This window comes from Lampetra planeri, chromosome 32, assembly GCF_965212315.1.
Source record: "Lampetra planeri chromosome 32, kcLamPlan1.2.h2, whole genome shotgun sequence".
Lineage (NCBI taxonomy): Eukaryota > Metazoa > Chordata > Hyperoartia > Petromyzontiformes > Petromyzontidae > Lampetra > Lampetra planeri.
The window spans coordinates 4,874,855-4,946,943 of record NC_136138.1 but is presented as its reverse complement, the minus strand read 5'-3'; the positions used below and the strand labels follow the sequence as shown (position 1 = coordinate 4,946,943).

Genomic DNA, 72,089 nt, shown 5'->3' with positions numbered 1-72,089 from the left:
GTCGTTGTGGCGGCGGGGATCAGTGTTGGTGAGTAGTCGCAGGTGAGTGTTAACATCTGAGTAGGGGGGGGTGAGGAGAGACGTGGTGGTGGGTGATGGTGAGTTTGCAACGACGTCCCCCCGCACGGATACTTCCACTCGACGAGGTTGATGCAGGCCTTGCGGATGGGATTGCTGAGCGTGAGGCAGAACAGGGCCCTCGGTGGCCTGATGTCCTGCTGGACCTTCTTCTTCTTGAGCTCCTGCCGCCTGCGGAGGAACGCCTCCGTGTCCACCTCCACCTCGACCGCCTCGATCACCCCGTCCGCGTACATCTTCTCGGCCATTATGACCACCCCCACTCGTTTCTTACTCACCCAGGGCGCAAACCACAGAATTTATAAAAAAAAAAGGCGATGAATCCCTCTGTCCGACGGTGGATGGCGGAGGCTCGGTGAGGCGCGGCTCCCACCCCCCACTCCTCCTCCACGCACGCGGCCCGGGCTGCTTGCTGGGGTTGCCGCGGGGGTGTCGTCGCTGGACTGGGAGGGGGGGGAAGGAGGTTCGGGGGTTTGGGTGTCCGGGTGTTCAAGTTGGAGCCGTGGAAAGGAGGGGAGGGGAGGTTAGGGGGTCGATCTGGCTGGGTGATGTTCCCTTGCTCGTTGTCAGCCCCATTGGTCGCTATAAAAAGCACTCTCACGAGGGGGTTGGTGGTGGTGGTGGTAGTGGTGGTGGGGGAGGAGGTTCTCCCCACCGCTCATAGTTTGCCTTCTGGCTCGTGGTCAGCTGTGAATTATTGATGCCGTGACGAGGTGGACAGGCGTGTGTGGGTTAGGGGCCGTCCATAAATGACGTCACGCACCTAGGGGGGGGGGTTGAGAAATGTGACGGCACATCAAAATGCGCAACCTTAAATAAATATAGACAACACGTTCTACTTAATTAAATCGACTTTTTAATAAATATTTTCTCCTACAACATCAGAGTGCAGCGCCACATTAAATACGCACTACAATGACAATAGTTTAACGCGATTTGAAGCATGTTATATATATTTTTGGGAGGGGGGGTGGCAGAGCTTTGTGACGTCATATTTGAGGGGGGGGGTCTGACTTGTTGTGACGCCGTGTGACGAGGGGGGGGGGTCAAAAATCGTCCAAAATCGCGTGACGTCATTTATGGACGGCCCCTTATTAGAATCGTAGGCAGATACGGCCAGTGGCGTTATCGGTTGCAGCGTCGGTGTGAGCGAACGGTGGTTAGGGTAACAACTAATGTAATGTTGGAAGTTTTGAAGTGTTATGAAATTATCGTTTTGTTTTAGTAGCAGCAGCATCATCAATAGCAGCAGTAGTATTATCGTCAACGGTAGCAACAGTGGCAACATAATTATGTATCAGTAGCAGCAACAGCATCATCACTTACAGCATCATCAGTAGCAGCAGTAGTATTAATTTTCATCAACGATAGCAACAGTATCAGTAGCAACATAATTATGTATCAGTAGCAGCAACAACATCATCACCAACATCATCAGCAGCAACAGCATCAGCAGCAGCAGCAGTCGCATCTGATACTTGTTTGTGCGTGACTGACATTGTTGTACAAATTATTTAAAGAACGTAATCGCGTGTAAATTAATCGGCTTACAGCACCATGGTCAATCCACTGCTGGATGAAGGCCTCCCCATGGCCGTGTCAATCATGACTCGGTGCGGGTTTGGTGATAGTTGCTGCGGCGATCCAGGTCCGGCAAAGGGAGATCATCATCACTCGCCGCTGGTATTAGCCGTGGCTGGGAATCAAACTCAGGTGGCATTTCAGTTTCATTTACTTGGTATAGCCCTGTGAGCCATTCGGCTCTTGAATCGTTTGCAACCGCAACAAACAAAAAACAAAAACATGAACAAGAAAACATCTTAATGTGACAATGTGCAAACAGAAAATCCAAGAAAAGACAGCAAAATATTGCAGAATGGTCCGCAGTGCAGCGTGTCAACCACTGCGTCAGTGCTCCCCCGTGTAAATTAATTCAGCATTTTTGTTAATTACCTCCTGAGATTCTATTTGTTAATTTGCCTGGTGGCGGTGGCGCACACGCCTGCGGAGGCGAGGGTTGGTGGTTCACTCCCCTTTCCCCGTGGGTGTCGAGTATGTGCCATCACCCTGTCTCGCCAGGAGAAGGCGGTACAGCAACGTGTGTGCACTCCAGTGGACCTGTTCCCTCTGTATGGGATAGAGTGTTGTTGTTGTTGTTTTTTCCCCCGGGTGCTCCGGTTACGTCGCGCCAGTGAAACAGTCGTCGATTGTGCAGAAAACATCTTAATATATCTGGGATCGCAGAGCTTGGGCATAATTGTCGACAACCCCGGCTCGTCGCGTGCGTGCCTTCCTGCGTGTCGTCCTCTGAGTCGTTCTCTCTCTCTACGACAATAAATCTAGGAGCAAACCTGGAAAAGCAGTTGCGAGCAGTAACATCATCAATACCAGCTAACATCACACGCCTCACCAAAGAGAAGCGGTTCCAGCCATCGCATTAGGGGTGAGTTAATTCAATGTTTGACCAAATATAACGGGCTAATTTTTAAGTTGATAATTTTGTATGGCCCGCGAATGATGTAAAAATATCCAAATGGCCCTTGGCAGAAAAAAAGGTTCCCCACCCCTGGTCTACGAGATAGAGTGAATAACCTGCACGGCGAGTCACAAGTTAAAATTATTATCATCGTTATTACAAATAAGTGTCTCCAGTAGTTGAGATCTGGGAACACACACTCTCGAGATATGTGGAGCATGACCAATGCTGTCGTGTTCAAAAGTGAACACATTGGCTAGTGATGTTGCCACTGAGTTGACCGTGGTGCACAAGCACAATAACATTCAAACGCCACATTCCCTGTCAATAACACTGGCGCTAAACGGAAAAAATAGGCGACATTTCGTTTACGTGCTAGGAAGGACCATTGCGCTAAACGTTGCCTTTTATACATATATTTTTTTCTTTTCTAGGTTGCAGTGTTATTAACGAATGTGTTGAGTTTATTATCACGAGAATTGCCCGCTTTATTCTCGCTGCTATGGAGGGCTTCTCGCCCCCACCACTGATGTCCTCTTTCCTCCCCCCCCATGTGTGCAGATACTACTGACAATAGTAGTCTAGTAGTATCTACTGACTCTACAGTAGTATCTACCAGAGGTGTGGACTCGAGTCATGTGACTTGGACTCGAGTCAAACTCGAGTCATGAATTTGATGACTTGCGACTCGACTTGGACTTGCATAACAATGACTTTGTCCCACCTCTGAGATGTGGACTCGAGTCATGAATTTGATGACTTGCGACTCGACTTGGACTTGCATAACAATGACTTTGTCCCACCTCTGAGATGTGGACTCGAGTCATGAATTTGATGACTTGCGACTCGACTTGGACTTGCATAACAATGACTTTGTCCCACCTCTGAGATGTGGACTCGAGTCATGAATTTGATGACTTGCGACTCGACTTGGACTTGCATAACAATGACTTTGTCCCACCTCTGGTATCTACTGACTCTATAGTAGTATCTACGGACTCTATAGTAGTATAGTAGTAACTACTGACTCTATAGTAGTGTCTACTGACTCTAAAGTAGATACTACTGACTCTATAGTAGTATTTACTGACTCTATAGTAGATACGACTAACTATATAGTAGTATAGTAGTATGTACTGACTATAGTAGATACAACTAACTCTATAGTAGTATCTACTGACTCTATCCTAGATACTACTGATTCTATAGTAGTATCTACTGACTCTACAGTCGATACTACTAAGTCTAAAGTAGACACTACTGACTCTATAGTAGATACTAATGACTCTACAGTCGATACTACTGACTATAATAGTATCTACTGACTCTATAGTAGTATCTACTGACTCTATAGTAGTATCTACTGACTCTATAGTATTATCTACTGACTCTATAGTAGTATCTACTGGCTCTATAGTAGTATCTACTGACTTTACAGTCGATACTACTGAGTCTATAGTAGACACTACTGACTCTACAGTAAATACTACTGACTATAATAGTATCTACTGACTCTGCAGTAGTATCTACTGACTCTATAGTAGTATCTACTGACTCTACAGTATTATCTACTGACTCTATAGTAGTATCTACTGGCTCTATAGTAGTATCTACTGACTTTACAGTCGATACTACTGAGTCTATAGTAGACACTACTGACTCTACAGTAAATACTACTGACTATAATAGTATCTACTGACTCTGCAGTAGTATCTACTGACTCTATAGTAGTATCTACTGACTCTATAGTAGATGCTACCAACTCTATAGTAGCAGAGTAGTATCTACTAACTCTATAGTAGTATCTACTGACTTTATTGTATGTAGAGTGTGTAGGCATATATGTCTACAAAATACATTTCTTTTTTTGGGAGGGGGGGGGTAGACAATTTTTGGGAACCTGTTGGATCGACTTTCTACCCCCAAATCTGGAGGGCGGAGGGGCGTCCACTTTCTATAACTTTTTGATTCAGCCCTTCTGAAAGTTTATTATTTGGTTGACGGACAAACGGAACGCCGGGCTTTTGTAGTAACAATGTTGAGCCACCAGGCGTCGCCAAAGGATATGTTACTGCAATGGAATAATATTTACTGATATATTTTGCCCGAAATTCCACCTATTATTATATTCTCCCCCTTTTAAGGCCACACACGACGTTAGTGATGAATGTGTTGACTTTTATTCATTATTATACCTACTGTAAACATGTATCTGATTATAACAGCAATGTAACATAGGTATCAACCTGAAAGAGATGGATCAATGAAATAAACTCGTGTGCAGGTGCTATAGGTGTGGATTATTACATGGCAGGATCGTCAGCAACGGCACATGCGTAGGGGTGCCTTCATTCAGCAGTGGATTGACCATGGCCGATGATGATGCTATTCAACGGGTTAACCCACGACTGTCTGTCTTTCCGATTTCACCAATTTACCTCCTTTCAAATACCCAGTTAAGCATGGAATGTTTCCCTAACGTTGGGCAAATATTGTCCCAAAGTTGGACCAACAGTTCCAACCACATGCCTCCGTCCCAATGTTGGATGTTTTCTGAGTACATGTTAAGTCGTTAAATGCTACACGTGCTTAATGATTGTGAGACACATACCACCTGCTAAATAATGCCTGATTTGTGTTTGTAATAATTAAAATCGTTAGTTAGTGCACGTTATTATTCAGTGGCTTCATGTTGCTAAATGTATGAATACTTTGATGACAATCTTATAGCCTCCATCAACAAACATAAATGTGTGAAAACCACACATCTGATGATGATTGCTTGTGTTGCTATCGAAACGTTGTGAGAATTGTATTGTTTTATTTGTATTATTTCCCTTCTACGTGACACTCCGAAAGAACCAAGAATATAAATTCCTGCAGTCACGAAGCTTTAAATCGAAACATAAACGTGTTTAGCCATACTTCACCACGATGGTCAGTGCAGGTTTGGTTACGTTTTGTAACGGTGGTGGGTCGATAGTTAGCACACTAAGCAATGAACACTTGCAAGCTGAGTTCGATTTTCGGCCAGGGCCAAAATCAGTTGCGAGTGGTATCTGAATCGGTCTTTGATATCTGAATTGGTTGTGACTGGTATCTGCGGTGCTACGATGTGGTGGGCAGTAGAAGAAAGTCCAGCAAAAATATATTGTTGTACTGTACTACTACACTTCCAGGTCTATGTCCCCTGCCTTCAAATAAACACAGACCAGTGTAGTGGAAGTGTTGTAAAAAAAAAAACCCATGACTGATACGACATGGTGAGGCATTTATCCAAAAATGAAATGACATAGGACAAAAAAATATAAATATATATATTTATATATATATATCTTCCACATATAAATGTATAGTTGTCATCGGATAGGCTGACAGTGTATAAAATTAAATTGATTTCTTGCAGGCAGAGAATCAAACACTGATGTTGCCTGAACTTGAATTAAATGAACAGTGCCAACAAATCTTTTTTTTGTGCCAGGTTTCAATTTTAGTTGGGTCATATTTCTGGCTTGGGCTTATCCGTGAAAAATCCTTGGCTTTGATTAATTGTGCCTGCTGTGTCTGTGCTGCCGCTGGGAACACACCGTGGCTTTCCACAGGAGTCTGAAACAAACCCAAAAAACCTATTTATTTTTTGTTCCATCTTCAAAGTGGAAAAACGCATTGCCACATACAATAACACTCTTTCGATTCATCATCAGCAGCCGTTATCTATTCACTGCTGCATGAAGGCCTCCCCAAGCCGTCGCCATCTCCCAAGGTCATGTGATGCATTCTGTTTCTTGCACATGAGTTAAATTCCATGTTCTCTCAGGTGTGATCCCTCCTTTAGTTGCCATGCCATCATTTGTCTTAACCTCCAGCCAATCATCTCTCCAAGCAACGTGTCCTGAAAAAGCTCAACCTCCATTTTCTGAAATATGTCCTGAACACTCATATATTCTGTGATGCACGTGTTCCTCTTTTGTGTTTCACATTAATGACGGGCATATGTACGTCTATCCATGCTTCTTTGCAGCCTATTCAATTTTGGCTCAATTTTTTTGTCATAATTCATATATCTGATCCATATGTCATAGGCACATTGATACGTTGATTTTCATTGCTAAAGTAGTTTTTTTTTCCGAAACCACTCCAACCTGCTTTCGCCCGCCTCACTATTTCATTTTTAAAATGTTTAATTCTGGTCTGCCTTAAATAACCGCCCAAGGTATTCCTCCTCTGATTTGTTTTTTTACAGTTTCATTTGCCAATGCAGATGCAAATTTCCAAGGCATGCAACAGTCAGCGAGGTTAAATTGCTGTAGGTAGGATCATAACTTACACAAATTAGTAAGCAAAACGCATTATTTAAGAGGCAATCTAATACCCGTACAATTCAATGTGTTATGAATGTACGAGCCCCGCTCCTGCGTAGGTTTTCGCGGTCGTGCTGTACAACTCTCCGATTTGTTTTTGAGTCATACCACAGATTATCCGGCACAGCGTCTGACGTTTCGCTGCCAACATCGTAGGGTGAACAGCAGCATAGAACAACGTGCGAAAAGCCCATCAGAGAATATTATTTCACATCTGTTTTAAGAACATTAATATTATATTATTTATATTTCAAAATGTAAACCATGTGGGGAGCCCATTGAGACAACCCGTATTTCTTTACAAGATGGACGAGGTGGAAAATTCCACTTTTATACCAGGAATCTCCATGAAGCTCTGGGTAATTTGAACACAAGTTCGCGAGAATGCTGTTTTGTGTTATGTTATGTTACTGGCTGGAGTAATACTGGAAGTGCCACGTAAATTTCACATCCACAGTGCGGCACCGTAAAGCTAACCGGGGAGCTCACCAATTTTGTTTTGACAATACCATGTGGTGCAATCTGAATTTATAGAGCGTGTAGATGCGAACGCATTTCAAGACGCTGTACATAAGCGGCGAGCACAGTAACTTAATTGAGAGAGGTAGTCGGTCATAGGCAGAGGGAAACGGGAAGTGGAAAGCGCATTATGGAAACGAGAGCAGTTAATGAGATTTGAATGTAGGCTGTGAATGGAGAGCGTGTGAAGGGAGAAGAGTGAGTTGAGAGGGGAAAAGCAGTCAAGGAGCAAATCCATGGAGGATCGTCGAGATGGTGTGATTTTGAAATTGATCTGGGCTTGGATCGTGAGCTAGTGGAGGGACATGAGTATTGGTGTGACGTGGTCAGGTTTATGGGTTCAAGTGATAAGTCTGGCAGCCGCATTTTGGATCGTCCGGATATTAAAGACGAGATATTTGCGTAGGTAGGCCGGAGAAGAGAGTTGCAGTTGAGAATAAGGGTTTCCCCTTTTTTCTGGCAACAAAACAGCTGTGTTAAGTTGTTAAAACACCAAACTGAAACCTTTTACAAGGAATCATGTCTGAATTAACCACAATACTTGTGGTCAGAATGCAAAGAATGCGAAGAAACTATAGGCTCGAAAGAAAACTGTCTCTGGGGTGGACCAATCAGTTTCAAAGACAATGCATATATTTTATCAGATGTTTTTGTTTGCATTCTGACCACAAGTATTGTGGTTAATGCAGACATGATTCCTTGTAAAAGATTTAAGTTTTGTGTTTTAACAACTTTACACCTGTTTTGTGGCCAGAAAAAAGGGGAAAACCCTATTCTCATATTTTGGTACTGGCAAAGGAGGTCCCATGCTAGAGTTGCAGTTGTCGAGTCTGAATGTGATGAAAGGCATGGATGAGGGTCTCAGCGGTAGCTGGGTAAAGAAAGTGTATGCTGATGACGTTGCCCGGAGAGAGACAGGAGAGAGCGAGAGCTTTGGGGGTAGACTCATGAACTGGAGTCTTTAATGAGAGTGGACTAGTTTTTGATGATGACTGCTTCAGTTTTGGGAACTATGAGATTACGTTTTCACTATTCCGAGATGAAACTTTCACGGCAAGATGCGAGAGTAAAGTCACCCAGTAAACACACAACTTGTAACTTTCCGACCCGCCCCTACCTGGACATCTGAGAAAAACAGCTTCATAGCTCATCGGATTTCTCCAGGATAAATACAGATCCTGATGTGGTTGGAAACCGTTGGCCCAACCTTCCATGTTTACTTCGTAGGTGGTTGTCTCTAGAGTCAATGTGATATGGAGCAGACAGACCCTTTTGCCAATCTACTGCTGGATGAGGGGATCCCCACGACTGATTTGACCTTGCTGGTCTGTGCGGGTCAGTGAAGGTTGGAAGCAACAAGATAACTATGCAGTCACACGGTCCACAAGGTCATTCATTTACAAGTTGAATTTATTAGGTATAGCCCTGTGAGCCATGCGGCTTTTGACTCGGGTGCAACCGCAGCAAACAAAGAACATGAACAAAGAACATCTTAACGTGACGACGCGCAACAGAAACATCCAATGGTCGTCAAAATATCAGCCTTTTAGCGCTGATTTTGTTTTGCTTTGGTCCCAAGTTTTAAGCAACTCGTTTACATTTGGCCGGTGTTCTATCGGAATTTTTCCCTGTACATTGTAGCAACTGTTATCATTTAATTGCAATTCTGTTATCATTTTATAGCGTCTTTTACGGGTTATCCTCCGTTACAGACGGGACACACGTGAGCAGTCTTAACAATTTCGACTTTAGTTGAAAAGTGTTAATAACATGAACACGTGGACTTTCCCGAACAATCTTCCCAGTTTAACACGTAGGCTTTCGCGACCATTATTATGAACAATCTTCCCGCCAAACGAAAGAAGAAGCATTACGGGGCCGTCCATAAATGACGTCACGCACTTGGGGGGGGGGGGTCAGACATTTGTGACGAGGGGGGGGGGGTTCCAATGGTGAGGGGGGGGGTTTGAGAAATGTGACGTCACATCAAAATGCGCACATTTAAATAAATATAGAATTGTTATAACAACACTAATTGTTATAACAACACTCCTACAACATCAGAGTGCAGCGCCACATTAAATACGCACTACAATGACAATAGTTTAAAGCGATTTGAAGGATGTTTTATTTTCAAAATGGAAATATGGTTTGGGGGGGGGGGCAGAGCTTTGTGACGTCATATTTGAAGGGGGGTCTGACTTTTTGTGACGCCATCTAACGAGGGGGGGGGGTCAAAAATCGTCCAAAATCGCGTGACGTCATTTATGGACGGCCCCTACACACAATTACATAAAAAGGCGCCTTAACATCCTTCCCTTTCCTTTGTCCAGCTCATTCTGACCACGTCACCTTCCTCACAAAACCCTTGGTAGTGGGAACCCACTGTTGACCTCATTCCAAATGAACTCGGTGGTGAGTTAATTTATAACGTGAATGTTTACGCCCCCGGTGTTTGGCATTCCTCACACAGCAAACAACGTGGACAAACATAACATTACATTGCCTAACGCACATAAGCGCGGCTCTCTCAATCGACGCCTGCTATTGGTCATCGCGAATAATGGGGCGGAGACGAAACTAGCACCAGCCAATCACTAGCGAGTTCTCTCGTCTGGCCCCGCCCATAAGATGGCCTGTATCCAATGGAAGCGTCCATCAGGAAGGAGCGTCGCCTAAGCGTTGTAGGTTTTTATTATTCAATATTTATTTTCTTGGTTCTTTCGGTAAAGTCACGTAGAATGGAAATAATAAAATAATAAAAATAAAAATTATAAAATAATTATGGAAATAATAAAATAATAAAAATAACCCGTTATAAATTAATTATTTTGTTCCTTTTTCCCCCTTATTTTATTATTTCCATTCTACGTGACTTTACCGAAAGAACCAAGAAGATGAATCCCTGCAGTCACGAAAGCTTTACATGGAAATTAAATGTTTATTTATTTATACTGGAGGAATCCGATGAACTGCAAAGCTCTTTTTCATAGATGTCCCGTTGGGGCGGGTCATGAACGTTACAACAACAAACAATACAAAAATACGATATGAGTGCAAAGTATAGGAAAGGTAAACAAATCCCTTTAAAATATATATATAAATATACACTGAACTCTTTTTTTTACCAGGTAAAGCCCACTGAGCTATTAACTTATTTTTTATAAACGACCTTGGCCAAAAATTATAGCTCAACAAAGTGGTGTATCGTTACTGAGCCCAAGACGATGTCTCCTACAAACATCTGCCCCTCCACATAAAGAAATAAAAGTTTATTTTTCACATCCCGGCAGCCAACAAGCCCTATGTATACTTGCAGCGAGCATTAGTTCTAAACAAGCACAACTTTTGGGCCGGTTTCCACATTCAGTGTCTCATCAGCTGCAGTCAGGCTCGCTTGTCACTGGCTGGGGAAGCTGACAGAGGGGCCGTCCATAAATGACGTCACGCGATTTTGGACGAATTTTTACCCCCATCCCCTCGTCACACGGCGTCACAAAAAGTCAGACCCCCCCCTCAAATATGACGTCACAAAGTTCTGCCACCCCCCCCCCCCAAAAAAAACACATGCTTCAAATCGATTTCAACTATTGTCATTGTAGTGCGTATTTAATGTGGCGCTGCACTCTGATGTTGTAGGAGAAAACATTTATTAAAAAGTCTATTTAATTAAGTAGAACGTGTTGTCGATATTTATTTAAAGTTGTGCATTTTGATGTGACGTCACATTTCTCAACCCCCCCTCCCCCTCGTCACACATCGTCACAAATGTCTGACCCCCCCCCCCACCCTAGGTGCGTGACGTCATTTATGGACGGCCCCAGACGTCTAAGTACAAGCACCCTCTTTGTGGGTCCCCTAAGATATGTGAATGAGTTAAGAACCACATCTAACATAGTGGTGGCCCTTACCTACAACATCTGGTGAGCTGACAGATGTTTTATTTATTGCCAGATGTGTATATGCAAGAATTACTCGTCTATAATTGATACGAGTCCTTTGAGGTATGGGTTAGGACGCAAATCTAACAGAACGGGTGCTTACCTAGAAACACACCCGCATGCCTGTCAACCCCTTATCAGCGCCTAGCTTATTACAGACCAATTCAGACCTTCTAGATTTTAAGTTTTCGCTGTGGTGGTATCCACCTGATGAAGGACGCTTGTGTTGCGCCCGAAACGTCGTGATTTAATTTAGTTGTTTTCATTTTGTATTTTATTTTCACCTACGTGACTGTTACCGAAAGAACCAAAGAGTATAATTCAGACCTTATTGGGTCACTCCGTGCCCTTCTAAATCTCAACGTTCATTCAAACAAATGGACACGTTTTTTTTGCTCGTTTTGAAACGGATGTACGCCGTATGGACCTGAAAACTCAATTTCCATGTACAATAATAGGGTAAACCGTATGGGTTGACAGCTATTCACCGGGCAGCTCACCAGCATTGATTGAACCTGACTGCCGCTGATGAGGCACTGAATGTCGAAACCGGTTCAGTTGTTCTCGCCTTGAACCAATTGCCAGAGGTGGGACAAAGTCATTGTTATGCAAGTCCAAGTCGAGTCGCAAGTCATCAAATTCATGACTCGAGTCTGACTCGAGTCCAAGTCACATGACTCGAGTCCACATCTCATAGGTGGGACAAAGTCATTGTTATGCAAGTCCAAGTCGAGTCGCAAGTCATCAAATTCATGACTCGAGTCTGACTCGAGTCCAAGTCACATGACTCGAGTCCACACCTCTGCCAATTGCTGCACTCACAACAAAGCCGTGTGGCTAATGGGGTATGTTAAACATAGATGTGAAGCTTTCGTGACTGCAAGGATTCATACTCTTAGTTCTTTCGGCAAAGTCACGTAGGTAAAAAATGAAATTCTTTTTTATAAATTTTTATTTCATTTTTTACCTACGTGAATTTACCGAAAGAACTAAGAGTATGTAAAACATTTTATTTTATTTTTATTTTACTTTTATTAATTTTAAATTTTTACCTACGTGACTTTACCGAAAAAACCTAAAAATATGTAAAACATGTTTTTACGTAAAGGGACAGATATATGAAGATGTAGGATTCATATTCTTGGTTCTTTCTTATTTCCCTTCTACGTGACTTTACCGAAAGAACCAAGACTATGAATCCCTGCAGTCACGAAAGCTTTAAATCAAGAGATATAGTATGAATGCTTATTTTTTTTTACTTCTACAGTATTCTCCACAACTACGCTGATGATTTTTTAAATGTACGTTTTAAAATCCTGTCGACCGGAAGTGCCTGGGAGTGATGGTCGTGGTCTATACTGTCAAGTAATACAAAATAGTTGCCTTTAATAAGTAGGTCATTATTCATAACTCTATTCAACAAAAATGATCAGAATCTTTTCCCCAAATATGTTATTCTCATCAGACTCCATAGTGTAAAGAAGTGCAGTCTTTAACTCTGATTATATTTATCCACTCTGTCTGGGACCCATGTTAAGTGCTATTATGAAGACTTGCCCAAAACGTTGCCGATTATGTGTTTACTTTAAAGGGCGAGCAGTGTTACTGACGAACGTGTTGAGTGTATTTGTGTTCGTTGTGTCAACCTAACAGTATCTCCATGTAGAGTAATTCATACGACATGGGACCTCCTTTGCCAGTATCAAAAGATGAGAATAGGTTTTCCCCTTTTTCTGGCAACAAAACAGGTGTTGAGATGTTAAAACACCAAACTGAAACCTTTTACGAGGAATCATTTCTGCATTAACCACAATACTTGTGGTCAGAATGATAATATATGCATTGTCTTTTAAACTGATTGGTCCACACCAGAGACAGCTTTCTTTTGAGCCTCGTCTCAAACGGTGTTATTAGACCAGAGGACGCCAAAAGGCGAACAGCAACGGACGAGGTGGGTGGGGTAACGGACGCTGGTGGGTGGGGTAACGGTCGAGGTGGGCGGGGGTAACGGACGCAGGTGGGCGGGGTAACGGTTGAGGTGGGCGGGGCAATGATCGAGGTGGGCGGGGTAACGGACGAGGTGGGCGGTGTAACGGACGCGGGTGGGCGGGGTAACGGTTGAGGTGGGCGAGGTAACGGACGCGGTGGGTGGTGTAACGGTTGAGGTGGGCGGGGCAATGATTGAGGTGGGCGGGGGTAACGGATGAGGTGGGCGGGGTAACGGACGCGGGTGGGCGGGGTAACGGTTGAGGTGGGCGGGGCAATGATCGAGGTGGGCGGGGTAACGGACGAGGTGGGCGAGGTAACGGACGAGGTGGGCGGAGTAACGGGTGAGTTGGGCGGGGCAATGATCGAGGTGGGCGGTGTAACTGACTATATAGGCGGGGTCAGGGGCGAGGTAGGCGGGGTCAGGGGCGAGGTAGGCGGGGTCAGGGGCGAGGTGGGCGGGGTCAGGGGCGAGGTGGGCGGGAGTAGCGGTGACTGGAGCCGGCTTCGCGGGAAATGGCGGCTGAATGCAACTGCGGCTCCGTGTTTCGAATGCAGCTGCCGGCTTGAAAACAAAACAACATACAAATAGAACCGAATAAAATAAACAAAAATGTGCAAAGGCTCGAGGAAAAAATGCAGCGCGCAACGGCGTTAAAATCGGGTTCCTAAAAAAATAAAACGGCAAAAAAAATCATAAATTTTCTCGATTTCATTTCAACTGCTGGTGAAGGAGACGAACAACCGGCGGCCGGCATGGAGGCCGCGGACGAGGTGGAGACACTGCGGGCCGAGGTGACCCGGCTGAGCCGCGAGCTGTCCGAGGCGAGCCGGGAGAAGGTGCAGGCTGCCGAGTACGGGCTGGCCGTGCTGGAGGAGCGGCAGACGGTGCAGGCGAGATACGACGAGTTGGAGGCCGAGCACGAAGCCATCCGACACGAGCTGCTGCACCTGCAGGAGGTGCGTATGGGCTGGGGAGAGGGGTGGACGGCGGTGGGTTGAGGGGATCCGATAGCAGCATCGGCATCATGAGCAGCAGTCGAAGAATCTGCAGAATCAGATGCTGCGTCAGGCAGCGGTATCAGCAGCAGCTGCAACAGAATTGGCAGTAGCAGAATTATGAGCAGAAGCAATATCAGGCATCGCTATTAGAAGCATCAGCGGAATTGGCAGAAACGGCATCATCAGCAGTAACAGCAGTCCTAGAATCGACGGCAGCAGTCCGTAGCATCAGCAGTATCGGTCACATCTGAGTTATCATCGGGCAGCAGCAGAATCAGCAGCAGAATCAGCAGCAGAATCAGCAGCAGAATCAGCAGCAGAATCAGCAGCAGAATCAGCAGCAGAATCAGCAGCAGAATCAGCAGCAGAATCAGCAGCAGAATCAGCAGCAGAATCAGTAGCAGAATTAGTAGCAGAATCAACAGTATAAGAAATTCACAGTAGCAGCAGCAGCATTCACATAACATCAGGAACAGCAGCAGCATCATCAGTTTAATCATCAGGATCATCACCAGTTTAATCAGCAGCACAGTTCCAGTTGAAATGGGCACTGCAGTATTATCAGCATCACCATAAGCATTGGCATTAATGATTACCTTGAACAGCAGCAATATCATGAAGGGTCATTATCACAGATGGCCATCGTTATTAGCAGCAGCAGCAGCATCGTTATTGAACATCATCATCGGCAGGAGCAGTATCAACATAAGAAATTACCATTAATAATAATCAATAAGTGTAAGCGTGTTCCTGAATGACAATCGTTCATCATCAGCAGCAGCAGAACCTTTACCAATGACTCGTCAGCATCATCATAATTGACCATCATCATTACCATATACAGTACGCTGACTACAATCAGCAGCATTATAAAAAAAATACTTCGATCATCATAATCGGCATCAACATGGATTACCATCATCGTTATTATCGTCATGAGTAGCAGCATTAATGGACAACATGAATGACTCACCACCACTATAATCATGAACAGCAGCAGTACTTTGATCACCACTTTTATCATCATCAGCATGATGATCATGATAAGTATTAATCAGCTTTTTTATTGCTATTATCAGCACCAGTGGGAACAATCATAATCTTGATCATCAGTAACCCGGTGGTCATTATTAACAAATCATCAGCAGCAGCTTGATCATCATTCATATGATGGGTGATGATGATAATGATCAGCAGCATTATAAGCATCATCAGCATCCGGCACCATCATCAGTTATGTAATAAGCATCATCTTATAAACAAACCTCCAAAGTTATCAGGCACCATCATTAATTCAGCACCCATAATCAGTCCCCATGGCGCTCTCTGATTGGTATAATTGCCAATAGCCCAAATGTAAACTTTAGATATTTAAGTTAACGTTGATTATTCTGAACTTTGTTCCAGCTGGAAAAGTCGCACGGGCCATAACAGCACTGTATATAGTACAACTCTTTTAACCCACTGTTTTTTTTGCCTCCAATCGATACGCAATCATTCCTATTTAGCTGATTCTTCCTGTAATCCATGATTCAAATTTGGCCGGAATTGGTTTCCCGGTAGTGTAAAAGTTCATAAAGTTTTGGCCCTTTCTGCGGCTAATAATAGTTCTTACCCACATCCACCAGATTCAGACTATTTATTCGCGTTTATCTGTGGATATTCAGGTTTGTGGGAGACGCCAACAAGAGGGTCCATAGTTGTCCTTTACATGGGCCAGACAGACCTTAGCTGAGTACCATTGACTAGATTCAGACAATACCAATGCAAATGTTTTTGAGCTGTTATGTAATCTCGTTTAAAATGTACATTTTAATTGTACATGTAATTTACATTTTAAATAGGTTTTCTCTTTTTTTGTATCCACCAAGGAGACGGAACAATGACATCAGCTCGTATGGGCTGATGTCATCGTTAAACTTCTGCGAACCAACAGTCCCTAGATTGTTGCATCACGGGATATTGAGAGATGGTGGCAGCTTGGGGAGGGGCCTTCATCCAGCAGTGGATTGACCGTGGCTGATGATTAAACATTCTTTGGTGATGTTGCTGCGTTGGCACTGGTGCACAAGCACAATGAGTAACAACGAACACACCGCATTGGTCAGCAACACTGTGTGGCCTTAAAAGGAAAATACATAATAGGCGACATTTTGGCCAATGGCCCTTCATAGCACATGAAGAGAACGTACAGTCAAGGGTGGATAGTAAAGAGTTGGAGACTGCACTTTACCTCATTGAGCCTGATGAGAATTACTTTTAAAAAATGAAATGTCAGAATTTTAAAAAATGTAATTCTCATTTCTAATGGTGATTGCTTTGATTTGTTGAGGTTGATTGTCCCGCTATTTGCAGTATGTTTTTTTATGAGTCTGGTTATTTCTTCAAAAATGAACTGTAAGTCTCAACGTAATCGGACCTGGTTTAATATTTGCTGGAGCAGTTGCACAATGGTTAGTGCAATTGCGCTTCGAACCCCGATGCCTGAGTGTGATTGCAGCCCAGCTAACACCAGTGGCGAGTGATGTCTGAACCATTTCTGGCCACCTCACCTCTCCAAACTCGCACTGACCAGCGTGGTGAAGTATGGTCAAGTAACCCCCATGGCCAAAAGGCGTAGTGGGAAGACTTTCATCCATTCGTGATCTGTGAAAAAAAGCTTCATAGCTCATCGGATTCCTCCTGCAGAAAGATCCCGATGAAGAGCTGTGAATTGTAAAGCGTTACTCAGTTGATGAATCTGACTTTGGATGACTGCACACCCAATTAGCCTCTTATCGCATGAATTACACGTAAAAGTAAAAAAAAACACCGGTGGGTGTGTTTAGTGGGGGCGGAGCGCTCTGCCGTGGCGCTACAAGGTGGCACAGACGTTTGTTCTTATCGAACGGAACCGTTAAGACAGCCGCCGAGAGCCCTCGCCGCGGCGATTGACGTCATGCTCGGCCAATGAGCGCGAGCGCGTTGCATCTGCGAACCAAGAGTTCCCAGGAAGGTGACTGGCACCTCCCGATTGTCTGGATTTGTGTACCCATTTATACTGCTATAGGCCAGAAGACTTAAGAAACTTTGCACCATTGTTTAAATGAAATGCGCACGATCGACAAATCCTGGCCTGGCAGCCAGCTAGCTACTCAATGTGTATAATTAACTTTTAGGAACAAAGGAACTTGCAGAGTTACAAATTCGTTTTAGGATGGTGTTGCATAGAACGTTTGACCTGTAACAATTTTTCCATAAGCGGGAGAAACCCTGGGATATTCGACGGAACCTTGCACTGCTGGGCGGACAACAACAATAATTTGCTGTTCAGAAATCCATCCAGAAACCTACTCTGTGTTGCCTACTCCAGGCATTGCCATGCTGCTCTTCCTTGAAGTGGCTGTTTAGTGTTTATAGTGTCTCAAGTGGGTGTGTGTGTGTGTGCACGTGCGCGTCTTACCTGGTCTGTCGCTCCGCACGAAGCTTCAGGTCTTCTTGGCCACGGTCATTCCCTCCCTTCTCTACGCTTGCGAAACGTGGACCCCCCTAATGGAGCAACTTCACTGGTTAGAAACATTTAGGCTGGCCTGCCTACGATCCATCCTGGGTATAACCAGGCTGTATTGTGTGAGGAGCTCACAAATCCTTCAAAGATCTGGGCAAAGTCCCATCGGTGAGCACTTCACGTGGCCTCAAGGTGCACATGGCCTGGCACAAGCGTCGTGGTGACGTCACCGCCACTTAGTGGCGAATGGCGGTTGTTGTTGTGTCTTATCAGCGAAGACAAAGAATGGGGAGGGTGGCGCGGTAGTACTGTGGTTTTGACTGCACCACTTCTCATCTACTGGGCATCTGTGAGAAAGAGCTTTATTGCTCATCGGATTCCTCCAGTATAAATAAATATTGTGATTGTGAGTCAGCGCACTGCTACGAACGTGACGAACAAAGTTGGATTCTTGCTCGCAGTCAACATCGGTGACAAATATCTAAACAGGTCCTTGGTCTCCCCGAGGTCAACTCAGCCTTAATTTAGTACACTGGGGAGACAAATATGGCCAGATGTGGTATTTGCCATTCCGGGCTTCATAGGTGCTTGCTAATAGCACTTATCCAAACAGTCTGTTCAGGCTATTTTGTGTTATCAGCTGTCTCAACAGTTACATAGGCGTTGGCATTCACTCATCCCTGGCCAATCATTTGTGCATCCAGCCAAGGTGTGTGGCTCTATACAATCGGCCATTTATATTTCCAGCCCAATGTATGGGAGTTTCTCATTTGGCCAGCCATCTGTGTGCTAACCACAAATATGGCCATGTCATTTATATGCTAGCCGTCTTGTCCACATGTATATTAATGTGGCTACCCAACTATACCCTAGCCATTAATATGGCTTGCCATCTGTACGTCTAGCTGCTTGCATGGTTAGCCACTGGCTGCCCGTGCACCTCGGCGAGCACTTGCATGGCTGGCCATTGCCTTTCCCTCCAAACAATCTGGCATCAGTGTGACAGGTCATACGCAGCACTCCTGACGAACAGTGTTTGTCCGGCCAGCTGCTCATGTGATGGGACTCACCCCCCCCCATCATCCTCCTTTCCTCATGCTCGCCTTTGTGGTGGAGAGGAACCGCCCTTGCGCTATCCCATGAGTATTCTCGCCCATGGACGGAAGAACGGGCGTGTGGACGAGCGAGAGGGCGGGCGGGTGTGCGGGTGTGCTAGTGGGATCCGCCCAGGCCCCGTTAGCCGCTTTGTGTGTGCGTCACGGCCAAAAATACAACGGCGCGTTTGTGTCCGTGGATGCGTGGAGAATCAAAGATGGACGAGCAGAGGCTACCCCCTCCGCTATTATCTCGATGGCTTTAGGGTCACGGATACCGAGCGCGGATTCTGCTGGGACACGGAGGAGCCACAGTTTTTTCTCATTTTTATCCTGAGTTCCACAGTGGCCGTTTGTTAAGTGTTTGAGTTATTTTCTAAAGTTCACTTCCATTGGTTGTCATAACTCATCGTCAGCAAATCTGAGCTTGTTCATAATCTGAGATGATGACGACGATCACGAGGATGAAATAACGGAGCTGTGAACCTAGTGGCAGTGCCGGCACAGGGTTTTTGAAGCGCCAGTCCTCACGTCACACCTCCGTGCGGGATTTGGTGTTTCCCAGTCGGTGTTTGTGTGTGACTTGTCAGGTTAGAGTGTATTTGACTGGGGAGGGGTGTTGGTCGATGAGGGATTGAAGGCGCACCATGACCATTAATGCACGCGGAATCAGCGTCATCGCAACGAGCTCTGCAGTTGTAAGCGCCAGGGTGTGATAGCCAGGGGATGAGATTGTTGACCGAATGGGAGCCAAAGGAGGACAAGCGTACAAGAATGTGACCGCCACGGAGATGGAGCGATGAGATCAGTTCTTTTGCATGAGTGGGATGGGTAATTCTGCCACGCGACCTTTGAGGTTGGGGACGGCGTGAGGAGGCCTTCATCCAACAGTGGTTAGACAATGGCTGATGACGATGGTGAAGTCTACCTAATTGAATATCTTGAGCATAGGAATCGATATTAACGTATTGAATAGTCGTACCCCTAATGGTGATGCATGCCTAAGGCCAGGTCCCCACACCTGATTGATTATTCGCGGAACCAAAATCGCTCTTGAAATTGCACAAATTATCTGCTTTGTCCACATCTGTGCAGGTAGTCGTGTAACTAAGAAATAAAACGGTATATTGCACGTGATGAAGCACGTCACTACACATTGTCGACAATGTGGCACCGTGGCCCCGTGCCAAACCGTGAAGACCTTGGCAATCATCGCTCCTGTAATCGGAAACGTTTTGGAAAGCACGACCCTTCCCGCAACCTCGCGGCATGTGGCGTCTTGCTCTTTGGGATCAATAGCAAATCTGACAATGACCTTCACTTTTTTTGCAAACGTGCATGGGTAATGCGCCCCGCTCTCGTCAATTATGCATGCTACCTTTTCCGTGCGCTCTTAAAGTGCTGCACGCATTCCCGCTGAGATGACGCCTATCTAAGAGACGGCCACCTTGGTGCAATCCGTTGTTGCGCAATCATCAAGCTGGGTCCGTTAATTGTTGTGGTGTTGAAAGGTTATGCAACGGCTCCTAGTTAGCCCATTAACACCATGTTCTCTGGATTATAAGATGCCTCAAAGTAGGATGCACGCCCCAAACTTGCGCCCGGTGTCACAAAAGTTATAAAACATCTGGTCGAACACACACACACCAGATTGTAAGACACACTCTCAACTTTGGATTTAAAACACGGGGTAAGACATTAGTCTCATGATCAAGAGAGTACAGTAAGCGTGTTGATGCCAATGTATAAATCTCGTGTAGCGTGGGGGCACACTTGATTATAAGGAAGTCTGTGTTGACTTGGCCGATGACGAAATCACTCAGAGTAGCGCTTGATCTTTTCAGATCTCAGAAGCTATGCGGGTTTGAGCCTGGATAGTGTTTTTACGGGTGACCACCATGCACAAACAGGTTGTCATCAGCAGCTTTGGGACTGCGTCGTGGTTTGCAGTACAGCCATTCTTGTACTGTACTTCTATGTTCCAGTGTTTATGCTGCCCGCCCTCACCAACCCGCACTGACCGTCAGTGCGGTGATGTCAAATAACTTCCACGACCCACGCAGGGTTTGGGAGTGACCCTGATCTAGCCGTGCATTGTCACAAGGGCCACGCTCCCCTAAACCTGGAATACATTGCGGTCACCCATCCAAGCGCTATCCAGGCTTAACCCCGCTTAATTTGCGAGATCCGACGGGGTCACAGACTGAAGGTTGAATCATTGCGCGCCGCCCAGTACAGTTTTTGAGTGAATTAAACGCGGCGGAGGTTAAGGTTGGCGCTGTGCGATTAGCACGTCACGGCTGCTTTACACGCAGCCTCTGCCTTACTCTAACGCCGGGTTTGAATCGCTGCCAGCGTCGAATCGCGTTCCGTGTGCCACTGCCGGCGGCATTGTTGCCTTGTATGTTATGCTGGGATTTTCAATCATATATTAGTTGTTTGGAAATGGGGTGCTGGGCGGGGGAAGGGAAGTCATGTCGATTGTTTACATATTTGTTTGCGCAAGCAAGACTGAATTCTTGGCACCACTGCCATACAGACCTGGGGTCAGTTACGATTAAAAAGCAGTTTCTGCCTGTGGGGCAACAGTGGTCTGTGTTTCGCCTGTTTAAAAAACAAAAGTGTAGTCCGCAATTATCTTGCAATTGCGCTATCAGTGTCACATTATGAGACCTCAAAAATTCCCATTGCGAGCTCTCACTGGAAAACGTGTGACACTGCTGTTGGCAGTGATGCACGAGCACAGATAACAATGGTTCTGCACATTCGGGCAACAGCACTGGTCTAAAATAAAATGTATCGTTAATTTTTTCGGGCAATGGCCCTTTTTCCAGGCGAAGAGATCAAAATGTGGTTGATTACCTTGTGCGAGAGAATGGCCTCGAGAAGTTGAATCGACAGAACTACTGCCGAGTTCTCCTTCGTGTGGCTCTCATGCTTTTTTGGGCGGTGCGTCTGACCACACGAAGCAGGTGGTGCACCTAATCCGCAAGCTCTGCTTTCGAGGCGCTTGTTACATGGCAATCAAACCTAGTCCGCGGCTGCAGTATGCAGAATTAATCGAAAAACTAAATTCAATGATGACTTATTGTTCCATTTTAATTTGTGCAGTCATGCAACCCAAACTATGGACCATACAGTAAAGCACTAGTCTGTGCTCCGTCAACGGAGGAGAAATAGCAAGACTACACAAACTCCTTCCTGAAGTCCTCTCATCGTGGCTAACAGACCTCGACATTCTCATGTAGCTCCGGAACATATTGATGCTATCATGTACAAAAATAGACAAGAGCTTGTGAACCCATTTTAATCGCAGGTGGCTGGCTGACACCAATTTAAACCCCAGGATTTTTGGTGGTGCTGTCTCAGACCCTGACCCAGGCCCATCTCTGTACTTGCTTGTTTAAATTCCAGCAATCTCCAAAAAATAATATTCCTTTGTACATGATGGAGCATTTTACTCCCAGACGACCTCAAACACTATGCCAAGCTTGCTGTGCCACCAGGAGCCATTTGTCTAAACTCCGGGCATTTTTACTTAAGCATATTGATCACGCGCATGCAATGATGTCATATTTTCAGCACACAAGATTTTTTTTGCATAAATATTTCTAATCTCGGCTCCGTATCGAATCTCACTGGCGCGATATGCGATTGCGATGCAGATCACTTTAAATCGTTTGTGGGTGATACCAAGCCCTTGCTATTTCATTATATACGATGGCTCTAAACTTCCTGTCATATTGACGCTTTGAAAGTATTCACCCGCCCACGACAAACGCTGGCAGATTTCGCTCGGCCCGGCGGTTTGAGCGCCGGCCAGAGATACTGTACCGATGGAGACTATTTCCAGCAGCGCACAAGTGCATACGATAGACAAACCCAAAAAATAAATGGTTATTTCATATTTATTTAAAGATGCAGCGTAATGCGAATCGCAGGCTGCCCGGTCAACGACAGCGGTGCAATTAGGACATAACTCACTGTGCGGCGCTTCTGCTGCTGGTGTTGTATAGCACTTAAGGGAATCTCGGGGGAGGGCCCTGCATTACGGGTTTGGCGTTGGGAGCATCGCGATTGACCAAATGTCGAGGATGGGATTTGCAGCCCTGCATCATGTTCACATCCTCGCTATGGCCGTCTGGGGTGGTAGTGGTCAGTGGGGTGATGGTGCAGTTCGATTACTGTACAACACAATGTGGATATCGGTAGTGTCTAAATGCCAACGCATTCCTAGACGCTGTGCTGAAACATTGGGGCTGTTTATATTATATGTACAGAGACACAGTCGTAGGTCTCGGTGTCTATGATAGTCTGTGTGAGTCATTATCGGTCTCTGCAAGTCCGTAGGATTCTGTGGGAGCTTATGGATCTATCTCTGTGCGACTCGGTACAATACAACACAATGCGGATATATGTATAGCGTCTGAATGCGACCACATCTTAAAATGCTGTGCAGAAAGAGCGGCCATATTTTATAGAGAGAGAAGCAGTCGGGCATAGGGGGAGGAGAAGAGAAAGGTATTGAGACTGGATTTGAACACTTGCCGGGGGTCGACAGCATAGATGGCTGGGGGATGGGAGTTACAGACTACGAGGCAGAGGTCGCAAACGGGTTTTGATTCCGTACCCGTACCCGGCCGCACCAGGGATGCAAACGGGTACCCGGCCGGGTACGGGTTACCCGTAACCTACCCGATACCCGGCCGGGTATGGGTAGGGTACGGGTATCGGGTACCCGATTGCAACCTCTGGGATGAAGCCATGTTGCAGGCGTGGGTGGATTGATTCTAGGAACTTGAATTGTGAGAAGAGACAAGACGTTGGGAAATGAGTGACAAACGGTTACTCACCAGTGACTCACGGCCTACCCGTACCCGGCCGCACCAGGGTCACAAACGGGTACCCGTACCCGGCCAGGTACGGGTAGCCGGGTATTGGGTAGGGTACGGGTATCGGGTACCCGATTGCGACCTCTGGTACGAGGGCACCAGAGGAGAAATAATAATTAAATTTTATCTCAGCCTTACATTGGATGTTTGTCCAATTCCTTATTAGGTGGATAATTTTGACTTAAAGCTTCCGTGACTGCAGGAATTCATATTCTTTGGGTCTTTCGGTAAAGCCACGTAGATATAAAAAATAATAAAAATATCACGACGTTTCAATCGCAACACAAGCAATCGTCATTAGGTGAAAAAAATAGCGAGAGAGCTGCTGAGGCAGGATGTTATAAAGGTTTGATTTGGGTGTAGCCCAAGGGTCACAAGCGAAGTGGGCGGGGCTAGAGATTAAATTTGCATGTAAATGTAAGATCGGAGTGCTGAGCGACCTCCAATGTTGTTCTTTATGATGCGGTAGGGACACCAGAGTACCCACAGAGAACCCAACAGGCATACAGTCAGAGATCGCCAAAGATCTTGCTTGCCACGTCATAGCAAACTGACAGCTCAGCATATTTGGTTGTTTCGTAATTCTGCATAATCCAGAGGTGGCTTGGTGGCTCTGGGGTGACGGACATTGAGCCGCTACCACTGAGATCTCATGGTTTTAATCTGGGGTTCAGTCACCACCCCGTGATGAAACCTTAATTCTCCAGTGCAGCAAGTCGATGGTCTCAGCCCATTTCACCAATGACTGCACGTAAAAAAAACCCATGTGAAATTATATTTTCCAGTTTCCACTAATTTTTCCGTTGCAATGGCATTTCACATCGTTCCAGAAAGTGTTATGTTTTAATTATAATTGCTTCAGGCAAGTGCGAATGGAGGTCCCTGCAGTGTGGAGGTAAGCCCTCGCCATATATGGGCTCCCGGATGCACAGGGCAGTAATTTGATGACTGTGCTGTTTCGATGATTCCTAATGAGGACGAAATCGGGTCTTATGGTTGTCTATTTGTTTCACTGCTGTCGGTTTGCATGGCCAGACTTGGAACACTTTTTAAGTTGGTGTTTGAGAAAATTATATGGCCTCATGTTCATCTGTTGGTGATCTTCACTGATCAAAGCCACGGAAGGAATTGTCTGTCTTCCGAACGCAGTGTCCCAGCTCGAGCACAGACAGCTGTTGGTCAGCTGTTTGGTGGAATTCCTCACTTAAGCTCATTCTTATCTGTGTCCGTACATAGACGCACACGCCATGTGTTTACCAGAAACGCTTGGGCGTGTGACTTGCAGTGTATTTTCTTTTTACTGAAAGAAAATATCCAGCAGATCAGAGTTGAGGTGGTACCACTGAGATCCTGGGTTCTAATCCAGGTTTTGATCACCTCCAATTACACCAGGTTATCGCGTGTGGAGATTTGACGGTGCACTTCATTTGGCTAACGTCCAGTTGTGATAATTAAAACACTGTACTGACTGTCATGTGATGAACATCATTCATATCTGCAGAGAAAGTGCTTCCCTCTATGTTAGAGAACCAAAGACCGTTTTAAGGGATTTCAGAGGTGGCTCTGTGATATCCAGTTCCATGGGCCATTCTTTAACACGCAGGGTAACATTTCTCTGCGATATTTCCAAATAGACATGTCGTTCCGTGACACGGCGCCAATAGCACACAATCAGGATAAATTTGGGTGGGGAAATGACAATCTATATTTATAAAAAAATATCCCCGATCGAAGGAACATTTTGGTGTCTTCGCTTTTTTCCTGAAAGCGTCTTTGCGGTGGTTAAAATTGTGGCTGACGAATCCGCGGTCCAAGTGCGGCTTGGCGATTTGAATATTTAATGTGATGGATGAGCGCTGCCAAAAACACTATCCTTTATTTTCGACGCGTTGTTATTACCTCGCCGGCAAGGTGAGCGAGCGAGTCGGCGAGTGGCTGTTGGATTTTTCAACCACTAAGTCAATTAGGTCCCGAATGCAGCAATGCGGTGTATTTTGCACTGTGTGCATTGCGATATATGCGATATGTTGAGGATGTGAAGAGCCTACAGTGTAAATTGGATGAGTCTCAAGGCGTCCGATGTATTCATCGTGACGGTTGGATGGTTTCGTATTAAGTTGGCAGTTAGGGGGTGGTATGACAAAAGTTAGGCCTCAAATTATTTTCTATCTCTGCGGTTCGATGAATTCACATGATCTGAATCACACAGAGGTTCATTTTTTTCATGTTGCGGTACAGATAGAATGAGTATTGGTGTGTATATCTATAGGATATATCGTGATACGAGGAACTTTGTACCACTGGCACACTACGGGAATGGAAATAGGGTCAAGAATGTAATGTATGGGAAAAGGGAAGAGAGAAGAGATGGAATGGGAAATAAGAGGAAAAGTACGTAAAAATAAGACAGAAACGGGAGCAAATGAGCTGTGTCTGTTTTGACAGTGGGCGGCGGAGAGAGAGGAGGGATTCAAAATGGGGGTGGCAACACGGAAGTGACGTGATTTACTGGAGGCTTGGAACTGATTTCGATGTAGAAATGAACACACCATCACCAGACATAATCTATCCACTGCTGGGTGTAAACCTCCCCAGGGTGTCCATTTCTCGCGGTCAACTGATGCAGGAATCCATCTTGCTCCTGCACACGAGCTGCTGTCATCATTCCATGTCCGCGGAGGACGACGTCCTCTTGGGCGTGTTTCCTCCTTCACCTGCTACTCTGTCATTCGTCTCGACCACCAGCCATCGTCCCTTCTAGCGACGTGACCGGCACAAGCCGACTTACTCCCCTTCACGGTTAATATCACCTCTTTAACGTGCACATTGGCAAATTGTTTTACTTACCCGCAAATTACTAATTTCTCAAATTGGGACTATACATAGCGTTCATCGCCACCTATTAGCGGGTCACTCTTACAAATGAGGCTATCTTGGTATCTTGAGTTTGCACATTGTTGAACTAAACTTGAAACTTGCACATATTCTCTAATCCATGTGTTCCTTGCTTACTAATCATTTGTTCAAATTATTTGGCGATGCTTCTGCATTAGCAGGCCTTGCCGATGAGACTCAACAAACAATGTTATCTTTGCGTGCAGGAACATAATATTATTTAACCAATTATTTGCTGATGCTGCTGTGCTGGCAGTGGTGCACAATTAACAACAAAAACACGTTCGTCAATTACACCGTGGCCTTTAAAGGAACAAAACATAGGCAACATTCTGGTCAATGGCCCTTCTTCTTGGACAGAGGCCGGAGAGAGAGTGGATTTCATAAACTATTTTTATTTTACCAGGTGAGACCCACTGAGCTATATAGCTTTTTTCAGAAGCCACCTGGCCGCATGTGAAAGGTCAACGAAGTGGCTTATACTCTTTGGTTCTTTCGGTAAAGTCACGTAGGTAGAAATAAACAAATGACGATGTTTCGATCGCAGCACAAGCGAAAATGCTGTGGTTGTCCCACCTGATGAAGTTCGCTTGTGTTGCGATCGAAACGTCGTGATTTGTTTATTTCTAACTATGTGACTTTACCGAAAGAACCAAAGAGTATGGATTCCTGCAGTCACAAAAGCTTCAAATCACGAAGTGGCTTATGACGCGGAAATGTATCACAGCCAAATACTCTAAACGCGTGTTGATTCTAAATGTGGAGGGAAAACCCGGGGGACCAATAGCAAAATCCACACGACCAAGAGGAGAACATGCAACCTCCAAATATAGAGCCGTCAGGGTCAGGATCGAACCCACGACCTCCTGTATACCAGGCGAGGTAGTTAACATCTTGCCACCGTGGATTTAAAGTAACATGCGAATCGGAGAATATAGTGAATTATTTACACACGTAATTCGATCCGTGAGTCACCGTCCAAATTACAGTTTCTATGAAATGGCCGAAACGCATCACTTTGGCCGTTTTGCTGCATTGCAACGGCGTCATTGGCACGCTTTCTGAGAAAATCGGACGAGACGGAACATTCTTCAAGATGATAATCAATTTTAATCCACAAATCCATGGCCCGTTACAAGGCTTCAAATAAACACGTCACATAAAGATTCGTTGTGCTTAAACAAAACCCCCCCAAACATGTGCCATTACCCTGAGTAATAATTAAAAACGATAATTAAATGATTTTTTTTCTTGCTCTGTCAATCCACTGTTCTCACCTGGTTAAATATAATTAACTTGAAACAAATGTTAGCCATGGGTGGGAATCGAACTAGTTACTCCGGATTTAAAGCACACTGCTCCACCCTAAATAAACCTACATGATACGAATTGCTATTCATAAATATCATATCTCTAAAACATCACATTGGAGTTGATTCTGTAGTTAATTTGGCTAAATTCTAGCTCTAAGAATAAAAAAAATCCATCAATTTGACTGTCACAAGGCGAACGTGTGATAACGAAATTCACACACGTGTATTAATGAATGGCGTGTAGTAGTTTGTTGCACATTTAATCCGCTTCTAGCATGGATTTTTTTTCCCCCTGTCGTTTGGGTTGCTACGCGCGCAAGCTAATTAGGAGCGCAGGCGAGCTTGCCGCTCCGTGGCAAGATGGAAACACCGGGCCTTGGAAATCTGCGGCATCCTTTGGCGAGCGAATGATCGGCCTTTTGAAATGAGCAACAACGGCCACAGCCGGTGGGGGAAGCAACAGCCAGCACCGTGGCTAGAGGTTCTGTGAGAACCGGCGATGGGCGCACTGGCGATGATGCTGCAACGGATAGTGTGGATCACGGAGACCCACATTTATCTTGCTTGCACACTCTTAATTGGTATCTCAGTTGGCCACTAATTTGCGATGTCCACTGAATCCAATAATCTATTATTACATAGCTCGGAGAGATGTTGGTCATGGTGAAGCCCCGCCCCACCCTTACCTGTCTGCTTTCCCTGCCCATCACAACTACTGCTGCATGCGAACACTGCCCCCCCACCCATTCCAGAACCCCTACCAATACCCAAACAAGCCCAACCTTGTGTCTAGGGGAAGGAGTGGTGCCTAAAGAAGAAGGTGGCAGGTCCTAAAGAGGAGATGAAAGAGGAAAAACCTAATCAGGACGAGGTAGGGCCTAAGGAGTAAGGGGGGGCGGTGCATGAATAGTAAGGAGCGGGGCCTATCGAGGTTGAATTTCTCTGTTGATTTTTCGATTTAAAGCTTTCGTAACTGCAGGGATTCATCTTCTTGGTTCTTTCGGTAAAGTCACGTAGAAGGGAAGTAAGCGTTGTGGCCGAAACGTCGTGAGAATTATTTTATTATGTTTTATTTTTATTATTTTATTACTTCCCTTCTACGTGACTTTACCGAAAGAACCAAGAAGATGATTCCCTGTTGATTTCAGGTAATAGAAGTAGAGAATGAAATACGTGCAGCAGGCAGTACAGCTGTAGTGCCAGAGATGCAGCCACAGGCCAACTGGTAATGTATGCTCGGGATGTATTACAGATTTTTTTGCCATTTTTATTCTTTAAAAAATCTGAAAATCGGCCTCCAGTAAAACCTTGGCGAGCCAGATCCCGGCGAGCCAGATTTCATTTAGCCGGACCAGTGCTGCCCAAATAATAAGATATCTCTGCACCACTTGGAACTGCAGTGCAGCAACTCACCCAGTAGGTGGCTACACTTTTTGCAATTGTGTGTACTGTAGCTCGCTGTGCTGTAGTCATGTATCTTGTATTCTGTTTCTCTGTGTTGTCTCTCACTTTCTGTTCCTCCGTGTTTGTCTGTCTTGTTCTCCGTTCCTCTCTGTTTGCGTCTCTGTTGCTGTCCGTTCTTCCTTGTTTGTGGTTTCTGCTTGTTAATTCCCCTTGGAAAACAAACACCTCGCTCAATGGTTAGTACACAGCCACTTGGACACAGAGTTTCGCGTGGAGTAAATGTATTACAATTCAGTGGGTTTTTTTATACCCAAGGTTTTCAGGGTAGTTTGTGGTTTATTAAATCCATCTTAATTAGTTTGGCAGCTAGCCGAATATCGGCGCTCATTGGACCAGGGCTCTCCCTTATTTGTGTAGCTAGCGGAGGTGTTGCTGTATATAAACCATTAGCCTTCATATGATTGCCTGCACTGCGGTGTGTTGCCACTTACATCAGCCCTTCCTCTGTGGCTCATCCGTTTGGAGGGGGCAAAGTTTACTGCTTGCCTGGCAGCCCGAGTCAAAGTCCTAGGAGGTGGCGGCAGCGGTTGTTTATGCCTGGGATTTGGGTTGATGGTCACTTTTTATTTTCGCGGAGTGTTTTATCCCCATTAGTGACATCGGCATGATGTCAAAAGACGAATCGATGCCCTTTCGGTGCTCGAGTAGCAAGCAGTGCACGATTCCGTGGTGTCAGAGAATGGCGACGGAAAATGGTGTTCTCGTGTTTCCGAAGGCAGTTATTTATTTTATTTTTATCCTTGTTCAACCAGGAAAACCTCGCTGAGTCTCAGGACTCTGTCTTTTTTAGGATGGTCCTGCCAAGTTTTCGCAGTCGGGAGGAAATGTTGCCGCTGTTTGTAATCCCAATTGAGTAATTCCCACGGAATTTCTCAGCATTGGGTCGTTTTTGACCAATACCAATTACAGTGGACGTCTTTTTAGCTATGGGAGGAAAACGGGAGAACCAGAAGATTCCATGCAGAGCAGGGAGAGAACAGTCGGGTGAAAATCGAGCCCAGGCTCTCATTGCTGTGAGCGTTACCACAGCTCCACCCGCCCGCCCCTTCTTTTAATAGGACTCTTTCCCGCAGGGGATGTGGCGCTTCTCATATGCCCGGCGGAGAGCGTGTTGCCTTGCAATCAAATAGGAATGTCAGTTTTCAGAAATGGAATATACTAAATAAAAGGAAGAAGCTCTTAGAAACATCTAAAACCTTTTATATTTTGATACTGGCAAGGAGGTCCCATGATGTAGCTGCTCACCCCGAGTTCTCAATGTCCTGATAGTGCGTTGTCTTTATGCTGTTTGCCTTTTGGTGTCCTCTGGTCTAACACTCTTTGAGACTAGGCTCTAAAGAAAGCTGTCTCTGGTGTGGACCAATCAGTTTCAAAGACAATGCATATATAATTATCAGAGCATGTTTTTTTTGCATGTTCACCACAAGTACGTGTGGTTAATGCAGACAGGATTCATTGCAAATGGTTTCTGTCTGGTGTTTTAACATCTTAACACCTGTTCTATTGCCAGAAAGGGTAAAACCTATTCTAATATTGTGATACTGGCAAGGGAGGTCCCATGATGTAGCATCTCTCTCCTCTAGGTACGTCACCTCGTGTGTGTGGCCCAATCTGACTTGGAAATTTGAACCCTCATCAATTGAACAATAAACAGACTATAAAATCATGGTCAGGCGCTGCGTCAAACTTCACCCCGTCACGTGACTGTTTTTACAGAGCACATCAATCTATCCCACGTTGTCTCCGCTCACGCAGCACTAGGCCTGCTTTCTTCCACAGGCGTCCTTCTCTGCTCCCGTTGTCTGGAATTCTGTTGAACTTTGCGTGGTTGCTCGTGTTCAAGTCACGACTTGAGACTCCATTTGCTTTCATGTGCAAATTGCTAACGTTTTTATTATTTTTTGCCCCTCTATAAAGCATCTGGAGATGCGGTTGCATTTAAACACACTAGAAATGTAAATTTGTATTTCACTTTATGGAAGGGATGTCGCTGGAGTTCCATAATGACACCCAAGGCTGATTTAAATATATATCTATTTGGGTGTCCCACAATATGCAGATGGAAAAGTGAAGTGAATTTTTCTTTGGATCACATCCTCCTTTCAATTTGGTGCTTTAGGTCTAAATTCAACAGCTGATAATGTCACTCTAATCTGTGCATACTTACAGGTTACTCTGAACAACCTCCTCTTCTCTGCAACCTATGCCTACTGTGTCGTGACTGCTATGCATTTGCATCTGTTGAGCAACCAGTACATTTCGATTTAAAGCTTTCGTGACTGCATCTCATCTTCTTGGTTCTTTCGGTAAAGTCACGTAGAAGGAAAATAATAAAAATAAAACATAATAAAATAATTCTCACGACGTTTCGGCCACAACGCAAGCAGCCGTCTTCAGGTGGAGAACAGGTCTGTCGAGAAGGCAGCGTCAGACTTATTTTATTATGATTTATTTTTATTATTTTATTATTTTCCTTCTACGTGACTTTACCGAAAGAACCAAGAAGATCAACCAGTACATATTGAGGGGGTCTATTTAACCTTGCAGTGGTTTTAGTGGAGCAGAAACATTCGTACAACTACGTGGCGTGATTCTTGAAAAGAACAAACATTTTTTTCGTGGTGCCCTCGTGTATATTTGGCATCGTTTTTTCCCTGTCTAATCACGGGTGCTCCAAAACCCGGATCTTGACTGTGCTGGCTCAGAGCAGTCGACGCGGTATCAACCCCGGTCACCACGGGATTTGGGCTCCATAAAACCGCTGTGCGGAATGCGCGCGAGTCTGCGAGTTCAAAAACGATGAAGCCATGTAGCTGAACTGGACGCCATTACATGAAATGGCACAGAGAAGACGAGTGGACCCACGCAAATGGAGGTTGCTATTACTGCCGTGGAGGTTGTCACGTTTGCGCTGCTCCACAGCCCTCCTCCACTGTGATTTTGCGTCGTTATCGTGCATTCTTTGGGTGCGACGTGCACGTGTCACTCTACGTGCTGCGAGCTCCTTGGGGAAAGTCCTAAGAACTTCCCGGGAGTTCCAGGAGAAGCTCCCAGCACGCGAAGCGAAACGTCAAGGCCAGAAAACGCACAGAAGAGAGGTTGTCATTGTCTGGCAGGCAAAGCCACCTTATCAGTCTTGACACGAACCCGTGTTATTTGCTGCACATTACAACACACGCAATAAAACGGCAGCTGGGGTTTTGGAAGCGAGCTAGGGGTGAGCTCACGTTTGTTACCTGATGCGTCTGGGCTGCGTGCCAATCCTGATATTGCCTGGGGGGTGTCAGGGAGAGATGGCCTCGCTTAGCGATGTCTGCCTGAGTCACACTGCAGCGGCCTGACAGCGAAACTTCCTCACTGCGTTTGAACTGCTGTGCTCGTTTGTTAAAGATTCGCTCACCGGTCACAATAATGGATGATGCTTTTGAAACTTGAATATACGCCGGGTGTCTGTGTTTTAACAAATTACGCACCTAACGTAATCCGTAGCAATGACTGCAAGCGAGAGTGGGCTTTGAGAGTGCGCTTTTCTTGCTCTGAATATTGGCATTTGTGTCACATTACATGGGAGCAAATTACTTGGGTCACTCATGATAGGGGATTATATATATTTGTAAGTATCATGCAACCTGCAATTTCATGATTTTTGGGGGCTTCCGATTTCCATTGTTTACTTTTTTATAGTTACAAACATGGATCTTAATATATATAATTTACATAGGTCACTCCATAACAATGTCGTCTATGTGTGAGATATCACGATGAAACATTGTAACGGTGAAATGAATATCCATCAGGTCTGACTGCTGATGAGACTCAACAAGTTGAAACCAGTCCGATGGTGTTGCCGCTTTAAACAAACGTCGCCGATAGACTCATGGGCTTAAAAAATATGTTACGTTTGTGTGAAGAAAACATTCTTAATGAAGAAATAATTTGGTCATGCTGCTGTGTTGGCAATGGTGCACAAGCACAATGAACAAAAAACGCAACACACGCATAAATAACACTGCCTTAAAGCAAATCATTATAGTAATAAGCACATAATGTGTGGGTTTTATGTGCTTATGCAGAAGGCCCATTGCCCAAAATGCAATTATACATATCTTTTATTTTATGGAAGTGTTATTGATGAGTGTGCCGAGTTTGTGTTGTTAATTATATTCTTATTAATTTACTTATCTGAAACGTATCAAACCGTACCTCATACGGTGTCTGTGTGGCTCGTGAGCGAACGCAGTGTGCGCAGACGCATTTCGTCATCGCGTTTCATTTCACTTGCGCAGTCCCAGCTGCCGTTGGTTTGCTAACACATTACGTCTTTAATCATCAAAGCAGACCCCATGGCTCATGAATACCCGAGAAAATGCAGAACGCTTCTCAACCACGCGTGCAAGTTTAGTAGACGTCAGTTTAACACGTAGTAGGCTTTCGCGACCAATATTATTCATAATAAACGTTTTTGGGTTATATCGCGTTATTTATAAATGTGTCGTAACCCTCCACCACCCGACACGGCCAATCAGTAAAAAAGTGTCACGTTGACAAAAGACAAATAGTTCACTACTTTAGCCCACCGGTGTGTTGAAGAGTGAATCCACAACTGTTTCACCTGCGTCATATTGCAGATGGCCGATAACGTACGCATTGATCGCCGACGTCAGATTTACAGTTTGGGAGAGGGCCTGCCTCGGCTGCGTTGGCATTTTTTACACGAATTTCGGATCGTTCCAGCTGTCCTCTGGTCTCGTGGAGGCTTGACGGTATCTGCTGGACGTTAACAATGCAGCGATTGCAATCGATTCTCTTGCTTGCGGGGAGCACCCATCGAGTCATGTGTGTGGGTAAAAAGCAATTATCTACCAATTGCGGAATTTATACGTGGATAAAATGACGGTATAGGGTCACCGAGCTCGCCAAAAGCGTACAAACGACGCCAAAAGAAGTGAGAAATAATGCAAATGAGACGAGAAAATCTATATTTATGAAGGGGATGTGGGTGTCAATTGTTACGCTGCTGGATCAAGGCCTCCCCTTCTGGTCAGTATGGTTTGGAGAAAGGAGGAAGCCCAGGGCCAGTTCAGATTTCATGAAGGACCGCATTAGATAGAAGTTCATTGTGCCATTACGTGTTTGCTATGTACTATTTACTCGACACCCTGGAGATGTTTTGTCTTCGAGGGTTTATCCAGATAAAATATGTTTTATGAATACAAATTAACTGTGGCTGGTAATTGAGCTCTGGATGTCGGGTTCCAAGCACAATGCGATAACCACCGCGCCACCAGTCTGCCCCAGGCAATAATATTGCTGATAATAATGTTACTGTCATTTAATGACGATCATAATTATAACTTGTAACGCTCCGAAACAGTATTTGCTCACTCTCGAAGAGAGAGAGAGAGAATGAAGGGAGTAGGCAGTGCCAAATTCCTCCCTGCAAAGCTCTACGATCCTCTACATTTAGATGGATCCTCTACATATTAAGGTGTTATTGGCCAACTAATGAGTGTTTACATGTGGGAGGACACCGGAGCACCAGGAGAAAACCCAACAGCATTTATTTGAAAACCCATTGATTTGACCAGGAAAGCATCGCCGAGTCTCAAAACTTTTTCACAAAGGGCCTTGCTACATTGTAATGTTTTAGCACTTCAATGAGTGTGTGCTGTGCATGCCGGGAGGATACTGCAGTACTTGGGGAAAGGCTTCGACGCGTGTGTTAGGTGTAAAAACGCCTTGGCTGGGAGTTGAACTCGAGAACGCCCGGTTCATGTTGCCGACTGTGTGAACCATTGCGCCATCACTCTCACCCTCCTCCACCTCGCAGCGTTACTGCAACGGAATTTTAGCGGAATGACCACCTCGCATTGTTTTGCTACGTGCTGACATTTATTAATTAAATTCGTGTTGTTGCCGTTCATGCCTGCTATGACTCAGTGCGAATGCTTTGACTCATTGCGAATGCTGTTCCAAGTTTGTAAAACTTTTAAATGCTTGCGTGGTTAGGTCATCGGTGGATACATTTGCATTGGAGTGTGTTATTGTTGGCTTGAGAAATCGGCCATGTGAAAGAGTGTGGCACATGTGCCTGTACAGCCATTTTGTTTCAATTCACTGCTGGATGGGGGCCTCCCCACGTCGTCTGGGTCATGAGCGTTATTGGACCATACTTCACCATCTTGGTCAGTGTGGCTAGAAAGTGGGGAGGAGTGCTGAGTAACATTGGATTTGCTGCACTGCCCTCTACTGTCAACAGTGCCCACTACATCTGTCTTTTGGACGTGGTGGGTCACCCATCCAAGCACTTGCCAGGCTCAACTCGGCTTAACTTCCGAGGCCTGACAGGAAAGGACACTTTGTGGGTGACTTGGTCAAATGCCATCATATTGTGATTAAAATATAAATGGGCCTCTTCCACTTGAGTGAACTATAGAGGGCATGACCATTACATGACCATCGTGAAAAATTATTTTGCGGTAACCCTACTACAGTAATGCAAAATTGTTTTTTTTGTCAGACCGCATGAGTAAAATGTTGTGTTGTCATCCCTCCTCCACCCGATGCCGCCAATTGACAAAGTGTTGTCAAGTGAACAAACGGGCGTTCTTATTTCTGCTTCAGCAGCACTACTGGTGTGTTGTTGTTGGAGAGCAATCAACGTAACATTTAACAATTGAGTAGGATGACGTTTCCCTGGTAGTTACAACCAGCATCATCGGGCAGTTGCCAGATATCTGACACGTTTCACTTTTGCGATCTGATCCTAAATACATTTGTGAATGGTAATATTGGTCACGAAAGCCTACGTACAATAACCCGACTGCGGTAAAAGTTTCTCCGCTAATATCTCGTTTCCCCATTGCCCCGCAACCACCCCCCGCTCCCTCCTCCCCACCCCCGCTTGTGGCAGGCATTTGGGCAGGTGTGCACGAAGCAGCGGCGCGTGGCGGAGGACGGGGAGAGCCGCGAGGAGAGCCTGCTGCGGGAGAACGCCTCCAAGGAGGCGGCGCACCACGCGCAGGCGCTGGAGCTGAGCTCCGAGCTCAAGGCCAACCGCGCGGCGCTCTCCAACACGCTGAGCGAGAACGAGCGCCTCGCCGCCGTGTTCGTCGAGCAGCGAGAGGTAGCACTCGCTCCGCCCGCCCCCACGCCCCACCCGCCCGCCGCACCGTTACGACCACCACGCGTTTGTACCCGCCACACGGTTGTCCTGTGGTAATGTCAGCCCCGACCTGCAATGTGTCAGAAGAAAAGGGTGATTCCAAAGTGAAAAAGCAGAGCTTGCTAGGCATATTATATGCCCAAGCCTAATCCAGCTAGGCTGGCCTGATCCTAAATCCTCATCCAAATGATACCGAGGCAAAGCGAACCCCGGCTCTAAACAGTCTTGCCAAATAGAACCTTAGCCCCCCCACCAGCCCCCACCCCACCATGTCTCACACATTAAAAAACAAAGTGTTCTGGACATCTCCAACCGCCCCACATGTATCATAATTCACGAATAACTGCACGAAGGAATTGTTGAATAGACAAGTGATTGAATGCATGATGGAGCACATTTATAAATCATTAACTCGGCAAACATCAATTGAATGGAGGAATTAACTAACAGATCAATGAAAACATGAATAACAATGAGTAAACACACGAATTATATAATAAAATAATGGCCACAATCCTTAAATGAATGGATGAATGAACAAATGAACCAGCGAATGAACAAATGAAATAATAAAAAATATTGACGAGCAACAAAGCGATGGCTGAGTATGGAAGGTACGAACGGACGACCCGTGCTGTGCTGATGAGCGCGTTGCGTCTCGGCGCAGAACATCGAGATTCTGGAGCTGCAACGCTCGCGCCTGCGCGACGAGATCAAGGAGTACAAGTTCCGCGAGGCGCGGCTCTTGCAGGACTACACCGAGCTGGAGGAGGAGAACATCTCGCTGCAGAAGCAGGTGTCCACGCTCAAGGAGAACCAGGTGGGCTGTGCGCGGCCGTGGAGCGATCCTGGCTCGGGCTTTGCGAATCTGCGGCGGGTCCCCTATGCAAGGTTATAGGTCTGTTGTGCGAGTCAGTGGTGACCGGTCTCAGACCATCAAGCTACGATGCTTGAGAGAGCCTGGTTTAATCTCAGCTTGGTGTATGTGAGTCTCTATGCAAGTCTATGGATCTCTGTATAATTGGTTTAAACTCAGCTCTGGCTGTGTGAGTCTGGGTCTCTAAACAAGTCTGGGTCTGCATATAAATCATTGGTGGCTGGTCTGAGACCATCAACTCACTACACGGACACCAAATCCGTACCCAAGATTTCAATTTTACCAAATCGAACAAAAACTAATTGACAGGTTTAACTTTTTTTCACGCCCATGGATTGAGTGTTCTGTCTGTTGACCCTGCCACGCCTCATTTGTCATCCCTGCCCAATCGCCCCTGCCCCCTCCCCGCACATCACGTCTCAACCAGGTGGAGTTTGAGAGCGTCAAGCACGAAATCAAGCGTCTGGAGGAGGAGGTGGAGTTCCTACAGAGCCAGCTGGAGGAGTCTTTGCGTCTCAAGGAGATCGGCGAGCGGCAGCTGGAGGAAGCCCTGGACGCGCTCAAGACGGAGCGCGAGCAGAAGAACGCGCTGCGCAAGGAGCTTGCCGCCAAGGGCCACGGCAACGGCGACTCGCTCTATGCCGCCCCCGGCGGGCCAGGCGCCGCCGCTGCCGCCGTGGCCGCCGCGGTGGCGCACCTGAGCAACATCTCGCTGGACGGCCTCAAGCTCGGAGACGAGAGCAACGGCTCGTCGGCTCTGGATTCCAGCGCCGGCAGCGAGGAGCTGGCCAGCAACGGGCAGTCGCACAAGCTGAACGGCGACTACGGCAAGGCAATGTACCGCAAGGCGCCGGGCCTCGTGTCGGACCTGCTCAGCGAGCTCAACATCTCCGAGGTGCAGAAGCTCAAGCAGCAGCTCATGCAGGTGCGTGGCTGGCCACGGGGAAGGGGTGTGGCCGGCGGCGGTGGTCAAGTGATGGTGGGTCGACAGGGCAGTGGCGGTTGCTGCTGTTGTTTCGGTGAATTGTTCAGTCGGTGCCGACTACAGATACCTTTGGCGGGCAGCCACACATTAGCACACACAGCTTAGTCACTTCTGCCACTGAAAGAGGTTCTTGTTGTGGCATAAAATTAAAAACACGGCATTGTTTCCGGGTCAGAAATGTCTCTCTTACCCCATTTGTGTGGCTCAGGTAGTCGTAGTGATGAACAAATTTCATTTTTGGGCTGTTTTGAAGTGGTAGACATAATGTGGACCCAGATTAAATTGAATCGAGGACTGTAGGTTGTTAATCCCTACTCTACAAGATTAGAGCTCTGTGTTTTTATTAGATTGCATTTTGATTTGTGGTTGTCGATATGGACATGAGGTGGCTGCTTGGGTCAAAGGTTAGAATTCTGAGGGCATGGGTTCGAATCCAGGGAGTCGCCTGTGATTGAACTGGGTTCCCGAGTATAGCAAGTCGATGTTTGAAGCCCGGTAACCAGTGACAGCACAGAAGGATCATCACGTTGAATTTGATTCTGCGCTTGATTCGGCACAATTCCAGCTCTCCAAATTAAAAACATTGGCTTGATGATCACGCGATAAACCGTACAGATAGCGAGTGGGAAAGCTTAACCCTCTTCCTGTGTGTCCGTCTTGTGTTGCGCCTGAAACGTCGTAATTTAATTTTGTTGTTTTCATTTTAATTTATTTAGTTTTTTACCCACGTGACTTTACCGAAAAAAACCAAAAGTAAAGCTCTCTATCTTCTTCTGAGGGCCGTTCTCCAACACAACGGGACTGCAGTGTCCTGCGAGAGGTTAGAACGGATTCTTTGTGGGAGGGGAAACATATTTTTTTAAGTCGCAGGGAGAGTTGGGGTTTCGGGTGGTGCTGACATCGACGTCGAGCAAGTCGTGCGTGAGCCCCTCGGCGTCGGAGGCCGCTGCGGATGCGGTGGGGTTTGTTTGTAGAACTCTCTGGAACTTTTCAGCGCTAAAGCGGAGGGATTAAGCCCTTTCCACACGGCAGCCCCACCGCCCCCGCTATGTGTTTTCCGTTGCAAGAAGGCCGTGCGGGGTCACCCTACGTGACCGTCATGTTAATGCACACGTGTTTACCCGTGTGTCACCCTCCCCTCGCTTAACTGTAGGGGATTAGATCATCGTAATAACAATATATGCGAGGTGGGTGCAAACCTGCAACCGCTTGCTGAAGCAACTGTTGGCAGAAAGGCTTCCACTAGAAGCTCTGCTGAGCCTCTCGAGTGGAAGGAGTTTTGGCCTACTCTTCCACGCTGGACACGCATCTTAGAAGAGAATGGGGGTGCTCGTACTTTTCCCCACCACTCGAGACCTCCTGATTAACCAACTGTATATGCGAGTATGTACAGCCCTTTGTCAGTCTGCTTCTGGATGAAGGCCTCCCTATGCCCCTTTGAACATGAGGGTTATTTTGACCATACACCATACTTCACCACAATGCAGGTTGTTGGTGGGTGTGCCCAGGACCTGTTCAGATATCTCTCTCAACTGATGTTAGCCACGACTGGAATCAAACTGCGGTGGCCAAGTTTATCGTGTAGTGTGAGCAGCACTGCTCCTGCCTGTATAGTCAAACCCCCTTGAAATATCAGCTGACTTGTAACAATAATGTTTTTTTTTATTGTGCCCTCATTCATGGAAATTACATCTAACAACCGTTGAGGAACCACAGGCAAGCTGCAAGTCAGTACTCAGGCGGTTAGCCAATGCCAACAATTGCCCAAGCTCTGCAGTCCTCTATATATTAAGATATTTTCAGCCAATGAATGACTTGCCACTTTATTTCACGAGAAACCTCATTACACAACGCTGTTGTCCTACAGCACATGCCACACACTGTTTACCGCCATGTTGAAAATACTCAGACTGCTTTGAGCTGCTGTGATGTCACTTCACACAGGAATTGCCAGATGCTGCCGCTCCACTAACGTTCATCAGCGATATGTGATTCTCTCACAGTACGAATATTTAGAGACGAAAAGCACAGGTTAATCTTGAACAACTCCCCTACAAGAGGAGTTGTTGTTTGAATTCCCAGTTGCATCCCTTTAAATCGTCTTTATCTTCGTCATCATCAGCCGTGGTCAATCCGCTGCTGAATAAAGGCTTCCCCAAGCCGCTGTTACTTCTCACGATTCTGCAATGCAACATTCCACCAAACGCCGGCAACACGAGCCAATTTCGTCTCTTCCATCTTGGTGGACGTCCTCTCACGCACCATCTTACTTTAATATGAATCCCGATTGATAGCTTAAATGTATTTTCATCCCAATTTTCATGTTTCTCGGTGTGCGTTTTGTGTGGCAATGGCGATACAAGCGTGTGCGCGCTATCTTTTTTGAGTTTTGTCTGTGTAATTGAACGGGCATCGATTACGGGTGGAGGCATAATCACCACAGGTCAGCGCTGCGGGTCCTCCACAGATCAAATCACTGTCGGCCGCTCCTCTTGCTCCTGCCTCATTTATTACCGACCGTCGCTCCCCCGTCGTCCCAGGTGCAAGATTTATGCCGCGGTTCAGCAAATCCTTTCCCTCTGGGGAATTCTCCGGAGTCCGGGCCAGCCGGCTATCCAGCGACGGCGACATGATCGCTGCCGCTCCGGGGGGAATGCAACGAGAATTAAAACGCCGCCATCAGCAGTTACAAAATCTGATTATTGTTTTTTTCCGCCCGCGATTTTATCCCAATTGTATTACCGGCATCAGGTCATGCGAGGGGAGTAGTTATTCAGATTTCTCATTCGTGTTGGAATCTGATATGACAGAAATACCTCCTTTAAATGCCTTCAAGTGTCCTCTGGTCAACACAGTAGAGGGTAGAATTTCCCCACCCCCTCTCCTTATTAGTGTAATATTTGTCACATGACCAGTCACACCCGATATTTTAATTCTCACAGAGCTGGAATTTATCCAAACTTTAATGTGAGCAGGTTTTGTTTTGTGTGCGGTCATTGGTTACCATCGGGCTGAGACCATCAACTCAGAGCTACACTTGAGATATTCTTGGGTTTTTTCGGTACTTTACCGAAAAAACCCAAGAATATGAATCCTTGCAGTCACGAAAGCTTCACATCTAGAAATTAATATTAATTTTAATTTTTTACCTACGTGACTTTACCGAAAAAACCCAAGAATATGAATCCTTGCAGTCACGAAAGCTTCACATCTACACTTGAGAACCTGGTTTAATCAGACGCTGCTGGAATCCGTATTTAGACCAAAGGATCTCGGCAGGGCTGGCTCGGCATTTCTGGCCCCTGCACGGAATTACGCATGGAATCACACGTTTCCATTAGAAGAAAGGTGCGACGTGTTGACGAGTGAAAAGAAAAACACGCCACCCAGCGCAGTTACTCCGTTCATTTTTCTCCGCTACGAGTGGAAACTGATTTGATTTTCTTTGTGCCAAAGTCAGAGTAAATATTGCAGCATGCAGCAGTATTGAAGCACTGCCGCTGCTGCTGCTTGCGAATAATAAAACAGCAGCTATAAATAGCCAAAGTCAAAGGGGGCATTCTGAGTAAACTATCACGGCCGATAGCACCGCTCGCATTGTTACGTGCCGTTGCTGAGCCCACGATGGTCACCGTTTGTTGTGAGCGATCCCCACCAGCTCGTCGCTTCCTGAGATTATGAATGATAAAGCAGCGCATGCGTTGTTATTTCAAGTGGCTCAGCGGTAAAGCAAGCGGCCCACAATCGGAAGGCTGTGAATTCAAATCCTGGATGGTAGCTTTGATTCAGCCCATCATCCCTCATGGTCCATGAATTTAGTTCCGCTCTGCGTAGAAGTCAACAGCGGTTGTCCTGAGGATAGGGGATACTGTGATGGTGAGATGTTAATTACCTTGCCTGATATGCAGGAGGTCGTGGGTTCGATCCCGACCCTCACGCTGTATATTTGGAATTTGCCTGTTCTCCCTCTTGTCGTGGATTTTTCTCCGGGTCCTCCGGTTTTTCCCTTCACATTTAGAAACATGCATTTAGAGTAGTTGGCTGCAATTAATTTCCACGTGCTAAGCCACTTCGGTGAGCTATCATTTGTGGCCAGGTCGCTTCTGAAAAAGAGCTATATAGTTCAAATCAAAAATAGTTTAGTTTAGTTTCAACTCACCCCTTCCATATGAATGTGGAATTTTTACAACTGGCTTCTTTAGGGCTGTAAACGGATGATGAGCACCAATGCCCAAGTGCTCATTTGAGCATGAAGTCAGTCTCTCTTAATGACTTTTTTTGATGTGTTACGTGTGATCACGGATTTAGAGGATGCGCAACCCCCAAACAGCTGTGCTTATATAATCTGCAAAGCGATTGCACTGATGGCGTTTAGTATTTGCGGTGGTATCAGCATCGCCGCTCATGAAAAATGTAGATCCCTGTGTCGAGTCTGTTGAGTGCTTTTGAGTGCATTCACACTGTCCAGAGATTGTAGCCTCTGTTAAAGGACTGCACTGATTTGCCACTCCCTCCCCCTTGCATGGAAATCCTTCAGTTTCATTCTGTTCGTGTTTATAAGGCACATTTATGTCAGTCGGTATATTTGTTTATTCTGGAAGGCCTCGGTGCGTTTCAAGATTTTCAGGAAGATTCCTGTTTCGAGATGTTCGATCGATTGCTCTTCAATGGGTGTTTTGCTGCATGTGAGAGGAACGCAGACTACCCGGAGAAAACTTACCATGTGTACGAGGGGATCACCCTCAAAGGTCCGCAGGGATGGGTTCCCGAACCCACTTGCTGTACTGTCGTCCCCTTGCCACACAGCCCCAGCTGGTTTTGGACTTTCACAAATCTCAGTGTGATCCATCGACCCTCGCCCTCAAACCGCTGGATCAGAGGCGTCTATAGCGATGAGCTATTAAGCTCTTTTTCACAGATGTCCGGGGGATGAGAAGCGCCGCAGCCAAAAACCACAGGGCACATCGTGCAAAAATGCCCGACGCTCGGCCCATTCTCTGGTGGAATCTCAGACATTCACAATACCGTTCCCGTAGCCCTCAACGGGTTCACCACCAACATAGACATAGAACCCTTGCCAATCATCCTGCCACACGGAAGGAGAGGAATTGCGATGCGCTGCATAAACTCTAAATTGGCCGCTCTGGATCAATCGTCTCGGCACGCGGCATACGCTCCCTCCCCCATGCAGTGGCCCGCATGTAGGGTTTAATGAGCAGGGCAATGAGGATTTATTCTGTCGGCGGTGACCCCTGCAGTCCCGCCTCGCGCGGCTGTGAAAAGGCGGCGATTGAAGGCAGCGCCGGCTAGGCGGCGGTTACAGCGTTCTGCCGAGAGGGCGAACGATCTCACGATTGTCGCGTGGGTCACGGCCGAATTCCTCCATCGAGATCGTTCGCTGCCGTCTAAAGGGAGCACAGGAAGTATTTTTGTTTATTTTAATTAAAAATGAACGAGGAGCTGGCATGCCTGTCTGTTAAGGGGGTGCTTCAGGGGGGAGAGGTGGCCGGGTGGCTTCAAGGGTCAGAATGCTGAGCTGGCACCGCTGAGATGGTGGGTTTGAGGTCGGGGCGACCAATGGTGATTAAACTGGGTTGTCAAGTGCCGTGTTGAAAACGATACAAATATAAGATAAAAGAGAAAGGTAGTCTCCGTTTCGTAGGAGATTTGACGGCACAAAAAAAAACCTGGAATCAGCAGCGCCTGGGCTGCGTTAATAAATAACTAAAATTCATAGGAGCGACACTGAAACATGACTGCAATAGCACGCCTGCGGTAGTAACCGGTGCAATGAAATATGATTTTGAAGATGTTTTTACCACAAAAGGGATGAGCACATACCTTTTCCTGGTTTCTGTAGGCCAGTGTTTAGTGCATGCCGGCAAGTACCTAGTGCCGTTTTGAACACATTACGCCTACCCTCTTTAGCCTGCACTGGCTACCGATCGACTTCCGCATCCAATTCAAGGTTGCTCTCCGAACCTACAAAGCACTGCATGGTTTGGCCCCTAATCTACCTGCAACACTGCATCTCCCATCATCGGGTACATACAATACAATCTGTTCAACGGGAAGGGCAAGACTTGCCCAGCTCACGATTTTTCACCCGCCGCTGGGGGACGGCTTCGTCGAGCGCAGCCCCAAAGATCTGGAACACGTCCGCTGCCACCAGACATCCAAAACGCGCAGAGTGTCTCGCAGTTCCATGGTCCATGCAAGACACATCTTTTCAGACTTTCCTGCCCATAAAATCTAAAATAAAACGAACTGCTTCTTTACTTAATTGTTTTATTTACTACTTACCTTTCTTCTGGTACTCGTTGCGCACGCTTGCACTTTATTTGGCGCGTGGCTGTAATTTACTTTGCACAGTCGGTGTTAGCTGCTGAGGTCGTGACGGGTTTCATTCCGGTGGCTCAATGCCCCCCCGTACCGTTCCCATTGTGTTGTAATGAGCACTGACGCTTACTTTATTGGGGTGATATTGTCACGTAAAATAAAAGACTGATTGATTGATCGTGCCTGTAGGCAAATGCCTGGTGCCTGAAGGCCAGTGCCGTGTCCCTGCAGTTTTTTAAGCATTGCAAGTGGCTGATGTTTTTCACGAAAACCCAAGCACACGCCCTTCAGAGCAAATGGTCTTCTATGTGCTATGACAAACAGCCATTGCCTGGAATGTCGCATCTTGTAAATATGTTTTCCTTTTAAGTCTGCTGTGTTATTGACGAATGTGCCAGGTTTTTTGTTGTTCGTGCTTATGCACCACTGCCAATGCAGAATCACACGCACTAAATAACATGATATTTCTGCGATAGTTACTACATGGCTCATTGCGAAGGCCACCTCATGTTATATCCGTCCATCCTCTTGGTTCCACCACCAGGACATCGTTCGAGTGCTACGTTGACACCCCCCAGAATATACCACTTCAGATTCATTTCATTTTCCTTCAATATCATGTTGGTTTGTTTAAATTTTCAAGTTGATTTTGTTCAGCCAGGTGAGAACTCAAGAGACTAGGATGAGTCTCATTTTGCAAGAGTGGCCAACAGTGGCCTGGGTCACCAAAATGCCAATAGAAAAAGCAAGCATTAGTTTGTTTGACTGCTATCTCTCATGCACGGGTGGGAAAACCTACTGCCCGGTAGGCCTTATCCGAACCACTACTTAATTTTATATGACCTCCAACCGCGGGGGACCGACCAATTCAAAACGGACCGACAATCGACATTCATCCATTCATGCAAGCATCTTGGTAGCACTAATCAGATACTGGAAGGTGAATTGCTTGAACCTGGAAACAACACTGCGTTTCTAATAGTAGCGGTCTTCATCACTTCTGTTGCTCCATGGGGCCTCTCGCAGTCACGTCAGTGGCTGAGCTGTGCGCATTAACGTGTTGTTGCCCACCAATGGTATTTGAAAGTCCTCCTTCGGTAAGGGATAGGTTCGCCACTCCTGCTTCAGTGGATCAGCTGATGAAGTCGTTCAGTGGATGATGGCTCGTGTGTGTGTGTGTGCGCATGTGCGTGCTCGCGGCAGATGGAGCGGGAGAAGGCGGCGCTGCTCGTCACGCTGCAGGAAGCGCAGCGGCAGCTGGACCACATGAAGGGGGCGCTGTCAGAGCAGCGGGAGCGCGTCGCGCGCCTCTCCGAGCACGTAGGCACCATGAAGCAGCTGCAGGCACGGGCGCAGCGTGGGCGTGAGCCGTCGCAATCTGGTACGATCGCCAGCTCGATCGCTTAAGCGCTCGCACCACCTTGTCTTGATGCTCATTTGAGCAGGAAATCACATTGACAGTTTTACTTTTCATACTATACTGAACTTACAAATCCCTGCTTTTAAGACACGCAGCAAATTCCATCGCTGCATTCGCACTCATCGCTGGGCTGCCGTGTGCCTTGCGAACGCTGTCGCAGGAGCCACCAAGGACGAGCGGGATGGAGCCGTGGAGGAGGGCGATGGATACTACGAGGTGGACATTAACGGGCCAGAGATCCTGGAGTGCAAGTACCAGGTTGCGGTCATGGAGGTCAGCGACCTGCGCAGTGAGCTCAAGGTCAGTTGGTCAGTTAGGCTTTGTGTGTTTTCTATGCCACTGTTTATATGTCAATTGGCATCGTATTGAACAAGAAATTTGCATTTGGAATCAACCATCAAGGTGATGTCACAGAACTCCTTCTGAGATCTGTTCAAGTGGCATCTGGTCCACTCAGTAGAGGGTAGCACATATCCAACCGCTCTATCCTTGAGAGCAATTTTGTCACGTGGTAATAACCAAATTAAGTGCAGAACCAATTTAATGTGATTTTTTTTCTGAAATCTGGGATGGTGCTGTGGTGTTAACGATCAACTCACTGGACCCGCAATTTGTAGCTCGCCGGTTCAATTGGATCTCCCGGCGCGGCAGTTGACGCTATGGGCTAGTTTTTTAAATGCGCTTACCCCCCCCCCCTCCCCCATCTAACCATCAGTATACAACCACAGTTAGTTGGTCAGCAGGCCGCTTGTGCTGGGGTGAAGTGTGGGTAATCCCACCTCTTCTAAGAACGTTTGGCCAGCATGGAAGTGTCGACCAATTGCCATCTAGTGGGGCTTGGATTCCGCCAGCATGGCCCCCGGTGGGGCATAACGGCCAGCGTCGGTCCTGCGGTGTAAGGAGGCATTACTTGTCATGCCAATTTTTATGCATTGGCTTTTCCTGTTGTCTGATTATTTTATCATTATTATTCGCTTTTATCATAGTGTTCTTCATTTTATTGGCATTTCGAGTGGAGTTGTCGTTGATATTGTTATTATCAGCTTTCTATTTCGCTCACATTTTATCTTTACTTGTGAGTGTAGTTTTTATTTTTACGTACAGCGCTTGGAGATATTTCGATACGAAAGGCACTTTATTAAATCGAGGTTATTATTATTAATCAATGCCCGTCTAGTTGGGGGCTCTTCTGCCAACAGTGGCGTGAGCGAGCAATTGCAAGGCTGCACCTATACCTTTCGTCTTTGTGTGCCGCCGCCGATGGCGACGACAAAGGTGACGAGAGAGCAGTGCACGGAGCTGAAGGAGCGTTGCGTCGAGGACAAGGTCAAGTTCGAGGCGGAGCTGGAGCTGCTGAGCGAGCAGACGACGTCGCTTCAGGAGGCGAGCCGAGCGAGCGGAGAGAAGATCTCCGCCCTGGAGAAGGAGCTCAAGGTAGCAGCCGCGACACGGCCCGGATACGCGAGCCCGACCCGCTTATGTTTTCGCAGTGCGACGGCATTCTGGGGTGTTGCGCCTTGTGTCGTTTGTTCGGCACGGTGTCCTCGGATCTGTCCCTCCGCGTGGGTGGGGGGGGGAACTCTCGCAAGGAGTTGTAGAGTCATTGGCATCTCTTTTGATGATCGTCGATGCGATGACTCGACTCATCAGGTAACACGAAACTCGCTGGTGGAGAAAACAAACAAATAAATAGGTAAATATGGCAGTTGTTTTGGTTTTTCAGCAAAATGGAGGAGAAGTGTTGAAAAACAGGCACATTTTAGGACAATTTATTGAGGAGGTTTTGCGGGAGATTACATCCAACATCATCAGCTCTTAACTAAATCTCCGCTATCCTGGAGTAAAAAAGTTTGATCTGGGTCCTCAAGTAGGTTCCATGACATAAACAGGACAATTGTGCAGGTGAAGAGATATTAATAATTTGCGTTGAATGCTGGTTGATTGGGAGTGATTGGCATTATACCTACACTGTCTTACGCAAAGTAAACTAGTTATAAATCATAATATTGGTGGTTAAGGCCTGAGTATAAGAGACGGCAATTCTTGGCTCCGATTTAGCGACGCGATCGACTGTATTTCCCTGCACAAGGTTACGAATGAAACGAGCCGAGCGCTCTTGCCAGGTGAGAGCTCGGATTGCGGGTTTGGGCGCCCACTGTGATTTTTTTATTCCCCCCGCCCCACCCCGGCGGTATTTAAATTATTTCATTTATTTTAATCTCTCCTAAGGGAGCGGGGGTGTGGGTACAAAGCCTTCCTGGTCGAACACAGGCTCATGAATTTTTAAAGTTGAGAACCAGCAAGTCGAGAGATGGAACGGACCCAGAGGTTATTGTGTCTCTACAGAATGGGTGGTGGTGGTCGTGTGAGTGTGTGTATATATTTGCCTGTGTATGTCTCTGTGTCTCTGTGGAGCAGCTTTGTAGTTGTGGGTAGCTTGCAACATTACGAACCCAGTTACCCGAGTTCGATTCCTGCTCATGGCCAACACCAGTGACGATTATCTGAATCGATCCTGGGCCTCCCGTAAGTCAAATGAGTACCTGATGCAGTGTGTAAATATCGCCACTTGAGAAACAAAGGCAGTTTGGCGTGGTGCTGACCACCCATCTCCTCGTGTGCCCTGCCAGCCTTATGTGTTCGTAACAGCACTTGCCCCAAAGTCTGTGAAGCCTATACGGGGGTTTTTTGTCTTTGTGTATGCCATATGTATCTGCGTCTCTTTATGTCTAAACAAATGAAGTACGCACCGCCCCACTGTGACTCCCAATGTACCGATCCTCCAAATAACCTCATTACGATAAGTGGTTTTTTACCCTTCTATCTGGCAACAAAACCACATATCATATTTTTACTGGCAAATGAGGTTCCAATGGTGTAAACCTCATTACCTCTGCCTCCTCTCCTCCTTCCCCTCCTCCCCCTCCTCGCTGTTGTGCTGCCAGCGCGCGACCAAGACAGCGACGGAGAGCCAGGGCGGCCTTAATGTGGCACAGGAGGAACTGCTGTCGCTCAGCGAGGAGCTGGCGACGCTCTACCACCACGTGTGCATGTGCAACAACGAGACGCCCAACCGCGTCATGCTCGACTTCCACCGGCAGGGCCGCGGCTCGCGCGGCGCCGGCAGCACCGGCGGCGGCGCCGGCAGCACCGGCGCCGGCAGCGGATCGGCGGCGGCGGCGACCGCCACCAAGATGGCACGCATAACACGCATGCTCTTAGCAATCCAACACCTCCGTAGACTTCAGAGCCAGTCCGGAGCCACAGGAGCCGCTCCCGAGCTGGCACGCGTAACGCACAACACGGCACTGACTAACTCCCCTCCCACCCCCCCGCACGCACGCACGCACTTGCACGTCACTCACTCAATCAATCGCTCGCACACTCACTCGCTTAGTCGCTCACTCACGGGCCACGCAGTATCCGGCCCTGCACTCGCTTTCTGCGTGTGTGTGTGTGTGTCACCACCGACCTCTCTTGGCTTGCCTTCTTGTGCTGTTTATGCATTTGGTTTGTTTACTGGAAGTGCTGGACGTAACTGAGAAATTGGAAACTGTTTTTTTTACTTGCGATTTCCGAACTGATGTAAAATGTCAGTGCAGAGGGGCGTGTAGGCTGATGGGGACAGTAATGTAGTAGGAGAGTCTGTAGAGAGCTATTCACGTACACATGAGCGGGATTGTTTCAAAGAAATGTGTCCGTCTCTGACACTTGACCTAGCACGATGGGATGGTCGGTGGAGCGACCGCACTGGCAGCTCTCCCTCCCACCACCCTGCCCGGCCTTCAGTCTCACCATTCAGCTGGTTGTGATTTAAGCCCATCCAGTAACAATAATGATAAAACGCAAGTAAAGTTTGACAGATTAGGCCATTGCCGCAATCAACTGCACTACACAAGCTGCCACATCCGTCACTGTAGTTGTGATGGTAACTGAAGCTGAATAAATAACGGCTCCTTTACCCATCCACTGCTGGATGAAGGCTCCAAGATCTGAGCATTGCGGGGTAAGGCAGAGGATAATGAGCATCCTCCCACTAAGCGAATTTTAACTGGGGGAATTGGCGCCGCACCTTCTCAACGAGCGATTGACCCCATGCTTTCAATTTCCAACAGCAGTTGCCCCACCAGCGACCACCGCTGATTGCGCGTGTGCGACATCTCCGCTGTGCCCTCCCGCCCCCCGCCAGGCCCCCGACGGCAAGTGCTCACCGCTGCTGCCTCACAAAGCGGTGAAGCAGCACGAGGAAGGAAGTGGTGACTCGGAGCCAACGGCGGCTGCACCGCCGGGTGGCAGGGAAGGAGGAAAGGGAAGCACAGCGCCGGCCGCCACTGTTGCTGCCGCAACAGTCGCCACGCCGTGCTGCCCCGTGTCGGAGCCGATCGCCGATGGACCTGGTGAGTCGCGGCAAACTCATGTCGCCACTCACCTGACGCTCACCACCTCCTCCGATGCCTCCGGCTTCACCCCGCTCATCTTCATCCTATCGACCTCACAGTCTTCCTCGCCCCTTCACTTCCTCGCCCTCACTGTGCTCCCCCTTCCACCTCCTCGTATTGCCGCACGACGGTTCACAAATCAAACCTCCGCGCTTGCGTTTCCGCAGGCATGGAGCCCCTGCGACGGGAGGCCATGACGGTGGATAGCCTGGTGGGGATGATCCGCGACCAGCTGCGGCACCTGCAGCGCGCCGTGGAGCGCGCCGCCGAGCTGAGCCTGCAGCGTGCCGCCGCGCATGAGCTGGCGCCCACGTGCGACCGCGACAAGGAGGCCCTATTGGAGGAGATGCTCAAGCTCAAGTCGCTGCTGAGCACCAAGCGCGAGCAGATCGCCACTCTGCGAACCGTGCTCAAGGCCAACAAGCAGGTGGGCTCGCCGAACTTTTGTTGTTGCTGGTGGTTGCCCAGGTAGTGGTGGTGGTTGGGTGGTTGGGTGGATGTGGTTGGCCAGGTGCTGGTGGTGACTGCTTGCTGGGTGTGTGAGTGGCACTGCAGGGACAATGTCATGAGATAAATTATGTCGTGGCTGAGAGCATATTTCCTTAATGGTGGAGTCGGCAGCCGGGCCTGAGCATTAAAAGCATGCTGACTGAGCCAAGTATTTATCACCACTTAAGAATTATCATTTGGTAATAATCCTGTCCGTTTGTCCATTTCTCATCTGTTGCATGACGTGCGTGTGTCTACGTTTCGCCCATTGTAACCACGCTTTGTGACGCATCCGCGAATTTGGGTAAAAACTGTACAGTTGTCCGTACTTATAAATTTTAATCGCCCTTTTTCAGCTTTGCGACCTGGTTGTCGGTCACCCTGATCACCCCACCCCCTCAAGGCTATAATAAACTCAGGCAATTCCAGGCAATTGTTGCCGGCGATCATGGCCAGCATTCGTTCTAAAAATAAAAGAACAATTATAATATACCCAAAATCGAGGCTCCTCTGATCACTGCTTTTACATGCGGACAACCAGAAATAATGCTTCCAATCAAATCACAGATAACATGATTACCCAAGGGCGCGTTGTACCGACCAGTTTATCAAACACGTTGGGTGTGCCTTATAGGGGATTTCCAGTCATCTGGAGACTGGATGTCCGGGTGGCCACCTTTTTAAAGTAATCTACAACAACGAAAACGTAGTCCATTACAATTTCTGTTCGGTGAATCGGCTGTACGTCCCGGTTGTCGTTAACCGTATTGGTGGTTGTCGCCACCGAGCAGACGGCGGAGGTGGCGCTGGGGAACCTGAAGAGCAAGTACGACAACGAGAAGTCGATGGTGACGGAGACGATGATGAAGCTGCGCAACGAGCTCAAGGCACTCAAGGAGGACGCCGCCACCTTCTCCTCGCTACGCGCCATGTTCGCCACGAGGTACCCTCACACAGAGCTGCCCTTCCCTGCCCTCGCACCTTCCCTCTCCACCCGGTCCCGCCCTTTCCCTGCCCTTATGCTGACTGGCCCGGCCTGTCTCGGCCGCCGCTCAGCGCTGTAGAGCCAAACACTTTGACTGGAGCCCTGAGGCTAGCATTGCAGCCGATCTGTGGCTCTGAACCAATTCTATCCAAAACCCTGTCCATACCCATCTGCTTTTCTCTCGTAATTAATGATTGAGTTGAATCGTGAAAATTGATGGAATTGTTCTGGGGGCGCGGTGGAAGAGTGCTGCTCCCCAGTGTGGATGGTGAGGTCACTTGAAGCGATTTCAGAAGCAGTTCCATGATATCTTCTTCCACGGACCGGTTCTCCGCACCTCTGTGCGAGGGATCCGAATGGATTCATCGTCTCGTGCCATGTCGCCGATGGCACGAAGGGGAACAAACTTGGGGGAAAAAAACAAAGAAATGTTTTTTAAGACAATTTTAATTCGTTCAGCTGAAGTCCTGAAACCTTCTGGTTGGTCCAAGCTTCTCCTGCGAGACGACAGCCAGAGCGTTAGAGGACATCGATCACGCCGTCGGCTCCCCCCCCCCCGCCCTCCCGGCCGTTACTCCTGGCACCGCGCGGCGTGTCTCGGAGCCCTAATGCGCCTGGCGACCAGCTGACTGCTGGCCCTGGCTGTTAAATGAAACCGCTGACAGTTCCCCGCCAACAGTTTTGTTCACTTGGAGTGAAGAGCCACGGGGTGACCGTGAGTCGCTGCTTCTCTCTCGGTGACGGCGAAACCAGCTGTGGAAATTCTATATTCCTTTGGCGAGCGTCGGTATACATCCTAATGCCACTTAAAAGCAACCGCTCATGGTGTCCCTGCCAATATATTTACTGGACTTCAGAGCTAAGAATTGCGGTGTGATTATGTTTGAAGGAGTGTGAGGTGATGCCACTCTTTGTGGGTGTCCCTGAGCTTCTTTCTGCTCATCCATTGCTCCCTTGGCCCATTGTGGCATGGTCATTTCCTTTACCGGCATCTCCTTGGAGCGGTCTCTGCACTTAATCCAGCAGTCGATTGACAAAGAGGCTGCATGTAATGGTGACGATCTTGTTTTGACCCATGGACGTGACACGTGAACCGAGATTCAAAAACTCAACGAGTCTCCCTGCAAAAGCGAGCGTCAGGAAGTGGCGCACGTCTTCATTTAGTGGCTATAGGTCGTGTGGTGGAAATTCTGCATTCCTATGGCCGGGGACCAGCATATGCTTGAATGCACCTGACAGTTCTTCTGGCCGTGGCTTTCAAAGCCCCGTTAACGCCGTGCTTGGCAAAGTTTTCAATTTTCCGCGAGTCTCTCCACTCCTCGTTGTTGGTTGGCCCCCTTAGCTATGTTACTGGATCTTGAGCCACCCGTTCCACGGTGACAGCCGCTGTTGTTGACTTGGCATGTCTTGGAAGAGAGGGGGTGTGTTGAGCCTTAATCGGACGTAGTTGGCCTGTTAGGTTGAAGTTGGGCTGCAGGTTTGTGTGCTGCTGCTGCGTCTGCTGTTGCATGGTCCGGTTACATTTTGTGCACCTCGCTATTCGGTGAATTGTCACGATTTGGGTGTCGCGATTGGATTCAAAATGCGAGTCCCTTTTTGTCTCATTTTTATCGTCTCGTTTGTGTTGTTGCATCTCCTGCTTTCTTTTTCCTTTCTCATTAGTAGTTTTCATTTTTTTGCTTCATCTTTGTCATTCGCATACAGTTTTTACAAATTGTAAATATGTTTTCACGTGCACGACACGATGCACTGTATCATGAACGTAAGAATCTTCTTTTATCCATGGATGGACGATACACGCCGAGAATTTGGTATACGGCTCTTATAAAATTAGATTTTTTACACGGATGATCCCATTTATACAGTTTCACGGCTATTTAAGTCAGGGGGGAACTACGGTGCGTGATCACAGCAGCGCAAAGCTGCAGGCATTGTGCCGTTGTCCATCGTGGTAGCGTGCCTGTTTGACGCTTGGCAGAAACGCTGGGCGGTCCCGATGAGTTAGTTTGGGACCTCCGACCACGCCCGCTGTCGGTGCCTGTCGGAATAACTCGAGCCTGCATTGTTTCTCCATGTGGTGCGTGTGGCCTGCGCGTGCACACTCCACCCACTGCCACCCGCGCCGCCCCCGCGCACGTTTTTCGCGAGCATCCCATCTTCCGCGAGCTTGCGGCGAGCGCGCGTAGGTCCGCGTGTCGCCCCCCCATCCCGCCCGGGTCTCCGATCATCTCGAACGCGCGCTTGCGCTTCGCTTGCTCACATGCTCGCGTGTGCGTGTGTCTGCGCGCGTGCGTGTGTGCGCGTGCGTGTGTGCGCACGCGTGCGTGTACCTGCGTTTGTGTACGTGTGCGCATACGCCCGACCGCTCGCTTGCCTGCCTGCACCCGCCCCCCAACCTCCCTACTCCCCGCCCCCCTCCGACTCCCGCCTTCACCCCCACGGCGTGACGACAGGTGCGACGAGTACGTGTCGCAGCTGGACGAGATGCAGCGGCAGCTGGCGGCGGCGGAGGACGAGAAGAAGACGCTGAACTCGCTGCTGCGCGCCGCGATCCAGCAGAAGCTGGCGCTCACGCAGCGCCTCGAGGACCTCGAGTTTGACCACGAGCAGACGCGGCGCGGGAAGCCGCGTGCCGGCCTGCGAGCCAAGGCCCCCAGCCCCAAAGTAAGTCAGAGGCACGGCGCCACGGCCGACGGTGTCACCGCCGCCGTGCAGGCCATGTTTAACGCGTCGGCCATGGACGGCGCAGCGGTGGTGGCCGCGATGGCGGCGGCTGAGGGCAGAGCGGTGCAAGCGGCGACGGCTGGCGGCAGAGGACCGCCGCCGGCCCAGTCAAGGCCCAACGAAGGAAAAAACGCACGAAACAATACGAAAGTGGAGAACTCTTGAGTTTTATTTATTTTAGTCGACGTCTTTTTATTTTGACTTTTCGGTGAAGTGTACATAGGGTGGCGGCGAATATTGTGGCGCGTCAGAGTGTGCGGGTCGCGCGGGTGACCGATGTGCTCGCACCCGCCATGTTTGTTAAGTAAAATGTTTGAAGGTCACCTCGCGGACTGTGCCTTTCTTCCCTGAACCGCAAACACAAACTTTTAAAATCAACCTGCATTTGTACCCTACAGAAGTTCTACGTACGTAAGTTCTACCCTTAACGCATCCCCAAGGCCGCAGTAACTTGAAATTAACGCCTTTTTTTTTACGACTACTACACAGTTGTATTCCATTGTATTCTTTTGCAGTGTCGTAGTGTTGAAAATTAAATTACCGGAAAAAGACTATTCAGTTGTGCCTTAACGGAGTTTGGCATTCTGCAGTCACCGGCACAAGGGTGGAAGGGTGAGGGGGCCGGAGGCCGCTTGGCCGATGAATTATTTGGAGATGCGACCGCAACTGACAATTTAACGATTGCCTCTGTCGTCGATGATCTGGGATCGCGAGCCGGCCGCACAGCGAGCGACTCACTTAACCTGTTAACGCGCGAACGCTTCCACTTAACCCTCCTCGTGGCCTGCACCGACCGCGATTTCTAACCAAATTAATGCCGTGACGCCCGCCGCTCGGCGTCCGCTTTTAACCCAGGCGGCACACTCCACTGGCGCGCCAGCGTGTTTCAGCAGCAGCGAGTGGCTTTTGCAGTGGCGGCGTTTCACACGGGGGAATTTTAACCGTGCTGACCCAGCCTTTTCCGCACGCCGAGTCTAAATTTGGCCCGCGTGATGCTGAGTTGCAACCGCCCCCCTCCTCCGTGCCCACTCCCTCCTCCCCCCCACCCCCTCATCTGCCTCTGCGTTATTACGTGTCCTCTTTGTGGAGGTTGAGTTAAGGATGGAGTAGAGTCCCGCTCAGAGGGGAGAAACAGAAGCTGGGATCAGCTGAGAGAGATAGCAGGCAGCCAGACTAATAAGTGGCCGAGTGAGTGGGAGACTGGCTGGGTGGAAGGGTGGGTGGGCAGGTTGCTCATGTGTTTTAGTGGTTGTGTCGTACGGTGGATGGGTGGGTTGGCTGGTGAACATCTGAGGGGGTGAGTGACTGCTGCTCAGGTACCTCAGCGATAAGCTCGATGAATGGCTAGATAATCGATTGGCTGGGTGCAAAGCTGAATGCGTGTCTTGATTGGTTAACTGGTTGTTTGGGTGATTAACTGGGTTATTGATTGGATAGGTGGCTGGGTTGGTGGCTGAATGTTTAGCTCTGTGTTTGGGTTACCAATTGGCTGGGCAGTTGTGTCGTCAGGGTTATTGGCTGGGTGGGGAACTGGATTGGTAGCTGAATGATTAACTTCGTTATTGGCTGTGTTATTAGTTGGCTGTCTGATTGGCTGGGTGGAGTGGGTGGCTGGGTTACTGGTTGAAGAATTTGCATAAATGATTGGCTGTGTTATTAGTTGGCGAGGCTATTGATTGGCTGCCTGATTGGTGGGGTGGTGTAAGCAAGCGGCAACATAATTTTCCCGCAATCTCTTTGCGCATTGCCGTGCAGCGTGGCAAGAATTCCGGCACGCTTAAGCGACAAACACTGCAGACGCAGGCCCCTTGTGGCCATCCGTCCTTCCGGCCACTGCCCCACGGGGTGGGTGGGGAGAGGAGAGAGGTCCCACAGGTCACCCCCTCCTCCCACTGGCTCCCCCTTTTTTCCTCAATGCAGCTGTTGTCTCCCCCCTACCCGCCCCGCCGCGTTGTGCTGTCGCGTTGGGTGAGCGCCACCTCGCGTCCGCATCTAATCGCCCGTCTCTTAATGGACTCTACGTAGATTGTGAGCAGTCTTATCCAACCCTGTCGCCACAGTGCAACACAGCAGTAGAGAAGAGGCCGTCTCCCAGTAACTACAGGTAAAGGAACACGACTGCGGGGGGGGGCGGGGAGGGTGGGGGGGAGGGGGATAGCATTTGATTCAACAAAACACACAATTGGGGGGTATTGGTAATGTCAATTATGGGGAAAGATAAGTAAAAAAATGGGGGAAATGCAGAATCACCGCTGGGGTTGATACTGTTTGCTGGGACGGGGCCGACCGGCACTGGAGGTCACGGTGCACGGGGCCGACGTGCAGTGCGGTGTTCGGCGCAGTGCGGCGTGCGGCGGCCGAGAACCGCCATGCGTTTATCCTACGCCGGTACGTGTGTTCTCGCCGCTTCGTAAATATAGTGTCGAGCGCACACGGTGGCGGCGTTCTTGTGTGCGTGTGGCCCGCGCGTTATATATACACACGTTTTTAAAAATAAGATAAATTAACCTCGCGCGCTCGGCCGCCTGCACTTGCGCCGCCGGTCTATTTCGACCTCCCTGTATCCAGGGTCCCAGTTTGCACGCGGGTTCCCAGTGCCGAGTCACGTGCCCCCACGTTGCTTTCCCGCGTTGATCAGCTCCGTCCATTTCACCGTTTCGCTTTCCGCCACCGCCATTCCCCAACCCCCACGCCCCCACCTTTGCATCAGGCCCTTGACGTGGATCATTCCGCCGTGGACGGCTCCGCAACAGCGGTCGCCGTCGATAAACCGCGCTGACGACGGCGCGAGCAGGGCCGCGAGCCGGCCGCTCGCCCGGCACGCGGCAGTGAGCGCGACCGGGAGACACGAGACGTAACGCGCGACGCGGCCAGAGTGTGGCGCGGGCGGATTGTCGGCACGGCGGAGCGTCGGCGTCGGTCGCGCGGCGTCCCCCGGGCGAAGGCGGCGACGGGCCCCCGCGCGACCGGCGCCAGGCGGCTAAAGCCATCGTGGCACTCGCCATGCGACACCGTTCACGCGGCACAACTCACGCGGCACAACTCACGCAGCACAACTCACGCGGCACAACTCGAGCGGCACACTCGCCTCCGGGCACGGCTTTGGCGCGGTTCGCGTGGCGCCCCGTCCGTGGCGCTTGGCGTGCCGCACCTCACGGCTGTGCATGCCGCTTACCGCATGCATGGGCTGGCAGCTCCTGCGCGAGCAGACAGACGTTCCTTCAGCTGTGAACACGTGAGCGGTGCGACCACAGGTGACGTCGTTGACCACAGGTGATGATGTTTCGGTCCTTGCGGTGCCCACATGCTCACTGGGAAATTGGAAAGGAGCGGATTTCTCGCTGGGCCACAGATGTTTGACGACAGCACAAGTAATGGCACTCGGGACAGACGATGGCAGTCGTCGTTAAAGCCTGGAATATGTCGGGGTGGCCGCCCGGGTGGTTTAGGATTTTAAAGACAATAAGCCGTCACAGCTGAGAGCCGAGGTTCTTGTCCCCCCTAGTTTCAGCCGCCCGTGATTAAATCTCGCTCGCAGGTGGAGCGAGTAATGGCCTTGTTGCCAATGACTGCTCACACAACAACAAAAAACATCACATTCAATGAGCTTTTCACCTGATTCCGCAAATATATGAGGTCTGAGAAAAAAAATAGTATTTATCTCTGAAGAAATCTTGTTGTATTGACATTTGCCCCTTCCACACTCTGAGCCACATCAAACCTGGCCCAGAATGTGGATAAGTGGCTTACGTAGAAAGAGAGCGGTGCTGCGATGGGATTTTATGGGGCTTTTCTGTAACACAGCGTGGTCCACTGCTATCTTCGATAATTTCGAATGGAAATTCCTTAACCTGGTGAAATTGTGCTGCCGGCAACGATTGGAATTTAACTGAATTTTGTTACGAGTCTGGTATTTAACCTCCTGGCACTCGCCAGTCATTCAGTAACCGACGACGATGATTCTGTACGCCCTGATGAAGAGTTTCAGCTTCATCATTTTATAATTGAGTTCACGGCCACTACCGCCCCTGCAGAATAATTGCAGACAATCAGGACCGGCAAGTCAGGCCTGCTTGAGAGAGCTCGTGCACAAACATTGATCGCTTTTCAGAGATAATTGAGCTGCCTGCAGGGCTGTCACGTGACAATGTTGCTGTTACACCTCAGCCCTCTATTGATTGCATATCGCACCTCCCAAGTTGAGTCGGCCAAAATCACACGAATTTGTTTGTTTGCTTTGGCTGCGAGTCTGGTTCAGTTCGCAGTAGAGCTTCCGAATCTATGCTGCCCTGAAAAAAAATCGCCTGATTACGATAAAAATTACACGACATTTTCCTTGCGATATCCCCTTGGCAGCGGTCCACAAGCACAGGTATAATACAAATAAATAAACAAACTGGTCAATAACATAACCCGAATAGGAAAAAAGATACATACTGTATATTTCACAGCTGACGTTTCAGGCAATAGTCATCTTTCATAGCAGAGCTCAATGATTATATAATTATATTACGATCAGGTCAGCCAGTGCGTCAGCCTTTTCACACACAGGAGTATGCCGCTGCAGTGCACGGTCTCAACAAATGGGCTTGCGATCCCGGCTATCACCCAAATCCTAACGAAGAGCATGCCAGCTGATGCCTGAGTGCCATTGTTTATGCGTCGCTCGCCTCGTGTGATGAGCGTATAGAGGCAAATCGAGAGGTGTCTGATAGCAGTAAGCTGACCCCGTTTCTAGTGAATCGGTGAAGGTATATTGTGTAGCATTGTGAACAACCTATTTTCACCCATGGGGCCGTGGCAGACACGTCAAGGCTGGACTGATAACAGCTCGCCACAACACCGCATAGGCACATTTTATTGTTATGATTACAAAACTATCACGTGTTGTTTGAAAATACCCTGGGACACCTGGGTTGCTGGATTCATACTTATTTATTTACTGGGGGGGGGCAGGGTGTGTGTGTAGAGTAGTGGTGTAACTTTCAGCACAATGTACGATGAATCCAGCAATTTGTGTTCGATTCCCGGCCACGGCTAACATCAGTGGTGAGCGATATCTGAACCAGTTCTTATACATAGACGCATATACACACACACGCGCACACGTGTGTACATGTGAATATATATTTACTTGTATGCAGTTCAGCGTAAAAGCCTCACGTGTGTATATCACGTTGCCTGTGTCGCCCGCCCATGTTGGCATTCTTTTTCACAAGCCTTGTCTGCATTGAGGAAGCCAATATCTCAACCCTCGCTCTCTTCATCGCATGCCGGAAGTCCTCGTGTCATCGGCATCGTCGCAATGAAGAAACGCTACCGCCCTGAAGAAATAGCGCTGCAGCCAATTGCCAGCCATGACACCCTGACCGTCAATCCCACCCGTGAAATGTAAATGAGCCGAAAATTCTACAAAAGGTTGGGAATTTGTTACTAAAATAAAATATCTAAATCATTAGCTTTCTTCTGAAACTCAATCCTAATGCAGACTGTCTGAAATGCAGCGCCTTCGTGAGAGCACTGCACTCCAAAAACGGCGTGAATACCAAATGTACATCCTGTTCGTTGCACAAAACCCCCTCCGATTGGCTGCTGCGGTATTTTTCGGAGCTGTAGTTTTTTTCGCAACATTGCCGCGCATGTCTGTGTGTGTGTGCACGTGTGCACGTGTGCGTGAGCACACAGGTGTGTGTTTCGGAGAATTTGGCGGCATTTAAACAAAACAAATCTGTTTGATACTGGTTTCACCACTCACTTGCTTCATGCGCAACTGAGACCGGGGGGGGACGTGAGCGGAATTTCTAGTTTCACGCCGGGTTACTGCGGGAACGTGGCTGGGTTTTAATGACTCTCGTCAGCAAGGGGACGGCCAGACATTTTCATTCATCGACCAAGGGTGAGAACTGGACACTGGTTGTGTTCGGTGCGGTGATGGTGGTCGTGGTTATCCAGGCAGAGCTAACATAATGGGCAAGCGCCGCCATCTAATAGAGTAAAATGTAAGAGTAATTCCTCAATCACGTTATTTTTGGTAAATACGATAAAAATTGAGCATCCATCGTCATAGAGAATGTAGGCAACAAAATAAACAAAGTGTACGCCTCCTTCCCATATTTTGTCTCCGCATTAAAAAAATATCTTATTTTTGCACTGCCACACGGCCTTCTGGGAATTCGTCTTTTCAGCAGCATTGGTTTCATTTATGCAGCTCACTTCGCATCAACATGTCGGAGTGCTTTATGTCAAACAACATTTATACGGATGTTTAGAATACATTAAAAAAATGGAAAAAAATTATTCTACCAGTTCGAAAAAGGATAAATTATTTGTCTGCGTTATGTTTTTCCCAAATAATGCATTTTGAGCACCTTCAATGAGAGCGAAAGGAGAAATTTTACTTTTAAATTGTGTTTAAGTTGAGTAACTCGTCCTGCTTATAACTGGAAATTCGTGGCAGTGGAATAAGAGGGCTTCTTAGCAAGCTTAAGTTCAAGCTGATCACCACATCCAGTATTCCTCTGGCTCTATGGGCTGCGGATATCGAGTCACGTGCCACCCACTTCAATATAACTGTCACCCAGAAAACAATTGGTGAGAAACTAATCCCTGTTCTTAGCCTCGCCAATGAATAATGCAACTCTTTTCTGACTCGGCAATTATCCAATGAAAAACCGCCTATACCGGCGAGCGACCTGCGCTGGTACGGCACGGATGTGCCAATGGAAAAGAGGTGTAAGAATGTGCGCTGGGTGATTTGCTCGCAGCACACAGGGCCATTACCCCTCCTCCCGTGTTTGTGCGCCACTGTAACGGGGCAATAAATGCACCAAAGCGATTAACAGCCATTTATTTACGTTCAGCGTCGCCTCCGTAGCCTATGACCAAATCACCCGGAATGTGGCCAATTCTCGTAATCTAAGCAGGTTGGCGCCCGGCCAGCATGTGTATGGGCAACCACGGCCTTGTTACGGGCTGCGGGGGGCCACGTTGTGGGCAGCAGCGGGCAGTACAACAAAATCCATTGTACTGTGCTGCCTGGAAAAGGAGCTGTAAATGTCCACACGTGTGCGTGATCTCCGTAGCAACCCATTTGCAGTTGATTTTCTGTAGTTTAACGCTAACTTCCGCCTTGGCCTTTACACAAGGGTAGGCGCTGCTGCGTTTTACGCTGCGACGGTTATCGTCGCCGTGTCATGCGAACAGGCGCTGAATATCTGGATCCTTGTGAAGGTGAACGGGCGGGCGCACGATCGATTTGGTGGGACCAGATTCACCGATTTGTTGCCTGTTTGCCCCACCCCCTTACGGCGCCGCACTTTGCACTTCGCTTTTTCCCGCTCCTCACTTGGCTGTGCGCGTCCTCACCGGTCGGTGTGGCGATGTGGGAGGTTGGTGACCGTGTGATCGTGGGCAAAGGGAGCAAGTGATGGTGGATTCAGCTGATAACCTGACGGACGCATATTACGTGGACCAACCATGAAAGGGCATGTAACATCATTGGCCGAGAGAAGTATTTGTCAAATTCCAGTCGTTGGTGGCCCACCGCAATGCAGATCTCTGTGATTACCAATTATCGGGTGTGCAGCATGTTGCTGATTCGTTATACGAAGATTGGAAAACATCAGTAAGTCTGGAAGGTTGCACCGTGGGTGGGGGAGGGGATGGGAATGTGGCGATTGGAATTTGAGAATTACTTGCCCCGAGTATGCCATCGTATGCCAGAGATTAATTTGGATTTTTTAATTATCCTCCCTGTAGGGCAGGACATTGAACGCATGAGAAGTGACAATGTCTAACTTTATATATTTTTTACAATGAAACACATTTGTATGCGTATGCACGTGTGTGCGAGCGCGTGAAGATGCTACACGTACGTACGCATCTCACATTTTAATCCGGACAAGTTGGCTTTAATGCAGAGCTCGCGGACACGGTCACTCTGTCATCGTTTTGATTGCACTTTACACACAGTCTTGGGAATCGTGATTCAAGCGCCCTGCAGAGAGACCACATCGTCAATTTACCCGCCGGCACTCTGCCTACGATTCCCCCCGCTCTGCATGCTACCCACACGGGGGGGGGGGGGGGGGAGGAACGATTCCACAGCTGCGTACTAACCAACGTCTCTTCCTTCTTCCTCTCCTGTCTTTCCTTCATCCCTTCCCCATCTCTCCTCTTTCTGCTGCTCCGTCTTCCCTCGCCGGTGCAAAGCGCGCCAGCGAGCCTGTTGGACAGCCAGAAGCAGCTAGCCACTAGGCCGAAGTGCATCCCTCTGCACTGTCTGTCAAAGCCCCCACACTTTCCGTAGTCCCTGGACGATTGCCGCCACGAGGGGCGACTCTATCCCGCCGCCCCCACCTTCCCCCTCCTCCGGCGATGTCATCCTTCGAGCGTGACCCGGGCTAATGTGACCCGGGCTAATGTCACCCGCTCAATTGCTCACTCGCCGGCTCGTCCTTCAGCCCGGTCGTGCAAACTTAACGGAGAAACTCGCAGAGTCGGTCAGTCGGTGGGAGAGTCGAAGTTGTGCCCGGCACCAGGCCACTATTTCGTTCCCCACCCCCCCCTCACCCATGTTTTATTTTCGTCGACAACCCCCCCCCCCCCCCCCACATGGAAAGACACGGACATCACGGATGATAAATTACCAATTTAATAATGTCGATTTGTACGTCAGTAATAATTGCAGCGACGACAATAATAATCGATGAGCACATTTTGAGCGACGGTGAGCGAGGGGAGAGAGTAACACACGCAGCGTGCCTACATCCCGAGGCTCTCGGCGGTGGAACTGTAAAACGTTTCCTTGCATGGTTTTTCCCCAGCGTCTTTTTTAATCGCTTTATATGTGCTCGCGCACGTGCAGAGCGGTGAGCGCGTGCGACAGGGTCGTTGTAGTTGCGCGTGCCACATCTCACAGCCTGTTGCCTTAGCGCTCACCGGACGGAGGCAGCGGTGATGCTGGCGATGTCGCGATTGGGTCGGCTGGCGGTGGCGTCGTGATGCGCTAGGGCCAAGGTGGCAGAGACGGATCTGGAAACTTTTCAAAAAGGTGGGCAGAGGGTGGAGTGGGGGGCAGTCCTAAAATTTAAATCTTTTTACATCTGGCTCTCTCGATTAAAAAAACACATTTGATCAATTTTCTCAGATAAATAATCAACAAAATGCTAATTTTCAGGGTCTGGTGGGGGAGGAGCGGTGGTCATCCCCAACAGACCCCCGTCTGGGATCAGCCCCCGCATGGCGGGTGGCATCGATAAGCCCCCATAGTCGACTTGCAGCCACGTTCAGGAGGTAGAAGCTTTGTGCAGTCGCTGCACCCAATGTGGCCTATCACCGACTTGTCGTCCGTGTTGAGTGCTGTCCCCTCGCGTACGTAGGGTTTATCCAGGTTTATCCAGGTTCCGGTTTATTCCCGCAAAGAGGAATGCACTCCTCACAGGACGATGTCCATCGGCCAAGCACACCAAGAAGAATATTCCTGCAGGAGTCTTGAGACCTGACGAGGATCTCCCAGATCACAATTAGAAGCAACTTTTAAAGCGTTAAACATCAACACTTTAGGAAAATAACGAGGAACCCACAGAGATGCCATGAATTGTCATAATCCAGCAATTTGGTGGTCATGCTTACAATTTTTTCAAATTAACTGGTTTTGTCTCGTAAATGTCTCAGTTCTGGTTTCGCTCGTGGCTTATAATTTGTCGTAACATTTGCGTTCGTCGTAATATAATCTCCTGTCTTGGGCACGCAATTCCAGACGTGTATTGTAAAGCATAAAGAATTAAACTTTAATCGATGCATCCTTTCTACACCTGGCTGTCGCGTCAATGGCAGCCGGTTAAGCCACGTGAGCATCTTGCAGTGACAAGGGCGAGGGAGTTGCGTGTTCATGAGTCTGTGTGTCAATGTCCACCGGGAGTGGTGGTGCAGTGGTTATCGTGCTGCCCTACGAACCTGACCACCCGAGTTCAATTCCCGCTGGCAGTCAACATCAATGACGAATATCTTAACCAGTCCCTGGACTCCTCCTAGGTCGACTCAGTCTCAATTGAGTACTAGGTGTGGTGTGTAAACATCGACAAAGGCGGCGGCCAGGCGTGGTGCTGGCCACCCACCACCTCGTGTGCCGTGTTGGCCATCATCGGTGCTCGCTAACAGCACTTGCCCCTACAGTCTGTTAAGGCTATACATGGAGGGGGTGGGGGGGATCTTTGTCTTTTTGTACTTGCTGTATATAATTATGCACACCTTATGCATCGAAGCGCGCGCGGGTGTGTATATGTACATACGCACCGAGCGGTTGCGTGTGCTTCTACGGTATATGCAAAAATGCGCGCGGTGGGTTGCGATGTTGCAAGCGGGGGGGGGGGGGGGGTGATTCACAAGCGAAAATCTGCCGTCGCTAGTGGCGCTTCCGGCGACGTAAAACGGATGACACGTCGTGCGTGCGTTGTTTTATTTTCACATTTTAGCCGATCGAAGTGATGATCGTGGGCCGGAGCTCCCGTTGTGTGAAACGAAACGACGGGAGGGACTCGTGCCGTGTGTGTGTGCGCACGCTGTACCTGTACCAGATGCCGCGTGCAACTACAGCCGCAGTGATAAATTGTGCAATGAAAAACAGCGAATGAGTGTTAGTCGCTTACGACGCCGTTATATTTTATGTTGTGTTATTTTTTATCATTATTATTTGCAAGAAGAGCAAATTCACATAACAATTAGTTCTTGTCTTGTAGGTCATGTGCTCAGGCTGTGTCCCCGGGCCTGCCCAATTCTTTTTTGTTCTTTTGAAGTTTGGAACTTGAGTGAGAAAGCAACTGTGAAGTTGTAACTTCAGGGGAAGGCTTTGTTATCGCACCTCAGTGATGTCACCACGACGATATCATTTCACAACGTGTCAAGTCTATTTCTATGTTTTTATCTTTTCTCAATGATGAAGCTGCACACAGTGTGCGGCTAGGAGATAAGCGCTATCGGTTGTGCGCATCGCACCTTCCTGTAACATATGCACGCTTGTTAGTTTGATTCGCTCGTTACAATTTGAGCTCGAAATCGACACAAACAGTCGCAACCTGACGAGACGGAGCTTTGATATTTGTCCGGTTTTGGCGGTCGATTATGTTTTTCAAAGTCCGCTTCCGCCCGCCGGGTTTGCAGATCTGGCCTACGTATACACAGTCCACGCGTACGCGCGGATGTTTGGCGTTCACAGTTTACTGTGGCCGTCTGCCGCGTTGCTCCGAGAGTGGGCGTGTAACGGTGCCATCGATTCGGCGATTAAACTCGGTTCTTACGTTCACAGTACTCGCGTTGAATCGCTCGCGTACAAATCGAGAACGAGACGTCAAGGTGGAAGCGTTCTCAACAGACAGTACAAACGACCCTGCTGGTACAGATTAGACCAGCAATCCCAAAAAAATATTTCCTGCTCAAATAAGCATTATTGAAGCATTGGTGCTCATTTCTCCCATTGGCACCCCAGAGTCAGGAGTGGAAAATCCGCATTCCTATGGCGGGGGCGACTGTATCGCGCTGCCATGACGTATCGTCGAGTCGAAGGATGTGCGAATCGTTACATGCGCTGCTTCAAAGACGACTGCGTATGTAGCCTTGTTTGCAAAGGGCGCTGCTATGGAAACAATATTATCACGGTCATTTTTTTTTCCCTTTTTATTGTATATCCTGTTAAGTCTGTAACTGAGACGTGCTCAGATATGGACAAGGGTAAGGGGTTGAGGCGGCCGTTCGTGCGTAAACCATCCTTAGGGTGGATGACGTCATTGGTTGGCTTTTAAGAGGCGACTGCTGTTATTCCGTCGATAAACAGAATGTCTGCGGCGAATATTCATTTTTCAGCGGGCAAACATTCGCCGCTTCACAGAATCGCAAGCGGCTTGTCGTCGTGAAAACATTAAGACTCGTCATTCTCACCATCATCATTATTTGTCTTCTCTGGGGGGAAAGCCTCGCTGAGCCTCGTGTGGAAGAGGAGGGCCACAGCAACGGGGATGTTGTTTGACCTTGTTTTGTTTTATTTACGTCGCTCTCGGGAGCGCTGCTGAACCGGTTTCCTCAACCGCTGCCGCCACCCCGAATCGCCTTCCCCGCACGTGAATTCGACCTGAGCCCGGCGTGAGGATGAGCAACGCGAGACACACGCGGGGGGGGGGGGGTGCCCGAGGGGTTCTCGCTGTCGGAGAGAGAAAAAGACGTAGGAATCAAATGTACTCTTAGTTTTGTCGGTAAAGTCACGTAGGTAAAAAATTAAATTAATGAATACAATTATTATTGTATTTTTATTAATTTAAATTTCATTTTTTACCTACGTGACTTTACCGACAAAACTAAGAGTATGAATCCTTGCAGTCACGAAAGCTTCAAATCTAGAAGGAATCAAATGTGTGGAAGGTCGGGCTTTATGGATCTCAATCATGTGCGGTTCATGCTTAGCTTTTGATGTTACACTAATTCGTTTTTCTTTTGCAGTGTTTACATGGAATTACCGTATATCAACTTGTATGTAAATACGCCGCGCATTACTAATTTGAGTCGCGGCCCGCGTGAGTTTAAGGCCGGCGGCCGGACTGTCTACATCGTTGGCACAGGCGATGCAATCAAAGGTGTTACTGCGTTTTTATTTTAATCGTTTGAGATTTGTTTTTATTGTGAAATATTGTTTTTATTTAAGTTTGTGAGTTCACGTCGATGTTGAGATCCCCCCCCCCTCTCCCGTGGCCCTATTGGCAGTGAGCGGAGCCTTGGATTCTGGGCCCCGTAACGACGCGTCCATTAATCGATCAAAATCGCGATGCACGCAATGGATCCCGTGAGCGAGCGAGTCATCGTTTATTCTTACATTTCATGCAAATTACGGAAATTGTACACACGACTGATTCGCGAATGTTACGTTTAAGCTAACGGAGCAGAGAAAAGCTGCACAAACGAGGCAACATTTGAGACGGTGAAAACGGGACAGAAAATATAAATTCTGAAGCCGAATCCCGATCACAATCGAATTCGCTCAGGAGTCGGGGGGGGGGGGGTGGGCACATGCGGTGCGGTGTGAATGGTTACGTGCCGTTCGCACTGCCCTCTGCTGCTGAGCAAGGGGCCATTTCCCGGAACATCGCCTCGTCATGTTGTTCCGTTGCCGTGTCATGGGCGGTGTTTATATGGATTACGATGATGGTCGTGGTGTTTACATGAAGACCCTGTTTTCATTTTTGCCAGGGCGAATGTACAGCCACAGTGTCGGTGTGGGAGCTGCCCACCGCTGCCAGTAAGGGCCAAGCCACTGGTGTTGTTAACCCCACAACTGAAAAGCAAATGAAAAGTGAAGAGGCCTCACTCGGTAATGGAAGGGGCGAATACTTGGGGAGCGGAACACACGAATATGAACCGTAACAAACTAGCCGGCCAAATACTTATCCCTTAACGATCCAATCACACACCACGCCCTCGTCTAAACTAGCCAATCAGATACTACGCCGTCGTCTAAACTAGCCAATCACACACTACGCCGTCGTCTAAACTAACCAGTCAGACACCACGCCGTCGTATAAACTAACCAATCAGACACCACGCCGTCGTCTAAACTAACCAATCAGACACTACGCCCTAGTCTAAACTAGCCAATCAGACACTACGCCATAGTCTAAACTAGCCAATCAGACACCACGCCGTAGTCTAAACTAACCAATCAGACACTACACCGTAGTCTAAACTAACCAATCAGACACCACGCCCTCGTCTAAACTAACCAATCAGACACCACGCCGTCGTCTAAACTAGCCAATCAGACACTACGCCGTCGTCTAAACTAACCAATCAGACACCACGCCGTCGTATAAACTAACCAATCAGACACCACGCCCTCGTCTAAACTAGCCAATCAGACACTACGCCCTAGTCTAAACTAGCCAATCACACACTACGCCGTCGTCTAAACTAACCAATCAGACACCACGCCGTCGTATAAACTAACCAATCAGACACCACGCCGTCGTCTAAACTAACCAATCAGACACTACGCCCTAGTCTAAACTAGCCAATCAGACACTACGCCATAGTCTAAACTAGCCAATCAGACACCACGCCGTAGTCTAAACTAACCAATCAGACACTACACCGTAGTCTAAACTAACCAATCAGACACCACGCCCTCGTCTAAACTAACCAATCAGACACCACGCCGTCGTCTAAACTAGCCAATCAGACACTACGCCGTCGTCTAAACTAACCAATCAGACACCACGCCGTCGTATAAACTAACCAATCAGACACCACGCCGTCGTCTAAACTAACCAATCAGACACTACGCCCTAGTCTAAACTAGCCAATCAGACACTACGCCGTCGTCTAAACTTACCAATCAGACACTAGCCAATCATGCGGCAGCCCTAACCTCTGCAAATGAGAGAGCTCGACACGAGCTCTGACACTTAAAAACTACCTCGCCAGCTAACCGTGACCATAGCAGTTTAATAAATGAGATCCTGGCAGGAGCCTTAATTCTCATCCTGACAAACGAGCAAACCAGCCCCGAACCGCGCACCCCAACCAACGCGGCAGAACTTCGCTACAACCACCTGGTGCCGACTTGATCCACGATTTGCCACTAGCGTCGCCGCCGTTGAGAATTTGACGAATCACCAAAACCAGCCCCACGAGCTGCTACCAGTTAGCCCGACACCCCCGAGGACCTGTCCGCAGCCCCGGATCGTTTGTCAGGTTTCGTTCGCTTTTCAGTTTTGGTCTTCACAGCACCACCCCCTCCCCGTGTATAACGAATACTGCCATAACGTATTTTTTTCATTTCGCGTAACGGAAATGCAAAGTTATCCATAATGTCCGATATGTTTACGTACGTGCGCGTCGCTAATTTGTAAATCGATGATGAGCACTAGCGACGACCCTGATTGAATAGCCACGACGGATGCATTCACTCATTTCCCCCGAGTGATGTAAGATAATGCTCGCTGTACATAAGTATTACCTGCAACTTGTTCATTTCGAAGCTGGGCGATGGTATCCACCACCACCGCGACGACGACGACGACGACTCACGTGTTCCGCAAAAACCTGGATTTTATACAGACGTGGGGGGCCCTCTTCGTAGCCCCCCTCCCCCGCCTCCATCTTTACACCATCGACACAGAGTCACCGCAGGCACCCTCGGTGTCTTTCCCCGTACCGCCGGCAACGCGCGGTGCCTGGGTGTCTCGCCGAGAAGCACACTTTGAATTGGCCGGGCTGAAGACCACCACCCTCCTCTCCTCCTTCTGCCTGTGACCGACCGTCTCTTTTTTTTCCCTCTCTGAAATAAATCCATAAGTCCACTGTTTCTGTGCGTTGTCTTGCTGTCGCATTTACACGCACGCCGAGTGAGACCGGACTGTGTTGTGTTGGTGGGCGTGGGGGGGGAGGTGCTTGCTGCTGATCATTCTGCTGCTGTGCATTGAGAGTGCGGTTTGCGTCGTCTTTGCTTCTCCGTTGAGTTTTGCTTTAACTTCGCCGGGTCAGTCTGTTAAGCTCTTATGTTGTGAGTCACGTCCCGGATAATTTAACGCAGCTCACGTGCCCAAGCCGGACATCTCGATAACGCCTTTTGTCAATCTACTGCTGGATGAAGGCCTCCCCACGCCGGCGACGTGTCCCCACCATCGCGCAATTCAATTCGTCGCAGCACACTGGTTCGCGCGCTACGTCACAAGCCCAGTGAATCGCGTGCGATTCCTTCTCGTGCGTGGCTCAACATCGGTGGTGATCTCAACCCCTCACATGGTCAAACAATTGCCGTGGCTGATGCAGCGTGGGGGCACGAGAGGCGCTCTTCCGGCAGTGCGGTACTGACAAGGCTGTGCAAGCAAGTAGTTGCCACAAATGTTTTTCCCAACTTCTACTCTGGGCCATGTGCCGCCTTGTACACAACGTGCGTTCCACCACGGCCGCACGGCGCGCTCAGACTTGTGTCCTCATGACGTGCGCAGGTTGTGTTGGCCACTCATTTGTAAACTGCTCGAGTATTAGCATCCATAGTGCAGATAAATAAAACACAAACTCCCCCGCATGGCCTTAACAGACTGTTGGGACAAGGGCTGTTAGCGAGCACCTATGAAGGCCGCAACGGCACACAAAGGGGGTGGCCAGCACCACGCCTGGCGGCCTTTGTCTCTCCAGGGATGGTGTTTACGCACCGCACCAGGTGCCCATTTAAGGCTGAGTCGACCTGGAGGAGACCGGTTCACATGTTGGTCACCGATGTTGACCGAGTGGGAATTGAACTCTGATCACAGAGTTTATATCGCGGTGTGCTAACCACTGCGCCACCGCTCCCAGCATTACGTATGCGCACACACAAATACCCAAGTTTGCACGTAGCGTGTTGGTTTTGCTAAATCTGTCCTGAATTAAATACAAATGTAATTTGCCCTGCGCGGACCACTTGAGAGGAGGGGAATTGAACAGGGAGCCCCATGTAAGACGTTGCACAGGGACCCATGCCAACCACGCTACTACGTCACTAGTGCCTGGTGAAGACGTTACAGGACAGGCCGACGTTCTGGCCCCAGACCCGAAATAAGAGCAACCTCTGCTGTGAAATTGTGTTTTGCGCGCGCGTTTAAGGACATGGATCTGCATCCAAACAGCTCGGCATCTCGCGGCGCCTCGCGTAGCACCTCGGGTACAACCGTTCCATTGGCCTCCTGCAGTCGAGCAGGCAAGGGGAACCCCAGGGGCAGCTGTCCCTGTGTGCCGGCATAAGGTGTTCACAGCAGTCGGGGGGGATGGGTGGGTGGGTGGGGGGTGATCGTGAGACGAGGTGTCCCAGCCAACCTGCCCGTGGCGACATTCCGTCGAAACGGAACGACCCCACCCTGGAAGGAACTCGCTCCGCGCGATGGGCCAAAAGAAACCACTGACAAGTTAAACGCGATTCATAGTTAGTTACATTTTGGGCTAGACCGCTTTGTGCAGGGCTCTGTAACCTGCAGCTCCGCAGACGCATGCAGGGCTCTTAAAGGACTGCTTTGGTGGCATCGTTATGAAGGGCCGTCTCATGTGCATGTGCATTGCGGCTCTTGAAATACTTAGGGGTTTTTTCTTCCGAATTCTAAATAAATGGCGTTTGTTAATTTGGTTGCAAGCCCCTGAC

At 48.3% G+C, this 72,089-nt stretch overlaps 2 protein-coding genes across 2 annotated transcripts in view; one reads left to right on the top strand and one right to left on the bottom strand.

Annotated features, from left to right (window-relative positions):
* LOC144729498 (uncharacterized) overlaps positions 1-326 on the bottom strand; it is an 18,636-nt gene extending 18,310 nt beyond the window's left edge. The window contains exon 1 of the mRNA XM_078609834.1: positions 125-326. Within this exon, the coding sequence (XP_078465960.1) occupies positions 125-326 (202 nt within the window). The remainder of the gene's footprint in view (positions 1-124) is intronic.
* Positions 327-13,844: 13,518 nt separating this feature from the next.
* LOC144729358 (protein bicaudal D homolog 2-like) lies at positions 13,845-70,277 on the top strand. The gene is made up of 15 exons (XM_078609563.1): positions 13,845-14,321; positions 36,422-36,634; positions 37,341-37,493; positions 37,978-38,475; positions 46,078-46,255; positions 46,455-46,594; positions 47,570-47,728; positions 49,240-49,578; positions 50,484-50,691; positions 50,901-51,160; positions 52,014-52,165; positions 54,661-54,871; positions 56,992-57,035; positions 57,642-57,785; positions 63,143-70,277. Exons 1-15 carry the CDS (start codon positions 14,118-14,120, stop codon positions 63,237-63,239), a joined length of 3,000 nt encoding a protein of 999 aa, XP_078465689.1. The 5' UTR covers positions 13,845-14,117; the 3' UTR covers positions 63,240-70,277.
* Positions 70,278-72,089: the final 1,812 nt, after the last annotated feature.

Bases quoted from the DNA above. Each gene is read 5' to 3' on its own strand.
- LOC144729358 (XM_078609563.1), top strand. From the start codon at position 14,118: ATGGAGGCCGCGGACGAGGTGGAGACACTGCGGGCCGAGGTGACCCGG. The intron at 47,729-49,239 runs GTAGCAGCCGCG...TTGTGCTGCCAG, and splicing joins CCCTGGAGAAGGAGCTCAAG to CGCGCGACCAAGACAGCGAC. The intron at 50,692-50,900 runs GTGAGTCGCGGC...GCGTTTCCGCAG, and splicing joins GCCGATCGCCGATGGACCTG to GCATGGAGCCCCTGCGACGG.